Source organism: Arachis hypogaea, chromosome 14, assembly GCF_003086295.3.
Source record: "Arachis hypogaea cultivar Tifrunner chromosome 14, arahy.Tifrunner.gnm2.J5K5, whole genome shotgun sequence".
Taxonomy (NCBI): Eukaryota; Viridiplantae; Streptophyta; class Magnoliopsida; order Fabales; family Fabaceae; genus Arachis; species Arachis hypogaea.
Window position 1 is genome coordinate 101,929,194 of NC_092049.1, and position 72,089 is coordinate 102,001,282.

General features: G+C 39.1%; 2 non-coding genes across 2 annotated transcripts; one reads left to right on the top strand and one right to left on the bottom strand.

Moving 5' to 3' along the window:
* Positions 1 to 32,588: 32,588 nt before the first annotated feature.
* Positions 32,589 to 32,696, bottom strand: LOC112746069 (small nucleolar RNA R71). Its single transcript, XR_003173969.1, has one exon. It is a non-coding gene; the product is annotated as a small nucleolar RNA R71 (small nucleolar RNA).
* A 27,318-nt stretch (positions 32,697 to 60,014) lies between these two features.
* Positions 60,015 to 60,118, top strand: LOC112746099 (small nucleolar RNA R71). The gene has a single exon (XR_003173998.1). It is a non-coding gene; the product is annotated as a small nucleolar RNA R71 (small nucleolar RNA).
* The last annotated feature ends 11,971 nt before the right edge of the window (positions 60,119 to 72,089 follow it).

Consider the following 72,089-nt stretch of genomic DNA (forward strand, 5'->3'; position numbering starts at 1 on the left):
TAATAACTACAATTAAACTTCACCCCCTAATTGGAATTAATTGACCAAGGAATTGGCGGTTGATGAAAGTTAGAGGAGACTAGAAAGGTCTAAGGAATTAGGGTCTAGTCACAAGTAGTTTGCCATGAATTAAATCTTGCATGATTAAAATAAATTAATAAGAAAAGTCAATCCGGAAAATAGATAACTCTGAAGCCTTAACTGTTTTTCCATATATATTCCCAATTTATTTATTTGCCTGTCTATTGTTTAATGCTTTTGAACACCAAAACACTATTTTCTACTTGTCTAACTAAGTAAATCACTTAACCATTGTTGCTTAATCCATCAATCCTCGTGGGATCGACCCTCACTCACCTGAGGTATTACTTGGTACAACCCGGTGCACTTGCCGGTTAGTTTGTGGTTGTAAATTCCACACCACTAGGTATGACTCTTCATTTATATTACTCTGTTGTTATTTTTGTTTTACTTTGTATTTTTATGGAAAGACAAATTAGATAGAGATTGCTATGTAATATTATATGTCTATGAAATTTCTGGACAAATTGTAACTCTGGTTGATTGATTGGCTTTTGAGCTGGTTATGGGATTCAGAGAGATGGTCTCCCAACTCTTACCATCTCTCCGAATCCTATAACTAGTTGAGAAGTCAGATAATCTATTTTGAGTTTGTTTCAAATAATTAACAATTTATTGTATTTTGAATTGTCATAAAGTGTATGGAAATAATGAATCATTCACCTATTTTCTTGGTGTTTTTTGTTTGTAATGGTTTTTCAACTGTCTTGTGGATGAAGAACTCTCTAACAAAGTTAAGGTAAACAATATTCCTTTTTTATTATATTTTATATAAACTATGTTAAATAATCTTTCTTTTTGATTATGTTTTATATGGGTATGTGTATTTGCATATTTTGAAAACAATTTGAGATTAGAGATACATTTTAAATTTGCATAACAAATTAAGTCTTAATTCTCATATTTTTCAGATAAATTAGTCTTTAAGATTTGACAAATGTTATTACTTTTTTTTAATTCTTTTGTGTAATTGATTTTAGCTTTGCTTTGCTTAAGAATTTTATTTTTAAAATAAAAATATTTGATTGCTTGATTTTTTTTAAAAAAAGAAAGAATAATATTTTGAAATTCTGAACTTGATGAATATTTTTGGATGAAATTTACTTTTTTTTCTGTCATATTTGATGTGTTAAACGTGCATTTTTTGTTGGTATCATTGCTATTGTTTATTAATTTTATAGGTGTCTTTTTATTTTCTTTTAAATCTATATGAATTTATTGTTATTTTAGTTGTAATCTTTTAGTGTATGGTTATGTTTATTGATCAATTTGTTAAAAATTAATTTTTATTTAATATATATTTCAATCTAACTAATTCATATATTTTGTTAGTTAAAACTATATTTTTAGTTAATATATATTTCAATTTAAATATTTTTAAAGAATGCCTTATCTTACTTTTATTTCTTACTAATTTATAGTATGAGGTATATCTATTTTATTTTAAATTTGTGTCTTTTTGTATTCTTTTATTTATTTATAAAAAAAATAGAAAGAAATATTGATGTGATAGAACAAATCTCTCTTGGATCCTTTCTCAGAGAAACACTTTACCCCCACCTCCTTCATGTTCTTCACTCCCTATACCATTCTATCAACAGTCTCATGGCTTTGACTAATCCCGTTTTCCAAGCACAATCTAGGCCTCCATGCATTCTATTTTGTAGAGTTATTCTATTTTTCATATTCTTGCCCCATATCCTTTAAACCCTTTTTTACTCTACTTCGTATTGCAGGGTTCACATCCTTTTGAATCAGTAGTCTGGTTTTTGAGTTCTTCTTTCCAGCCTCTGGATCCCATGTTTCTGGATAATTGTACTATAAATCCCGGAAAGGTTATGAATAATAGAAAAGATGGAACCATTGAGCCCTATGCTTTTCACCTCTGGCTGCCATAGTTCTGTGGTGCAGTGCTCTCTTCAATCTGATTATGGCGGCGATGAGAGTTTATTTGGATTGATTTTTGTCATAGTTGTGTTATTTATTTTAATTTCAGTTATGATACTATATTAGGTTTTAATCTTATAATTATTGATGCATTATTTCTTCTTGGGTATTGAACTAAATAAATAATTAGTGTTGTTGTTCTGCTTTTTTTATTCACTATTTGCTTCGCACTGGAACTCTTTTAACTCTTATTTTTTCAATTCTTAGGTGTTTCATTTTTATGCATTTAATTTTAAAGAACTTTTGTCGTAAAAAGTGAAAAGTTGTATAAAATTCTATCTGGTGCAATTCTAGTGATTTTTTTGTTATTTATCTTGAGTATTTATTTTGTGAATGCATATTTTGTTGGCCTATTTTTTGAAATAAGATTAGTAAGTGCTTATGTTTTTTTGTATTATTCTACAGTGCTTGGATTGTACTTGAGTTGTTCACATATTCATTTTTCTGAATTCTTGCACAAAAAAAAATTGAGAGTCAAAATTACCTTTGTGCCTTTATTTTTTCCTTGGGTGTTGTTAGTAACTAGATTTCATTTGTATAATAAGCACTATGGTTGTGAATGTGATAACCTACATAGTCTTATTTATATATAAGTGTACACTACTTGAGTTTTATTTAGAAGTTATTTTGAATTCTTTTTTAATTGTTGCTCCCCCTTCTTCAATTGTCAAACAGCTTTTAGCTTGAAAAAATAAAAGCTTCTTGATGAAGTTAAGTCAAATAATAATAATACTATTATTACATTTTAATAATTTACATTTGACTCACAAGAACATCTCTCAGAATCATAAATTTCAAACAATTGGACTTAGTATGTTTGGAAGGCTATATCATCGTATAACAAAATGAATATTATATTTATGTATATCATGGAAGTGATATTCACTTTTCCATATCAGCAGCTTTTGTACTTCTTCCTTGTGTTACTCTACATCTCTAATCCTTATTTCAGTGTTAATGGTACTTTTCTTGTGGTAGGTTGGATATTTACTGATTCTGTTCTACATAGATTGGTACCTCTTTGGGTGGGTACTAGAGGATTAGAATTTATTTGGGATTACATTCTACAGGGCCTAGAGGCTAATATAAATTTGATACGTTATTTCTCTTAATGCTATAACTTCGGATAGGTCAAGCTGAAAAATGTAGTCAATATTCTCCATGTAGTCAATATCCCTCTTCTCTTGAATCTTAGATTGGATTTTCATATCAGATTATGGTTCCAGATTGTGTGTGTTGCTATTTTATGATAAAAAAATTATGAGTTTGTCTATAGCTTTGCTTTGCTTAAAAATTTTATCTTTATAATAAAAATATTTTATTTCTTGATTTAAAAAAAAAAGAAAGAATAATATTTTGGAATTCTAAACTTATTTGATGAATACTTTTGAAATATTTTTAGAGTTGTCACTTAGATGATGATCAAATGAAGATGTTTGCTTATGAAAAATGATGCTTTTAGTTTTATGGGCCAAAGTGACATGTGATAGTACATATATAATAGATTATGGTTATTGAGATATTTGTAAGTTTATTCTGCTTCATATTTACTCTCTGAGCTTGAGATCAAAATTTAATATATATATTTATAGTTTTTAGGCAGTTAAGCATAATAAAAAGTAGTAGAATATAGCTGCTGATTCAGTCTTTTATTAATGGTAAAACATATTGGTTTCGGATGATTGTCGTTATACATGTAAATCCCTCCAGTTTATTTATTCTATTATTTTTCTCATTATACAATGATTCAATCAAAATGACAGGATGCCAAATTCATCAATTGAATGTTTATATTTTGTTTCATTATCTTTTTACTTTTCATGAGTTCAATTTTTTTATTGTTTCATTGTGTGGAAAACTATATGTAAACCCCAGTTAAATTAGTAGATAATTAGTCAGTAAATTAGTTTTTAATAAGAAAGATTAAAAATGTGAATATTATATCAAATTAGGATAGAGCTCATCGAAACGAGAATTTTGACATTAATTTCGAAGAAAACGGTCCAAGATTGGACCGAACGGGTGAAACCGGTTAAATCGGACCCAAACCGGGCCATCGGTCCAACCGGGCCATCACATTAAATGAACCCAGCAGTGCCTTCTCCCTCATTTTCAGCAGCACGAAGCTGAAAGCTTTTCCAAGGAGGAGAGGAACGAAACACCCCCAACCCTTACGGTAACTTTCTAACTCCCGTAACTTCTCCGTTCGAGCTCCGATCGTCACACTGTTTGCGGCCACACGTTCACCGCGTCGAGCTCTATGTTTCTGCTGGAAAAATTTCATAGGTAACTCGTTCTTTTATTCTCAGCCTCTTCTTCCCCAATTTTTGGAAAATTAAGTGGAGGTATTGAATTTCTTTGTTCTTTGATATTTTAGGATCCAATTAGCTTGAGAAAAACGTTCACTCTTGCTTATGTGAAGCTTGGGTAAGGTGAGGATACGATGATTCTATTTTAATTTCATTAAATTTAAGCTTTGAGTATTAAATTGGATATATATGTGTTATAAATGTGTATTAGGTTGTGAATAAATAATTGGAGCTTGAAATTGTGAATACTGGAACTTGGAGGAAGCTGATTAGTTGAGGTTTTGAAGGCTGTGTTCTTTAGGAAAAATTATCTTGGAATAATACTTGGGAATCAGCTAAGGTATGGTTTAGGTTTCTTGCATTTAATATATAATGTTCTGTAAAAACTTAGGCTAGATAACCATAGGATAAGTTGGATTGCATGTGTATATTTGATACTTAGTATCTTGTTGATGAACATGGTTGGTTTGGTGCTTGTTGATTAATTGGTGATTTGGTGAATTATTGATTTGAGGTATAACTATTGTGGAGGTGGTTATGAACTTATGATAATGAGAAAGGTTATTTTGTGTTAAAAGCCTAAGATTTGTGAACTATGATTCTTGGTTGAATTTTGGTTGATGGATTTGAATATTGTATGAGTATAATTATTGATCTGAGGTAGATTTATTGTGGTGATTGTTATGATGATGAGGAAGGGTATGTTGAAATGAAAAGAATGCAGGTTTGGACCCGAAAAGGGTGGCAAAGTTCGAGTTTTAGAGGAGATGCTGCTGAAATTTTATAAAAATTAGAGATTTTGTTTAGATGATTATTTAAAAAGATTTGGATTCAAAGGTTATATGGTTTGATTTTGAGTTATTAAGAAAATGAGTATGTTTTAAGTTTGATTCATTTAGAAAAGAATGAATTATGTTTTGAATTGAAACTATTGATGGACGGAATGGGAGGTGTGATAATGAAAGATAAGGATTGAATATGATTGATGTATGATGATGACTGAGATGCGATTGAGAATGATGTGGATGTTGATGAATTATAATTGAATTATTTATATGGCTTATGAATTTAAATAATCTGAGATAGGAGATTGATGAGCGGATAATTTATACGCTTTTTGGCATTGTTTTAAATATATTTTTAGTAGAATCTAGTTACTTTTAGGGATGTTTTCATTAGTTTTTATGTTAAATTCACATTTCTGGACTTTACTATGAGTTTGTGTATTTTTCTGTGATTTCAGGTATTTTCTGGCTGAAATTGAGGGACTTGAGCAAAAATCAGATTCAGAGGTTGAAGAAGGACTGCTGATGCTGGTGGATTCTGACCTCCCTGCACTCAAAATGGATTTTCTGGAGATATAGAACTTGAATTGGCGCGCTTCCAATTGCGTTGGAAAGTAGACATCCAGGGCTTTCCAGCAATATATAATAGTCCATACTTTGCCCAAGTTTAGATGATTCAAACTGGCGTTCAACGCCAGCTCTCTGCCTAATTCTGGCGTCCAGCGCCAGAAACAAGTTGCAAAGTGGAGTTCAACGCCCAAACTGGCACCAAAACTGGCATTCAACTCCAGGAATGACCTCTACACGTGTAACACTCAAGCTCAGCCCAAGCACACACCAAGTGGGCCCCGGAAGTGGATTTATGCATCAATTACTTACTTCTGTAAACCCTAGTAGCTAGTTTATTATAAATAGGACTTTTTACTATTGTATTAGACATCTTTGGATTATCTTTTGATCCTTTGATCATCTTTGGACGCCTAGTTCTTAGATCAGAGGGGCTGGCCATTCGGCCATGCCTGGACCTTTCACTTATGTATTTTCAACGGTAGAGTTTCTGCACTCCATAGATTAAGGTGTGGAGCTCTGCTGTTCCTCAAAGATTAATGAAAAGTACTACTGTTTTCTATTGAATTCATCTTATTTCGCTTCTAAGATATTCATTCGCACTTCAACCTGAATGTGATGAACGTGACAATTGTAACACCCTAACTACCAAAGCTCACGCTTCCGGCTGCGTAACTCTGATAGCTCGGACATTACGACGACACTTATACTATTTAATACTAAAATATGAGCCTGTTTGAAACTTTAAACCGCAACACCGCTCTCAACAACACTTTTATCCGATAACATACATCCATAAATACCATACAACTTACAAAACTCATAAAGAGTACATCCGTATATATATACAAATATATATATAAATAATATTACAAACATAATCCAATACAATCCCTATCCCTCTTACAGATTATATCAAGATAAAGGCGAGGGTACAATAAACCATAATCAACACAATACAAAGCATCTCAACAACAACTAAATGAACTCTTCGTAACTTCTGCGCCCATATCCTGAAAGGGGAAAAATGTAGGGGGGTGAGAACATCATCCTCGAAAGGGTTCTCAGTAGAGGGTTTTTGGGAATTACTGTAATAGGATACGTGAAGATAATCGCACCAGTGATTAATAACCGTTTTATGCCTCTTTTCAAAAACAACGGTTTACAATAAAAGTAAAGTCGGAAATCTTTTCTGAAAGAGGAACCGTTCAATTTTCAAAATATCAAAAGCCTTTCAAAAAGGTTTATCTAAACTGAACCAAAATAGCCTTTCATATTTTATTCCAAACCAAAAACACAAAGCCGAAATCAACCATCAGTTCATCTCATTCCAACCACGGCCCTAAGCCCAAACAATCCAACTAACAACCAATCACCATAATCCAACAGAGTCCCAGATACAAACACAGATAGGAAGTTCAAGCACAAACAAACAGTTATTACAAGTAGAACAGTTAGCAATTAATCACATAGGCAAACCAAGTATAATATGCACACCCAATCAATGTCACACAAATGCATATGATGCATGCCTGTCCCTAGTGGCTGATGATATCATCTGTCGGTTATAGAGCCAACCCGACAAGTCCTGGTAGCTAACCATTGGACTGTCCCTCTGTCGCGCATCCCCAACTCGAGTTATACTCATCATAAACTTGATCATAATCATGATCCATATCCATCACCCTCACTGGTGAATATTTACGGGGGCGAGCTCATCCGGGACTTTCACAGTGCCCGGCCACACTTACGACATAGGGTCAACAGAGTATCAAGTCTCAACCTGGAGCACGTGGTGGCTAGCCACTGCTACTACCCAGGGAAACTCGTATCTCAGATAGTGGAAGTGCAAAATCACAATTATCAATATCTCAGCATATATGCATTCATTCTCAGCCATGGATCAACATCCATCTTAGCCATCCGGCTCACGGTTCAATCCAGAACCAGCCAATATTGATAAATCATACACAGCCATTCCGGCTCACGGTTCAATCCAGAACCAGCCAATATTCATAAATCATACACAGCCATTCCGGCTCACGATAAAACAGCACTTCCACATTCAAAATCATCAAATTCATGAAATCGGCATTTAAGCCATAAATCACTTTCTCAATTCATTTCACTTTGAAATCAAGTTTCAACTCTTTTCAGCCTTGGCTTTAAAGATCTCATTTCTCAAATCATCTCAGGCTCATAAGCCACTTTTACTCAAGGTAAATTCTCCCTTTAAAAACAATGCCACTCTCGGCATCCTCTTCCCAAAACTTCCATAATCATGGTAAGTTAAAAGCCTCTTTGAGATATTCAAAATCACCCATCCAATAATGGGATTTTATAATAAAAGTTTCTCGGCAGAGTCCCAAGTCTTTAGGGGAGAATAACATAACTCATTTCGCCAAATTCATTTAAAATCATTAAAACATTGGCTTTCCGATTTGAGTAATAAAATAGGATCTAAGCCAAACCGAGTCACGTAATCATTTACTTCTTTCAAAGCCGTTTCCTTTACCTAGGTAAAACCAGCTTCAACCCCCATGATAAATTCTAAAGCATTTCGACTGTTCAAAATTGTTTTAGTCTTGCAAAAGTTCAGAATTCAAGGAGCACTTAAAACCTTTCTCAAACATTTCAAAATGAAACTTGTCAATAGACATTCAGGTTCTTTCAAAGCCATTGAAACTTCTTTAATTGAAACCCCAAGTCAAATTCAAAGGCATAAACCCTTTTCACGTTCAAACAGCTTTAAAACACAAGTTTCACCTAAATAACTTTCTCTTGAAAGAGATACAATGCCTTTCTTAAGAAGCAAGACTAAATTACAATTTCCCCTTTTTACTAATTCATTTCAAAAGCATGAATCATCCTTTTCTTGATAATTCAAATAAAATAGTAGAAGTCTTTAACTCATCATTCTCCAAACAACATTTCAATAAAGACTCGGATTTTATAGAAATTTCGGCAGCACCTCCCCTAAAACTTGGACTTTGCCACCCGGTTCGGGTCCCAACTAAACCGTTCCATAATCCTTTTCAACAGCCCAAAAATCCAAAATCAGTTCAAGGTAAGCCAAATCCAACAACCATCTTAATTCCATATTCCAAGAAAACCGTTTCAAAAATCAAATCATTATCAGCCGAATAAACTCATTTCTAAAGTTTCAAAGAAACGGTTCAGCAATAGTCATTTATCAAACCAGACCATTAAAGCAAGCCAGGATGAATTCAAGAGTGTATTCTATTTTTTTACATTCTCAAGAAAATCCATTCAACTCAAATCGATTTCCAACGAATTAAACTCGATCTCAAAGCTTTAAAAGAATCAATTCCAAAAGCATTTCGTTTCACAGGGCCACACAACAGTCGAGTTAAACCAACACCCATAATCATACAAAACAACCAAACAATACATAGGACTGATACAATCACCAAATACACATCCTCACATCAGTACCCATATGTAATAATTCCAATATACAAAATATAGTTTTCGGAAAGCGCCCCTACCTCAGCAAGCAAAACTTAACCCAAGCGTGTCAACTGAGCTCTTTTCGCTCTGCCCAAAATCACCGGCATTCAGAACCCGGCTCGGCTTGCTCTCTCGAGAGCAGAAACAGCTACAAGCGGCATAAGCAAACCGGATTCTAACTCCTAAAACCATTAACATCGCAATTACTTTATTACACGGAACAGAGCACTAACGCAGGGATTTCGAAAGTCGAAATACTCACTGAAATAACAAAATGAAGCAGCCGCAGCTCCTTATCAACCCGGCAGTGGCTCCGTCAGTAACCCCAAGTGACAATCGCGAGCAAAAACACCGGTGACGGTAACTGTAACAACCACGCGACGTTAACAACCTTTCCGGAATTCCAACAGAACAGAAACCAAATTCAAAAATCTTACCGGCAGTGGAACACGGTGGCAGCAGGGTCTCAAGTGGCAAAAGCTGAGTTCAGAGCTTCGGCGGTGCTCCCAGAGGTCACAGAACCACTCCCGACGGTCAGAATCACAGAGACGCAGCCCCCTTCTCCGGCAGTGACACCTGCTGCGGCCGAAACCCCTTTCTGACTGCGGCGCCGGCGACGCGAGCACCGCTGGGCATGGTGGCTGAACCCCAGCTCAGCCTCTGATCTCTCCGTCTTTCCTGCTTGGTGTGACTGGACAGCCTTTCTCTCAACAGCACGGTGGCGGCAAACCCTGGCAATGGCAGCGGCGGCTCAGCAGGGACAGGTTCCTGTGGCGGCAGCAGTAGCGCGGCCTCCTCTCCCCTGCGTCATTCCCTTCTCCACGGTGGAACCCATCAGGGATGGCAGCAGCACCAACCGCGGCGGGTTGACTGCGACAGAACCCTTGGTGGCGACAATGGCGAGGTGGCTGAGCTTGTGAACGACGGCGGCGCAGAGGCGGTTCCTTCCCCTCCCGTGCGTGCCAGTTCCTCCCGCCAGCCTCTCTCTTCGTGATCGCAAGGATGGCGGCGACGCGGCATGGACGCGGTGACAGAGGCATGGCTGACCGGCGATGAAGACGGTCGGCACGATGACGGGCTCGGCGGCTAGCTCCAGGGCGGTGGATCGATGGTGACAAGGCTTCCCCTGCCTTATTTCTTCCGGACCTCTTTCCCCCTTTCTCCCCATTCGTTTCTTCCTTTCTTCCTCAGCAAACATAAAGGAAACTCTGCGTGTTTTGCCGCTGTTGAGAGCAAGGAGAGGTTGGGGGTGTGGCTGAAGGGAACCGGGTCATGGGTTAGGGTTTCAGGGTTAGGGTTTCATTTTCAAAATTAGGTTAGGGGTAATTTGGTAATTTCACATAAAGTTGGGAATAATATAGTAATTGAAACCCAAATTAAATCCAACACTAACTATATATAGAAAATACTATTTGCTCACCAAATTCACAAATTATTTTCCGTAAAATGCCCAAATAAAAATAATTAGAGATAATATAATTAAACCATTTATTTTCCAAAGTATCAGTATTAATATATTAAAATATTAATTATTTAATCCAAATCATATAGAAATTGTGAAATTGGATAATAATAATAACTTATCTCAAATTCAATAAATCAAAACTTGCCTTAATTATCCTTAATAAAATAATCTCTGAAATTAAGGTTATAAATACATATATGATTTGAGACTTGATCATAATAAGACTTTTTAAAAGTTCTGGGTCTTACATCCTACCCACCTTATAAAAATTTTCGCCCTCGAAAATTGATACAAAACGAAAGAAATCTCATAACAGTTCATCCTTAAATACATTTAAGGAAGAAGCAAAAATATCTCAAAATATAATCATATATACGATTTTCAAATACTTTGATTGTCATAAGCATAAGGGTGCCAAGGTAGAAGTGTGAGTGCAAAGCAAACGTTACAAGATAGGCTCAATGCACAAGGTCATATGATCTCAAAGCTTTACAAAAACTTGAGGTACCAAATAGGATGCAACTCAAGATGGGCATTCACAAAGCAATGATGACATGGGTCAAACATGTGATAGTAAGGCAAGGCATTGCAGGTTATAAAACATGATGGGGTTAAAACGACGTGCTTATTATCCGTACACTAATCTCATATCAACCTCAAGGCTTCCACTTTCTAACCTCATTAGGCACTTTTCAACCTCATAGCCAATCATAAGCCTAACACCCGCAAGCTCGTTTGCAAGGGACAAAACACCCACAACTCATCATAACATTACACACCTACCGCTTCACCTTTCATATACACATATCACGTCTTAAAGAACTAACGTATCGCGTTACGTATACGTCTACAAGTCGCACGTGATATCAAAACAATTCTCGAGTCTACTCAGAAGGATACAAGACTTTAGAAAGGAGAGGCAAATGTCAAAGATAATACTCGTAGATTTGAGAGAATGTATCCAATTCCAGATAAACAAGGATGCTCAAGCAAAGAAGTTTGCTAGAAATAAACCAATTGACCACTCCAAAGATAACCCTTGGATCCGAGAAATTCAATAGGACTAATAAGAAGAGAACCAGCGCCTTAGTTCGAAACAAATTCAAGTTGAGTCGAAGAAGTAGGAGGGTTACAAAAAGGAATATCTCAAACCCAAGACAAAGCTCACAGAACTCAAGAGCACGATTACAAATACTTTCGAATATATTGTTCTTGAAAGAGTCGAAAACTTGCGAAAAACCACTTTGCAGTCTAGAAGAAAAGTTGAGCAACAATCATTCTTCAAGAGAGTAGCAAAAGTATAAATGTGGCTTTACCTCAATACAATTTCATGTTGAAGTAGATCAAGTAGAGTTTTAAAAACAAAGTGCACACAAGTTTGGCTAAGAGCTAAAATACTTCCTCAAATATTCTAGAAAGATAATTAGGTGCACAACTTAACCAAAGGCAATCATAAAACTCAGAAAAGAAATCAAATTCTTGTTCAAAAATTTCCAAAGTTCATATTCAAACAAGCGTGTATAACATTCACAGCAAGAGTGAAAGAGGAAGTTAAACTCTTTTAAAAAGAAACTCTGAGACAAAAATTTGCTTACAATTTGGTAAAGTAAATAAGTGGTGCATTACAAACGAACCAGTTCCCACTAAACAAGGAAGTTCTCCAAAACCTCATTTAAAATAGCGTATGCCAACTTTAAATTAATTTCGTCAAAATTGGACAATGGTTTTCAGTCTCAATCAAGCAACAGAAAATAAATTCCGTTTAATATTTCTTCAAAGAGAATTCAAAATTCCTTTAAAAGGTTCAAAACAAGACTCCAAAAGTGTTCTTGAAATCACCATCTCAGAAGAACATTCAAGAAGTTTAAGATGCACTAAAAAGGAGTCAAGCCTTGCAAGAAAGGATCTTAATTTAAAGTAGTTCAAACAAGATCTACTAGACATGAAACATCAAACAAGTTTTAAATTGATCCAAAAGAATACAAAAGTCATAGAAAAAGACAACTCAATCATTTGTAATTTCTCAATGATAAATTTTTAACTAAAACTCTTGTAGAGATAATGAGAGAATAAATAATGCACTATTTTGAAACGAATCAAACTGACTCACATACGGATGAGATCCACAAGAGAGGACAAACCAAGATCAATGGTAATGTTCACAAGATGTAAAAGATTAGTTAAAAACAGGGTCACGTATGACATTCATAGAGGTGCAAAGCTTAAGAAGGAACGAGTCCATTCATAAGAATAAAGCTATGAGTCCAACATTTTCAAAAGAACAACAATGGCATAAACCATGTAGTATGCTAAACCACTCTCAATTCAGAATAAGTTAAGTAAAGCTTATCAAACGAAACTCAACCGGGATAGAAGTGAAAAATCTTTCCTTTCCAAAATTTTGAAAAATATCCCAATACATAATCAAATGAAGAAGTGCACTGGAGTTATAGTAGAATTACTAGAAAGCCAAATTGTAACTTAAGGTAGATGCAGTTCCATAAACCAGTAAAAGCACAGGCGATGTATTAGAAATAAATAGTCGTTAAACTGTATAAGAAATCTTCAAGTTCCATATGTGTAGATAAGTATATATCTAATCAACAGCAACTTTTATGAAAATCTCAAAATTAGCTGTAATCACTGTCAAATAAGAGGAAAACTGAATCAACAAGTTCTCTAAGAATGAATTCGGAACCCGGAATTAAAAGTCACAGCACATTAAGACAAGTTCAAAGCTATATCAAGGAATATTGGAATCAGGAAGAACTCAAACAGAGAAAGACAGATGCAACAAGGATTCCAAACAAGCATATGCAATTGAGATCAAACAAGAATGCATATGAATAGAGAAATAGAGTGGAAACATCAAATTACTTTTCGAAAGGAGTAGCAAACAAGAACTTCAAGTTAGGATATGAAAGAACAGGTCGACTCGAATAGAATTTCAAGACACACAACTGAATAGCCTCGAGAAATAGTTTCTAACGTCCCCAAAACCCGCGATTCGCTTTACTCAAAACTTGTATAACATCTATGATAACCCATCAGTGCCTTCATATACATAATTCACTAGTATTAAGCCGGCCAAACTTGATATCAAGAATTATGCAATGCAAGACTAACAACGTTAATCAATAGATCGTCATGTGCATAAAGCTCTAATTCTCGTCCTTCAACAAGACCTATTACATGACAAACACTCAGAGTATGCAACTGAAGCATAGTCAGTCCATTCCTCAGGCTCTACAGGAAGAACTGCTCTGATACCATAATGTAACACCCTAACTACCAAAGCTCACGCTTCCGACTGCGCAACTCTGATAGCTCGGACATTACGACGACACTTATACTATTTAATACTAAAATATGAGCCTGTTTGAAACTTTAAACCGCAACACCGCTCCCAACAACACTTTTATCCGAGAACATACATCCATAAATACCATACAACTTACAAAACTCATAAAGAGTACATCCGTATATATATACAAATATATATATATAAATAATATTACAAACATAATCCAATACAATCCATATCCCTCTTACAGATTATATCAAGATAAAGGCGAGGGTACAATAAACCATAATCAACACAATACAAAGCATCTCAACAACAACTAAATGAACTCTTCGTAACTTCTGCGCCCATATCTTGAAAGGGGAAAAATGTAGGGGGGTGAGAACATGGTGCACGAATTGTGAATCACACTTTTCACAACTCGTACCACTAACCAGCAAGTGCACTGGGTCGTCCAAGTAATACCTTACGTGAGTAAGGGTCGAATCCCATGGAGATTGTTGGTTTGAAGCAATCTATGGTTATCTTGTAAATCTTAGTCAGGAAGTCAATTATGTTTATCAGTTGAATTATGAATAACCAAGAGAGCATAAATTAAAGGTTACTTGTTGTGCAGTAATGGAGAATATGTTGGAGTTTTGGAGATGCTTTGTCTTCTGAATCTCTGCTTTCCTTTGTCTTCTGATTCACGCACGCACGTCCTCCTATGGCAAGCTGTGTGTTGGTGGATCACCGTTGTCAATGGCTACCTTCCATCCTTCCAATGAAAACTACGCTCACGCGCTCTGTCACAGCACGGCTAATCACCGGTTGGTTCTCGATCCGGTTGGAATAGGATTTACTATCCTTTTGCATCTGTCACTAACGCCCAGCCTTCAGGAGTTTGAAGCTCGTCACAGTCACTCAATCCTTGAATCCTACTCGGAATACCACAGACAAGGTTTAGACATTCCGGATTCTCATGAATGCCGCCATCAGTTCTAGCTTATACCACGGAGATTCTGATTAAGAGATCTCAGAGATACTCATTCAATCGGATATAGAACGGAGGTGGTTGTCAGGCACACGTTCATGGTTTGAGGAAGGTGATGAATGTCACTGATCATCACCTTCATCACAGTTAAGCGTGAATGAACATCTTAGATAGGAACAAGCGTGTTTGAATAGAAAACAGAAATACTTGCATTAATTCATCGAGACACAGCAGAGCTCCTCACCCCCAACAATGGGATTTAGAGACTCATGCCGTCAGAGAATACAAAGTTTAGATCTGAAATGTCATGAGATACAGAATAAGTCTCTAAAAGTTGTTTAAATACTAAACTAGTAGCCTAGGGTTACAAAATATGAGTGGACTATGATGGATGATGCAGAGATCCACTTCTGGGGCCCACTTGGTGTGCTGGGGCCCACTTGGTGTGTGCTGGGGCTGAGACTTTAAGCAATTCACGTGTGGAGGCCATTTGTGGAGTTGAACGCCAGTTTTTATGCCAGTTTGGGCGTTCAACTCCAGTTTTTTATCCTTTTCTGGCGCTGGACGCCAGAATTGGGCAGAGAACTGGCGTTGAACGCCAGTTTACGTCGTCTATCCTTGTGCAAAGTATGGACTATTATATATTGCTGGAAATCCCTGGATGTCTACTTTCCAACGCAATTTGAAGCATGCCATTTCGAGTTCTGTAGCTCCAGAAAATCCACTTTGAGTGCAGGGAGGTCAGAATCCAACAGCATTAGCAGTCCTTTTTCAGCCTGAATCAGATTTTTGCTCAGCTCCTTCAATTTCAGCCAGAAAAATACCTGAAATTACAGAAAAACACACAACTCATAGTAAAGTCCAGAAATATGAATTTTTCCTAAAAACTACTAGAAATAGACTAAAAACTAACTAAAACATACTCTAAACTATATGAAATTATCCCCAAAAAGCGTATAAAATATCCGCTCATCACAACACCAAACTTAAACTGTTGCTTGTCCTCAAGCAACTAGACAAATAAAATAGAAGACTAATAGGTTGAGAAGCAATAATATCTCAGAGTTTTTGATTGAAGCTCAGATTCTAATTAGATGAGCGGGACTAGTAGCTTTTTGCTTCTGAACAGTTTTGGCATCTCACTTTATCCATTGAAGCTCAGAGTGATTGGCATCTATAGGAACTCAGAATTCAGATAGTGTTATTGAGTATCCTATTTCAGTATGATGATTCTTGAACACAGCTATTTCATGAGTCTTGGCCGTGGCCCTAAGCACTTTGTTTTCCAGTATTACCACCGGATACATAAATGCCACAGACACATAATTGGGTGAACCTTTTAGATTGTGACTCAGCTTTGCTAAAGTCCCCAATTAGCGGTGTCCAGAGTTCTTAAGCACACTCTTCTTTTTGCTTTGGACCTTGACTTTAACCGCTCAGTCTCAAGTTTTCACTTGACACCTTCACGCCACAAGCACATGGTTAGGGACAGCTTGGTTTAGCCGCTTAGGCCAGGATTTTATTCCCTTAGGCCCTCCTATCCACTGATGCTCAAAGCCTTGGGATCCCCTTTTTTGTTACCCTTGCCTTTTGGTTTTAAGAGCTTTGGCTTTTTCTGCTTGCTTTCTCTTTTTCTTTCTCTATATATATATATATATATATTTTTTTTTTTCTGCAAGCTTTGTTCTTTGCTGCTTTTTCTTGCTTCAAGAATCATTTTTATGATTTTTCAGATTATCAATAACATGTCTCATGTTCACCATTCTTTCAAGAGCCAACATATTTAACAGTCTTAAACAACAAATTCAAAAGACATATGCACTGTTCAAGCATTCATTCAGAAGACAGAAAGCATTGCCACCACATGTAACTAATTAGAATTTCTCTTATTAAAAACTCGAAATTTTATTGCCTCTTATTCAAAAGATCTACTATTTTATTCATGTTAAATGATGATGAGAAAAATAGACTATAACTTAATTGGAGATAAAATCAAAATAGATACTAATTACTATTATATGACTCCTAAGGTAAAACTAAAATAAGAACAATTATCACAGAGTTAAGGCTAAGATTAGAACTCAACAACCTTGAGGTTTGGAAGTGGATGTTCCTCTAGTCTGTGAGGTGCTTGGTCCTTGCTTCTTGGAGTGGGTTGTTTTCCTTTAGGGGCCATGATCTTAGTGATCACGGATAAGCACACCAAACTTAGAGCTTTGCTTGTCCTCAAGCAAAAGAAAAGAAAGGAGATGGGTAGAAGGAGAGCTCCTCCTCACCATCCTGGCGTTTGAACGCCCAAACACTGTCTGTTTTGGGCGTTCAACGCCCAAATGCTGCTCTCCTGGGCGTTCAACGCCCAGTTGTTGCCCTTTTCTGGCGTTGAACGCCAGATAGCTATCCTTACTGGCGTTCAGCGCCCACTGGATGCCCATTTTGGGCGCTGAACGCCCAAAAATGGCCTTCACTGGCGTTTTCTTGCCAGTGAGCTCCCTATCTCTGTTTTGTGTGCAGATTCCTTCTGTAGCCCTGTAAACTTATACAAATGATTCTTTACCTTAGTGTCAGTAAACTTTATATAAACAAATAGAAAAAGAAAAATAGGGCAAAATGCTTAGAGGATTAATGCCCCATGGCTGGGTTGCCTCCCAGCAAGCGCTTCTTTATTGTCTTTAGCTGGACCTTGCTGAGCTTTTAATCTAGCTTCAGCCTTGAGCATTCTTGCTCAATGTTGCCTTCAAGATAATGCTTGATTCTTTGTCCATTGACAATGAACTTCTTATCAGAATCAATATCTTGAAGCTCCACGTAACCATATGGTGACACACTTGTAATCACGTATGGTCCCCTCCACCGGGATTTCAGTTTCCCGGGGAATAGCCTGAGTCTAGAGTTAAACAACAGGACCTTCTGTCCTGGTTCAAAGATTCTAGATGACAGCTTTCTGTCATGCCATTTTTTTTATTTTTCTTTATAAAGCTTGGCATTTTCGAAAGCTGTGAATCTGAATTCCTCTAGCTCATTTAGCTGGAGCAATTGTTTTTCTCCTGCTAATTTAGCATCTAAGTTTAGGAATCTGGTTGCCCAGTAGGCCTTATGTTCCAGTTCCACGGGCAAGTGGCATGCCTTACCATATACGAGTTGGTATGGAGAGGTCCCTATAGGGGTCTTGAATGCTATTCTGTAAGCCCACAGAGCATCATCCAAGCTCCTTGCCCAATCCTTTCTACGGGTATTTACTGTCCGTTCCAGGATTCTCTTTAATTCTCTGTTAGAGACTTCAGCTTGCCCATTGGTTTGTGGATGATATGGAGTGGCCACTTTGTGGCGAATTCCATACCGAACCATGGCAGAGTAAAGCTGTTTATTGCAGAAGTGAGTGCCCCCATCACTGATTAACACTCTAGGGACACCAAACCTGCTAAAGATATGTTTCTGAAGGAACTTCAGCACTGTTTTAGTATCATTGGTGGGTGTGGCAATAGCCTCAACCCATTTTGATACATAGTCAACTGCCACCAGAATATAAGTGTTTGAGTATGATGGTGGGAAAGGTCCCATAAAGTCAATTCCCCATACATCAAACAACTCTATTTCCAAGATTCCTTGTTGAGGCATGGCGTAACCATGAGGCAGATTACCAGCTCTTTGGCAACTGTCACAATTACGTACAAACTCTTGGGAATCTTTATAGAGTGTGGGCCAATAGAAGCCACATTGGAGGACCTTGGTGGCTGTTCGCTCACCTCCGAAATGGCCTCCATATTGAGATCCATGGCAATGCCATAGGATTCTCTGTGCTTCCTCTCTGGGGACACACCTATGGATGATTCCGTCTGCACATCTCTTAAAGAGATAGGGTTCATCCCACAAGTAGTACTTTGCATCAGTAATTAGTTTCTTTTTTTGTATTCTATTGTACTCCTTGGGTATGAACCTTGCAGCTTTATAGTTTGCAATATCGGCAAACCACGGTGCTTCCTGAATGGCAAATAGATGCTCATCAGGGAACGTCTCAGAGATCTCAAGGAAGGGGAGGGACGTCCCTTCCACTGGCTCTATCCGGGATAGATGATCAGCTACTTGGTTCTCTGTCCCTTTTCTGTCTCTTATTTCTATATCAAACTCTTGCAGAAGCAATACCCATCTGATGAGCCTGGGTTTTGAATCCTGCTTTGTGAGTAGATATTTAAGAGCAGCATGGTCAGTATACACAATCACTTTTGATCCTACTAAGTATGATCTGAACTTGTCAATGGCGTAAACCACATCAAGTAGTTCTTTTTCTGTGGTTGTGTAATTTTTCTGGGCATCATTTAGAACGCGACTGGCATAATAAATGACATGCAGAAGCTTGTCATACCTCTGTCCCAATACTGCACCAATGGCATGATCACTGGCATCACACATTAACTCAAATGGCAATGTCCAGTCTGGTGCAGAAATGACTGGTGCTGTGACCAGCTTAGCTTTCAGCGTTTCAAACGCCTGCAGGCATGCTGTGTCAAACACAAATGGCGTGTCAGCAGCTAGCAGATTGCTTAGAGGTTTTGCGATTTTTGAAAAATCCTTTATAAACCTCCTATAGAATCCTGCATGCCCCAGAAAGCTTCTGATTGCCTTAACATTGGCAGGTGGTGGTAATTTTTCAATTACCTCTATTTTTGCTTGATCCACCTCTATTCCCTTGTTTGAGATTTTATGCCCAAGAACAATTCCTTCAGTCACCATGAAGTGACACTTTTCCCAGTTTAAAACTAGGTTGGTTTCTTGGCATCTTTACAGAACAAGTTTCAGGTGATCAAGACAGGAGCTGAATGAGTCTCCATATACTGAGAAGTCATCCATGAAGACTTCTAGAAATTTTTCCACCATGTCAGAGAAAATAGAGAGCATGCATCTCTGGAAGGTTGCCGGCGCATTACATAGCCCAAATGGCATCCTTCTATAAGCAAACACTCCCGATGGACATGTGAATGCTGTTTTCTCTTGATCCTGGGGATCCACTGCAATCTGGTTATAGCCTGAATAGCCATCCAAAAAGCAGTAATAATCATGACCTGCTAGTCTCTCTAGCATCTGGTCTATGAATGGTAAAGGAAAATGATCCTTTCTGGTGGCTGTATTGAGCCTTCTGTAGTCAATACACATGCGCCACCCTGTAACTGTTCTTGTAGGAACCAATTCATTTTTTTCATTATGAATCACTGTCATGCCTCCCTTTTTTGGGACGACTTGAACAGAGCTCACCCAGGGGCTATCAGAAATGGGATAAATAATCCCAGCCTCTAGTAATTTGGTGACCTCTTTCTGCACCACTTCCTTCATGGCTGGATTTAGCCGCCTCTGTGGTTGAACCACTGGTTTGGCATTATCCTCCAATAGGATTTTGTGCATGCATCTAGCTGGGCTTATGCCCTTAAGGTCACCTATGGATCACCCAAGAGCTGTCTTGTGTGTCCTTAGCACTTGAATAAGTGCTTCCTCTTCCTGTGAATTTAAAGCAGAGCTTATGATCACTGGAAATGTGTCACCTTCTCCTAGAAATGCATATTTCAAGGATGGTGGCAGTGGCTTGAGCTCTGGTTTAGGAGGTTTTTCCTCTTTCAGAAGAAAGTTCAGAGGCTCTTTCATGTCCCCTGAATCCTCCAAATCAGGCTGAACATCTTTAAAGATGTCTTCCAACTCTGATTCGAGACTCTCAGCCATGTTGATCTCTTCTACCAAAGAGTCAATAAGGTCAACTTTCATGCAGTCTGTTGATGTGTCTGGATGCTGCATGGCTTTGACAGCGTTCAACTTGAACTCGTCATCGTTGACTCTCAGGGTTATTTCCCCCTGTTGGACGTCAATGAGGGATCGTCCAGTTGCTAGGAAGGGTCTTCCTAGAATGAGAGTAGCACTCTTGTGCTCCTCCATTTCCAGCACAACAAAGTCAGTGGGAAAGGCGAATGGCCCAACTCTGACAATCATGTCCTCAATCACGCCTGATGGGTATTTAGTGGAACCATCAGCAAGTTGGAGACATATCCGGGTTGGTTTAACTTCTTCAGTTAAGCCAAGCTTTCTGATAGTGGATGCAGGTATCAGGTTGATGCTTGCCCCAAGATCGCATAAAGCTGTCTTGGTGCAATCACCTTCTAATATGCATGGTATCAGAAAACTCCCAGGGTCTTTAAGCTTTTCAGGAAAGCTTTTCAGAATGACTGCACTGCATTCTTCAGTGAGGAGAACTCTTTCTGTTTCTCTCCACTCCTTTTTATGACTCAAGATCTCTTTCATGAACTTGGCATAAGAAGGTATTTGCTCAAGTGCCTCTGCAAATGGAATCTTTATTTCAAGAGTCCTTAGATAATCTACAAAGCGAGCAAATTGCTTATCCTGCTCCTCTTTCCGGAGTTTTTGAGGATAAGGTATCTTGGCTTTATATTCCTCAACCTTAGTGGTTAAAGAAGCCTTTTTAGAGGGGTTGTTATCAGCACTTGTGTGTGTCTGATCCCTCACTGGCAATTGAGTACCAGAGTCAGAAGCTGGAGTGACGTTAGACGCCAACTCACTGTCTGTTCCTGGCGCCTGAACGCCAGAAATGTGCCCATTTTGGGCGTTCAACGCTGGATTATGCCCCATTTGGGCGTTCAACGCCAGATTCTTGCCCATTTCTGGCGTTGAACGCCAGTCCTGCCTTGTTTCTGGCGCTGAACGCCAGTTTTGGGCATGGTCTGGGCGTTCAGCGCCAGCCTTCCACCCATTTTCTGGCGTTTTAGTGCCAGAATTATTTTTCCCTGGGCTCTTACTGTCCTCAGGTGAATCTTTGGTGGGTCGCTCATTTCTTGATTTTTTGATGCCTTGAGGTGGGGTATTTAATGTTTTTCCACTTCTTAATTGAACTGCTTGGCATTCTTCTGCTATTTGCCTTGATAGCTGCTGCTTTGTTTGCTTAAACTGTTCGTCCATATGTATATTAGCTATCCTTGTCTCCTGTAGCCTGTCCTTGAATTCAGCTAGCTGTTTTGTTAGAAAATCTAATTGCTGATTGAATTCAGCAGCTTGTTTTACAGTACTGAATTCAGCAGTTACTGTTTTAACCTCTTCATTCATGGAAGGGTTGCTACTTAGATACAGATGCTGATTCCTGGCAACTGTATCAATGAGCTCTTGAGCCTCTTCAATTGTCTTTCTCATATGGATAGATCCACCAGCTGAGTAATCTAAAGACATCTGAGCTCCTTCTGCAAGCCCATAGTAGAAGATGTCTAACTGAACCCACTCTGAAAACATTTCAGAGGGGCATTTTCGTAGCATCTCTCTGTATCTCTCCCAGGCATCATAAAGAGATTCATTATCTCCTTGTTTAAAGCCTTGGATGTCCAGCCTTAGCTGTGTCATCCTTTTTGGAGGGAAATATTGATTCAGGAATTTTTCTGTCAGCTGTTTCCATGTTCTTATGCTGGCCTTAGGTTGGTTATTTAACCACCTCTTGGCTTGATCTTTTACAGCAAATGGAAACAGTAATAGTCTGTAGACATCCTGATCTATTTCCTTATCATGTACTGTGTCAGCAATTTGTAAAAATTGTGCCAGAAACTTTGTAGGTTCTTCCTGTGGAAGACCGGAATACTGGCAACTTTGCTGCACCATGATAATGAGCTGAGGATTCAACTCAAAGCTACTAACTCCAATGGAGGGTATGCATATGCTACTCCCATATGAAGCAGTAGAGGGGTTAGAATATGACCCCAAAGTCCTCCTGGACTGTTCATTTCCACTTATGTCCATGATGGATCTATGGATATAACTTGGACTGATTTATCTTTTTATTTATTTTATTTTATAAGAAGTAAATACTTAAATAAAATAAAATAACTAAAAAGAATTTGAATTTTGAAATTAAAAAGTTTTTTTTTCGTTTATATAAAAAAAAGAAATTAATTAGTTAATAAAAAAAGAAATTTTTGAAAAAGAGGGAAGATATTTTCGAAAATTAGAGAGATGGAGAGTTAGTTAGGTAGTTTTGAAAAAGTTAAGAAACAAACAAAAAGTTAGTTAGTTAGTTGAAACAAATTTTGAAAAGATAAGAAGTTAGGAAGTTAGAAGAGATATTTTGAAAAGATATATTTTTTTTTTGAATTTAGTGAGGAGAGAGGAAAACAATAAGATAGTACAAGATTAAAAATTTTTAGATCTAATGCTCCTTGTTTTCAAAAAATTTGGAGGGAAAACACCAAGGAACACCAAACTTAAAAATTTTAAGATCAAGACACAAGGAAAACTCAAGAACACTTTGAAGACTCACAAGAACACAAGAACATGAAGAAAGAACACCAAACTTAAAATTTTTAGAAAACCAAACCAAAATTTTTGAAAACCAAAGGGAAATCAACAAGAAAACACCAAACTTTAAGTTTGGCACAAAATTTAATAGAGAAAATATTATTTATGAAAAAGAAGGTTTTGAAAAGAATATAAAAGACTCTAACCCAATTACCAAGAACACAGATTAACGCTCTAGCCAAATGAGTTTTGGGACCTTCAAAAATTTTAAGAAAGATTATTTTTGAAAACACCAAACTTAAAGTTTGGCACAGAATTTAATAGAAAAATTATTTTTGAAAAAGGTTTTAAAAATATGATAGCCAATTATCATGAACATAAACACCACGTCCTAAATAACTGAACTATAAGTTTAAAGTATTTTAACAAGGGATAAATAATAAAAGACTCTAAACCAAAAAAAAGAAAGATTTTTCCTAATCTAAGCAACAAAATAATCCGTCAGTTGTTCAAACACGAACAATCCCCGGCAACGGCGCCAAAAACTTGGTGCACGAATTGTGAATCACACTTTTCACAACTCGTACCACTAACCAGCAAGTGCACTGGGTCGTCCAAGTAATACCTTACGTGAGTAAGGGTCGAATCCCACGGAGATTGTTGGTTTGAAGCAATCTATGGTTATCTTGTAAATCTTAGTCAGGAAGTCAATTATGTTTATCAGTTGAATTATGAATAACCAAGAGAGCATAAATTAAAGGTTACTTGTTGTGCAGTAATGGAGAATATGTTGGAGTTTTGGAGATGCTTTGTCTTCTGATTCTCTGCTTTCCTCTGTCTTCTGATTCACGCACGCACGTCCTCCTATGGCAAGCTGTGTGTTGGTGGATCACCGTTGTCAATGGCTACCTTCCATCCTTCCAGTGAAAACTACGCTCACGCGCTCTGTCACTAACGCCCAGCCTTCAGAAGTTTGAAGCTCGTCACAGTCACTCAATCCTTGAATCCTAATCGGAATACCACAGACAAGGTTTAGACGTTCCGGATTCTCATGAATGCCGCCATCAGTTCTAGCTTATACCACGGAGATTCTGATTAAGAGATCTCAGAGATACTCATTCAATCGGATATAGAACGGAGGTGGTTGTCAGGCACACGTTCATGGTTTGAGGAAGGTGATGAATGTCACTGATCATCACCTTCATCACAGTTAAGCGCGAATGAACATCTTAGATAGGAACAAGCGTGTTTGAATAGAAAACAGAAATACTTGCATTAATTCATCGAGACACAGCAGAGCTCCTCACCCCCAACAATGGGGTTTAGAGACTCATGCCGTCAGAGAATACAAAGTTTAGATCTGAAATGTCATGAGATACAGAATAAGTCTCTAAAAGTTGTTTAAATACTAAACTAGTAGCCTAGGGTTACAAAATATGAGTGTACTATGATGGATGATGCAGAGATCCACTTCTGGGGCCCACTTGGTGTGCTGGGGCCCACTTGGTGTGTGCTGGGGCTGAGACTTTAAGCAATTCACGTGCGAAGGCCATTTGTGGAGTTGAACGCCAGTTTTTATGCCAGTTTGGGCGTTCAACTCCAGTTTTTGATCCTTTTCTGGCGCTGGACGCCAGAATTGGGCAGAGAACTGGCGTTGAACGCTAGTTTACGTCGTCTATCCTTGTGCAAAGTATGGACTATTATATATTGCTGGAAAGCCCTGGATGTCTACTTTCCAACGCAATTGGAAGCATGCCATTTCGAGTTCTGTAGCTCCAGAAAATCCACTTTGAGTGCAGGGAGGTCAGAATCCAACAGCATTAGCAGTCCTTTTTCAGCCTGAATCAGATTTTTGCTCAGCTCCTTCAATTTCAGCCAGAAAAATACTTGAAATTACAGAAAAACACACAACTCATAGTAAAGTCCAGAAATATGAATTTTTCCTAAAAACTACTAGAAATAGACTAAAAACTAACTAAAACATACTCTAAACTATATGAAATTATCCCCAAAAAGCGTATAAAATATCCGCTCATCAGAACATCATCCTCGAAAGGGTTCTCAGTAGAGGGTTTTTGGGAATTACTGTAATAGGATACGTGAAGATAATCGCACCAGTGATTAATAACCGTCTTATGCCTCTTTTCAAAAACAACGGTTAGTAAAGTCGGAAATCTTTTCTGAAAGAGGAACCGTTCAATTTTCAAAATATCAAAAGCCTTTCAAAAAGGTTTATCTAAACTGAACCAAAATAGCCTTTCATATTTTATTCCAAACCAAAAACACAAAGCCGAAATCAACCATCAGTTCATCTCATTCCAACCACGGCCCTAATCCCAAACAATCCAACTAACAACCAATCACCACAATCCAACAGAGTCCCAGATGCAAACACAGATAGGAAGTTCAAGCACAAACAAACAGTTATTACAAGTAGAACAGTTAGCAATTAATCACATAGGCAAACCAAGTATAATATGCACACCCAATCAATGTCACACAAATGCATATGATGCATGCCTGTCCCTAGTGGCTGATGATATCATCTGTCGGTTATAGAGCCAACCCGACAAGTCCTGGTAGCTAACCATTGGACTGTCCCTCTGTCGCGCATCCCCAACTCGAGTTATACTCATCATAAACTTGATCATAATCATGATCCATATCCATCACCCTCACTGGTGAATATTTACGGGGGCGAGCTCATCCGGGACTTTCACAGTGCCCGGCCACACTTACGACATAGGGTCAACAGAGTATCAAGTCTCAACCTGGAGCACGTGGTGGCTAGCCACTGCTACTACCCAGGGAAACTCGTATCTCAGATAGTGGAAGTGCAAAATCACAATTATCAATATCTCAGCATATATGCATTCATTCTCAGCCATGGATCAACATCCATCTTAGCCATCCGGCTCACGGTTCAATCCAGAACCAGCCAATATTGATAAATCATACACAGCCATTCCGGCTCACGGTTCAATCCAGAACCAGCCAATATTCATAAATCATACACAGCCATTCCGGCTCACGATAAAACAGCACTTCCACATTCAAAATCATCAAATTCATGAAATCGGCATTTAAGCCATAAATCACTTTCTCAATTCATTTCACTTTGAAATCAAGTTTCAACTCTTTTCAGCCTTGGCTTTAAAGATCTCATTTCTCAAATCATCTCAGGCTCATAAGCCACTTTTACTCAAGGTAAATTCCCCCTTTAAAAACAATGCCACTCTCGGCATCCTCTTCCCAAAACTTCCATAATCATGGTAAGTTAAAAGCCTCTTTGAGATATTCAAAATCACCCATCCAACAATGGGATTTTATAATAAAAGTTTCTCGGCAGAGTCCCAAGTCTTTAGGGGAGAATAACATAACTCATTTCGCCAAATTCATTTAAAATCATTAAAACATTGGCTTTCCGATTTGAGTAATAAAATAGGATCTAAGCCAAACCGAGTCACGTAATCATTTACTTCTTTCAAAGCCGTTTCCTTTACCTAGGTAAAACCAGCTTCAACCCCCATGATAAATTCTAAAGCATTTCGACTGTTCAAAATTGTTTTAGTCTTGCAATAGTTCAGAATTCAAGGAGCACTTAAAACCTTTCTCAAACATTTCAAAATGAAACTTGTCAATAGACATTCAGGTTCTTTCAAAGCCATTGAAACTTCTTTAATTGAAACCCCAAGTCAAATTCAAAGGCATAAACCCTTTTCACGTTCAAACAGCTTTAAAACACAAGTTTCACCTAAATAACTTTCTCTTGAAAGAGATACAATGCCTTTCTTAAGAAGCAAGACTAAATTACAATTTCCCCTTTTTACTAACTCATTTCAAAAGCATGAATCATCCTTTTCTTGATAATTCAAATAAAATAGTAGAAGTCTTTAAGTCATCATTCTCCAAACAACATTTCAATAAAGACTCGGATTTTATAGAAATTTCGGCAGCACCTCCCCTAAAACTTGGACTTTGCCACCCGGTTCGGGTCCCAACTAAACCGTTCCACAATCCTTTTCAACAGCCCAAAAATCCAAAATCAGTTCAAGGCAAGCCAAATCCAACAACCATCTTAATTCCATATTCCAAGAAAACCGTTTCAAAAATCAAATCATTATCAGCCGAATAAACTCATTTCTAAAGTTTCAAAGAAACGGTTCAGCAATAGTCATTTATCAAACCAGACCATTAAAGCAAGCCAGGATGAATTCAAGAGTGTATTCTATTTTTTTACATTCTCAAGAAAATCCATTCAACTCAAATCGATTTCCAACGAATTAAACTCGATCTCAAAGCTTTAAAAGAATCAATTCCAAAAGCATTTCGTTTCACAGGGCCACACAACAGTCGAGTTAAACCAACACCCATAATCATACAAAACAACCAAACAATACATAGGACTGATACAATCACCAAATACACATCCTCACATCAGTACCCATATGTAATAATTCCAATATACAAAATATAGTTTTCGGAAAGCGCCCCTACCTCAGCAAGCAAAACTTAACCCAAGCGTGTCAACTGAGCTCTTTTCGCTCTGCCCAAAATCACCGGCATTCAGAACCCGGCTCGGCTTGCTCTCTCGAGAGCAGAAACAGCTACAAGCGGCATAAGCAAACTGGATTCTAACTCCTAAAACCATTAACATCGCAATTACTTTATTACACGGAACAGAGCACTAACGCAGGGATTTCGAAAGTCGAAATACTCACTGAAATAACAAAATGAAGCAGCCGCAGCTCCTTATCAACCCGGCAGTGGCTCCGTCAGTAACCCCAAGTGACAATCGCGAGCAAAAACACCGGTGACGGTAACTGTAACAACCACGCGACGTTAACAACCTTTCCGAAATTCCAACAGAACAGAAACCAAATTCAAAAATCTTACCGGCAGTGGAACACGGTGGCAGCAGGGTCTCAAGTGGCAAAAGCTGAGTTCAGAGCTTCGGCGGTGCTCCCAGAGGTCACAGAACCACTCCCGACGGTCAGAATCACAGAGACGCAGCCCCCTTCTCCGGCAGTGACACCTGCTGCGGCCGAAACCCCTTTCTGACTGCGGCGCCGGCGACGCGAGCACCGCTGGGCATGGTGGCTGAACCCCAGCTCAGCCTCTGATCTCTCCGTCTTTCCTGCACGGTGTGACTGGACAGCCTTTCTCTCAACAGCACGGTGGCGGCAAACCCTGGCAGTGGCAGCGGCGGCTCAGCAGGGACAGGTTCCTGTGGCGGCAGCAGTAGCGCGGCCTCCTCTCCCCTGCGTCATTCCCTTCTCCACGGTGGAACCCATCAGGGACGGCAGCAGCACCAACCGCGGCGGGTTGACTGCGACAGAACCCTTGGTGGCGACAATGGCGAGGTGGCTGAGCTTGTGAACGACAGCGGCGCAGAGGCGGTTCCTTCCCCTCCCGTGCGTGCCAGTTCCTCCCGCCAGCCTCTCTCTTCGTGATCGCAAGGATGGCGGCGACGCGGCATGGACGCGGTGACAGAGGCATGGCTGGCCGGCGATGAAGACGGTCGGGACGATGACGGGCTCGGCGGCTAGCTCCAGGGCGGTGGATCGATGGTGACAAGGCTTCCCCTGCCTTATTTCTTCCGGACCTCTTTCCCCCTTTCTCCCCATTCGTTTCTTCCTTTCTTCCTCAGCAAACATAAAGGAAACTCTGCGTGTTTTGCCGCTGTTGAGAGCAAGGAGAGGTTGGGGGTGTGGCTGAAGGGAACCGGGTCATGGGTTAGGGTTTCAGAGTTAGGGTTTCATTTTCAAAATTAGGTTAGGGGTAATTTGGTAATTTCACATAAAGTTGAGAATAATATAGTAATTGAAACCCAAATTAAATCCAACACTAACTATATATAGAAAATACTATTTGCTCACCAAATTCACAAATTATTTTCCTTAAAATGCCCAAATAAAAATAATTAGAGATAATATAATTAAACCATTTATTTTCCAAAGTATCAGTATTAATATATTAAAATATTAATTATTTAATCCAAATCATATAGAAATTGTGAAATTGGATAATAATAATAACTTATCTCAAATTCAATAAATCAAAACTTGCCTTAATTATCCTTAATAAAATAATCTATGAAATTGTTATAAATACATATATGATTTGAGACTTGATCATAATAAGACTTTTTAAAAGTTCTGGGTCTTACAACAATCATCATCATTCCCTATGAACGCGTGCCTGATAACCACTTCCGTTCTGCATTAGATTGAATGAGTATCTCTTAGATCTCTTAATCAGAATCTTCGTGGTATAAGCTAGATTGATGGCGGCATTCATGAGAGTCCAGAAAGTCTAAACCTTGTTCGTGGTATTCCGAGTAGGACTCTGGGATTGAATGACTGTGACAAACTCAAAACTCGCGAGTGCTAGGCGTAGTGACAGACGCAAAAGGATAGTAAATTCTATTCCAGTATGATCGAGAACCTCCAAGATGATTAGCCATGCAGTGACAACGCATCGGACCATTTTCACAGAGAGGAATAGGATGCAACCAACGACAAGGGTGATGCCTCCAGACGATTAGCCGTGCTGTGACAGAGCATTTGGACCATTTTCCCGAGAGGATTGAAAGTAGCCATTGGCACCGGTGACATCCTTACATAAAGCCAGCCATAGAAAGGAGTAAGACTGATTGGATGAAGACAGCAAGAAAGCAGAGGTTCAGAGGAACGAATGCATCTCCATACGCTTATCTGAAATTCTCACCACTGATTTACATAAGTATTTCTATCCTTCTTTTATTATTTAATTTTGAAAACCCCATTACTATTTTATATCCGCCTGACTGAGATTTACAAGGTGACCATAGCTTGCTTCATACCAACAATCTCCATGGGATTCGACCCTTACTCACATAAGGTATTACTTGGACGACCCAGTGCACTTGCTGGTTAGTTATGCGAAGTTGTGAATATATGTTTAGACCATGGTTCTGTGCATCCGTTTTTGGTGCCATCGCCAGGGAATCAATTTCGAACAATAATTCACAACCTGAGTAACAATTTCACATACCAAGTTTTTGGCGCCGTTGCCGGGGATTGTTCGAGTTTGGACAACTGACGGTTCATCTTGTTGCTCAGATTGGGTAACTTTCTTTTCGTTTTCTTCTCAAAAATTTTTTCAAAAATATTTCAAAATTTTCTCACCTGTTTTCGAAAAAGAAATTATTTTCAAAAATATATTTTTCTTCAGAATTTTTAAATATGAATTCTAGTGTTTCATAAAGCATGTTGAAGCCTGGCTGGCTGTAAAGCCATGACTGTAGGGCATGTTAGGCGTGTCATGTCTGAATTACATACTAAAGCTTGGCTGGCTATTAAGCCATGCCTGACCCTTTGATTGGAGTTTTAGACTAAAGAGTATAAGATTCCTGGAATTCATATTAAAAATTTTGGAATCCTTATTTTTCTTTTTCAAAATGATTTTCGAAAAAATTAAAAGAAAATACAAAAAAAAAATCATAAAATCATAAAAATCAAAAATATTTTTGTGTTCTTGTTTGAGTCTTGAGTCATGTTATAAGTTTGGTGTCAATTGCATATTCATCTTGCATTTTTCGAAAATTCATGCATTCATAGTGTTCTTCATGATCTTCAAGTTGTTCTTGGTAAGTCTTCTTGTTTGATCTTGATGTTTTCTTGTTTTGTGTTGTATGGTGTTTTTCATATGCATTCTTGAATTCTTAGTGCCTAAGCATTAAAGATTTCTAAGTTTGGTGTCTTGCATGTTTTCTTTGCATTAAAAATTTTTCAAAAATATGTTCTTGATGTTCATCATGATCTTCATAGTGTTCTTGGTGTTCATCTTGACATTCATAGCATTCTTGCATGCATCATATGCTTTGATCTAAAATTCTCATGCATTGCATCATTTTCATGTTTCTCTCTCTCATCATTAAAAATTCAAAAATCAAAAAAATATCTTTCCCTTTTTCTCTCTTAAAATTTCGAAAATTAGATTTGACTTTTTCAAAAATTTTTAAAAATCTAGTTTTTATGAGTCAAATCAAATTTTCAATTTAAAAATCTCATCTTTTTCAAAATCTTTTTCAAAAATCAAATCTTTTTCATTTTTCTTAGTTATTTTCGAAAATTATAAAAATGTTTTTCAAAAATCTTTTTCTTATCTTTATCACATAATTTTCGAAAATAACATCACCAATTAATGTTTTGATTCAAAAATTTCAAGTTTGTTACTTACTTGTTAAGAAAGATTCAAACTTTAAGTTCTAGAATCATATCTTGTGATTTCTTGTGAATCAAGTCATTAATTGTGATTTTAAAAAAAAATCAAATCTTTTTCAAAACTAATTTCAATCATATATTTTCAAAAAAAATATCTTCTTATCTTACCTTTTTCAAAAATTTGATTTCAAAATATCTTTTCTAACTTCTTATCTTCTTATCTTTTCAAAATTGATTCTCAAAATTTGTTTCAACTAACTAACTAACTTTTTGTTTGTTTCTTACCTTTTTCAAAACTACCTAACTAACTCTCTCTTTCTAATTTTCGAAAATATCTCCCTCTCTTTTTCAAAACTTCTTTTTAATTAACTAATTATTTTAATTTTGGATTTTAATTTTCGAAAATTACTAACCTTTTTCAAAAACTATTTTCGAAAATCACTAACTCTTTTTTAAAAATTATTTTCGAAAATTCTCCCTCTCCCATCTTATTCTATTTATTTATTTATCTACTAACATCTCCTCATCTCAATTCACTGCTCCTATCCTTACCCTTGTTTTTGGATTCTTCATTCTTCTTCACCCCTATTCCTTTTCTTTTTCTACTAAAAATAAGGAACCTCTCTACTGTGACATAGAGAATTCCTCTTCTTTTCTTGTTCTCTTCTCTTTCTTATGAGCAGGAACAAAGAAAAAGGCATTCTTGTTGAAGCTGATCCAGAACCTGAAAGGACTCTGAAGAGGAAACTAAGAGAAGCTAAATTACAACAATCCAGAGACAACCTTATTGAAAATTTCGAACAAGTAAAGGAGATGGCAGCCGAACCCAACAACAATAATGCAAGGAGAATGCTTGGTGACTTTACTGCACCAAATTCCAATTTACATGGAAGAAGCATCTCCATCCCTACCATTGGAGCAACAATTTTGAGCTGAAACCTCAGCTAGTTTCTCTGATGCAACAGAACTGCAAGTTTCATGGACTTCCATCTGAAGATCCTTTTCAGTTCTTAACTGAATTCTTGCAGATCTGTGATACTGTTAAGACTAATGGAGTAGATCTTGAAGTCTACAGGCTCATGCTTTTCCCTTTTGCTGTAAGAGACAGAGCTAGGGTGTGGTTGGACTCTCAACCTAAAGATAGCCTGAACTCTTGGGATAAGCTGGTCATGGCTTTCTTAGCCAAGTTCTTTCCTCCTCAAAAGCTGAGCAAGCTTAGAGTGGATGTTCAAACCTTCAGACAGAAAGAAGGTGAATCCCTCTATGAAGCTTGGGAAAGATACAAGCAGCTGACCAAAAAGTGTCCTTCTGACATGCTTTCAAAATGGACCATCCTGGATATATTCTATGATGGTTTATCTGAGCTATCAAAGATGTCATTGGATACTTCTGCAGGTGGATCCATTCACCTAAAGAAAACGCCTGTAGAAGCTCAAGAACTCATTGACATGGTTGCTAATAACCAGTTCATGTACACTTCTGAGAGGAATCCTGTGAATAATGGGACGCCTATGAAGAAGGGAGTTCTTGAAATTGATACTCTGAATGCCATATTGGCTCAGAACAAAATATTGACTCAGTAAGTCAATATGATTTCTCAGAGTCTGAATGGAATGCAAGCTACATCCAACAGTACTCAAGAGGCATCTTCTGAAGAAGAAGCTTATGATCTTGAGAACCCTGCAATAGCAGAGGTGAATTACTTAGGTGAACCTTATGGAAACACCTATAACTCATCATGGAGAAATCATCCAAATTTCTCATGGAAGGATCAAAAGCCTCAACAAGGCTTTAATAATGGTGGAAGAAATAGGTTTAACAATAGTAAACCTTTTCCATCATCCACTCAGCAACAGACAGAGAATTCTGAGCAGAATCCATCTAGCTTAGCAAACTTAGTCTCTGGTCTATCTAAGGCCACTGTGAGTTTCATAAATGAAACAAGGTCCTCCATTAGAAATTTGGAGGCACAAGTGGGCCAACTGAGTAAAAAGATCATTGAAATCCCTCCCAGTACTCTCCCAAGCAATATAGAAGAAAATCCAAAGAGAGAGTGCAAGGCCATTGATATTACCAAAATGGCCGAACCCAAAGAGGGAGAGGAGGACGTGAATCCCAGTGAGGAAGACCTCCTGGGACGTCCAGTGATCAATAAGGAGTTTCTCTCTGAGGAACCAAAGGAATCTGAGGCTCATCTAGAGACCATAGAGATTCCATTGAACCTCCTTATGCCCTTCATGAGCTCTGATGAGTATTCCTCTTCTGAAGAGAATGAGGATGTCACTGAAGAGCAAGCTGCCAAGTTCCTTGGTGCAATCATGAAGCTGAATGCCAAATTATTTGGTATTGAGACTTGGGAAGATGAACCTCCCTTGTTCACCAATGAACTAAGTGATCTGGATCAACTGACATTGCCTCAGAAGAAACAGGATCCTGGAAAGTTCATAATACCTTGTACCATAGGTACCATGCTCTTTGAAAAGGCTCTGTGTGACCTTGGTTCAGGGATAAACCTCATGCCCCTCTCTGTAATAGAGAAACTGGGAATCTATGGGGTGCAAGCTGCTAAAATCTCATTAGAGATAGCAGACAATTCAAGAAAACAGGCTTATGGACAAGTAGAGGACGTGTTAGTAAAGGTTGAAGGCCTTTACATCCCTGCTGATTTCATAGTCCTAGACACTGGAAAGGAAGAGGATGAATCCATCATCCTAGGAAGGCCTTTCCTAGCCACAGCAAGAGCTGTGATTGATGTGGACAGAGGAGAATTGATCCTTCAATTAAATAAGGACAACCTTGTGTTTACAACTCAAGGATCTCTCTCTGCATCCATGGAGAGGAAGCAGAAAAAGCTTCTCTCAAAGCAGAGTCAACCAAAGCCCCCATATTCAAACTCTAAGTTTGGTGTTGGGAGGCCACAACCAAACTCTAAGTTTGGTGTCAAACCCCCATATCCAAACTCTAAGTTTGGTGTTGGGAGGTCTCAACAAAGCTCTGCACATCTGTGAGGCTCCATGAGAGCCCACTGTCAAGCTATTGACATTAAAGAAGCGCTTGTTGGGAGGCAACCCAATGTTTATTTATCTAATTTTATTTTTGTTTTTCATGTTTTCTTAGGTTCATGATCATGTGGAGTCACAAAATAAACGAAAAATTTAGAAACAGAATCAAAAACAGCAGAAGAAAAATCACACCCTAGAGGAAGCACCTGCCTGGCGTTCAACGCCAGAACAGAGCATGGTTCTGGTGCTGAATGCCCAAAATGGGCAGTATCTGGGCGCTGAACGCCCAAAATGGGCAGCATCTGGGCGCTGAACGCCAGCATTGCACCCTGGAGAAGAGCTAGCGCTGAACGCCCAGAACAAGCAGGGTTCTGGCGTTCAACGCCAGAAATGGGCAACAAATGGGCGTTGAACGCCCAAAATGGGCACCAACCTGGCGCTGAACGCCCAGAGTTGTGTGCAAGGGCATTTTACATGCCTAATTTGGTGCAAGGTTGTAAATCCTTGAACACCTCAGGATCTGTGGACCTCACAGGATCCCTACCCACCTCACCCTCTCTTTCTCCATTCATGACCATCCCTTCTGTTTTCTATTCACCACTCACATCCATACACACATCCCTCCATCTCCTCCGTATCTTCTTCTTCTTCTTCTTCTTCTATTCTTTCTTCTTTTGCTTGAGGGCGAGCAACATTCTAAGTTTGGTGTGGTAAAAGCATAAGCTTTTTGTTTTTCCATTACCATTAATGGCACCTAAGACCAGAGAAACCTCTGGAAAAGGGAAAGGGAAGACAAAGGCTTCCACCTCTGAGTCATGGGAGATGGAAAGATTCATCTCAAAGGGTCTATAGCACAGTGGTAGAACATTTGACTACAAATCAAGAGATCCCTGAGATACCTCAGGGGATACAGTTTCCTCCACAAAACTATTGGGAGCAAATCAACACCTCCCTGGGAGAATTAAGTTCCAACATGGGACAACTAAGGGTGGAACATCAAGAGCACTCCATCATCCTTCATGAAATCAGAGAAGATCAAAAAGCAATGAGGGAGGAGCAACAAAGACAAGGAAGAGACACAGAAGAGCTCAAGGACATCATTGGTTCCTCAAGAAGGAAACGCCACCATCACTAAGGTGGACTCATTCCTTGTTCTTACTTTCTCTGTTTTTCGTTTTCTATGTTAAGTGCTTATCTATGTTTGTGTCTTCAATACATGATCATTAGTAGTTAGTAACTTTGTCTTAAAGTTATGAATGTCCTATGAATCCATCACCTCTCTTAAATGAAAAATGTTTTAATTCAAAAGAACAAGAAGTACATGAGTTTCGAATTTATCCTTGAACTTAGTTTAATTATATTGATGTGGTGACAATGCTTCTTGTTTTCTGAATGAATGCTTGAACAGTGCATATATATTTTGAAGTTGTTGTTTAAGAATGTTAAATATGTTGGCTCTTGAAAGAATGATGACAAGGAGACGTGTTATTTGATAATCTGAAAAATCATAAAAAAATGATTCTTGAAGCAAGTAAAAGCAGCAAAGAACAAAGCTTGCAGAAAAAAAATAGCGAAAAAAAATATAGAAAGAAAAAGAAAAAGCAAGCAGAAAAAGCCAAGGCTCTTAAAACCAAGAGGCAAGAGCAAAAAGTCAATAACCCTTAAAACCAAAAGGCAAGGGCAAATAAAAAGGATCCCAAGGCTTTGAGCATCAGTGGATAGGAGGGCCTAAAGGAATAAAATCCTGGCCTAAGCGGCTAAACCAAGCTGTCCCTAACCATGTGCTTGTGGCGTGTAGGTGTCAAGTGAAAACTTGAGACTGAGCGGTTAAAGTCAAGGTCCAAAGCAAAAAAAAAGAGTGTGCTTAAGAACCCTGGACACCTCTAGTTGGGGACTTTAGCAAAGCTGAGTCACAATCTGAAAAGGTTCACCCAATTATGTGTCTGTGGCATTTATGTATCCGGTGGTAATACTGGAAAACAAAGTGCTTAGGGCCACGGCCAAGACTCATAAAAAAGCTGTGTTCAAGAATCATCATGCTGAACTAGGAGAATCAATAACACTATCTGAACTCTGAGTTCCTATAGAAGCCAATCATTCTGAACTTCAATGGATAAAGTGAGATGCCAAAACTATTCAAGAGGCAAAAAGCTACAAGTCCCGCTCATATGATTGAAGCCATGCTTCATTGATAGTTTGGAATTTATAGTATATTCTCTTCTTTTTATCCTATTTGATTTTCAGTTGCTTGGGGATAAGCAACAATTTAAGTTTGGTGTTGTGATGAGCGGATAATTTATACGCTTTTTGGCATTGTTTTAAATATGTTTTTAGTAGAATCTAGTTACTTTTAGGGATGTTTTCATTAGTTTTTATGTTAAATTCACATTTCTGGACTTTACTATGAGTTTGTGTGTTTTTCTGTGATTTCAAGTATTTTCTGGCTGAAATTGAAGGACTTGAGCAAAAATCAGATTCAGAGGTTGAAGAAGAACTGCTGATGCTGGTGGATTCTGACCTCCCTGCACTCAAAATGGATTTTCTGGAGCTACAGAACTCGAATTGGCGCGTTTCTAATTGCGTTGGAAAGTACACATCCAGGGCTTTCCAGCAATATATAATAGTCCATACTTTGCCCAAGTTTAGATGATGCAAACTGGCGTTCAACGCCAGCTCTCTGCCCAATTCTGGCGTCCAGCGCTAGAAACAAGTTGCAAAGTGGAGTTCAATGCCCAAACTGGCACAAAAACTGGCGTTCAACTCCAGGAATGACCTTTACACGTGTAACACTCAAGCTCAGCCCAAGCACACACCAAGTGGGCCCCGGAAGTGGATTTATGCATCAATTACTTACTTCTATAAACCCTAGTAGCTAGTTTATTATAAATAGGACTTTTTACTATTGTATTAGATATCTTTGGATTATCTTTTGATCCTTTGATCATCTTTGGACGCCTAGTTCTTAGATCAGAGGGGCTGGCCATTCGGCCATGCCTGGACCTTTCACTTATGTATTTTCAACGGTAGAGTTTCTGTACTCCATAGATTAAGGTGTGGAGCTCTGCTGTTCCTCAAAGATTAATGCAAAGTACTACTGTTTTCTATTCAATTCATCTTATTTCGCTTCTAAGATATTCATTCGCACTTCAACCTGAATGTGATGAACGTGACAATCATCATCATTCCCTATGAACGCGTGCCTGACAACCACTTCCGTTCTGCATTAGATTGAATGAGTGTCTCTTAGATCTCTTAATCAGAATCTTCGTGGTATAAGCTAGATTGATGGCGGCATTCATGAGAGTCCGGAAAGTCTAAACCTTGTCCATGGTATTCCGAGTAGGACTCTGGGATTGAATGACTGTGACGAACTCAAAACTCGCGAGTGCTAGGCGTAGTGACAGACGCAAAAGGATAGTAAATTCTATTCCAGTATGATCGAGAACCTCCAAGATGATTAGCCATGCAGTGACAGCGCATTGGACCATTTTCACAGAGAGGAATAGGATGCAACCAACGACAAGGGTGATGCCTCCAAACGATTAGCCGTGCTGTGACAGAGCATTTGGACCATTTTCCCGAGAGGATTGAAAGTAGCCATTGGCACCGGTGACATCCTTACATAAAGCCAGCCATAGAAAGGAGTAAGACTGATTGGATGAAGACAGCAGGAAAGCAGAGGTTCAGAGGAACGAATGCATCTCCATACGCTTATCTGAAATTCTCACCACTGATTTACATAAGTATTTCTATCCTTCTTTTATTATTTAATTTCGAAAACCCCATTACTATTTTATATCCGCCTGACTGAGATTTACAAGGTGACCATAGCTTGCTTCATACCAACAATCTCCGTGGGATTCGACCCTTACTCACGTAAGGTATTACTTGGACGACCCAGTGCACTTGCTGGTTAGTTATGCGAAGTTGTGAAGATATGTTTAGACCATGGTTCTGTGCATCCGTTTTTGGTGCCATCGCCAGGGAATCAGAGATTCCCTGGATAAGTGCCGTGGCTTGCCACCATGTGTACCAGGTTGAAAACTCGATACTCTGTTGACCCTATGACGTAAGTGTGACCGGGCACTATATAAATTTTCAGGAATGTTACCCCATTGAGCAATATCAATTATTTGAGAAAAAGTTATGCATAGACTCTTGGAGATGCACGTCAGGGGACAGTCTAAGTACAATTCAGACTTGTCGGGTTGGCTGGATAACCGACAGATGAGCCTCATCAGCCATAGGACAGACATGCATCATATGCATATTACTTGAATTACTTGCTTGTGCTTTAATTGGGTGTGCCTATATGTACTTGCCATGTTAAATGTGTATTTGTTACCTGCAGTATTTATAACCTTCTTGTGCTTGCCTTTATCTGTCTATTTGTCTGTGAAAATGCATGACGGAGTTGGAGGTATGGAGGAATGGCAGTATGGGACTTAGATTTAAGGTTAAGGTTAAGTTAGATTTAAATATTCTTAGAAAACTACCTTTTATGGCTCCTGTTTAATACTTTAAGCTCTATAATCTGAGTGTCGGCATTCTAGGATTGCCTCTGGCATTTCCAGGACCTTATATATTATGTGTGTGGCACCTTTACTATACTGAGAACCTCCGGTTCTTTGATGAGTGGATATTTTATACGCTTTTTGGGGTTAATTTCATGTAGTTTCTAGTATATTTTAGTTAGTTTTTAGTATATTTTTATTAGTTTCTAGGAAAAATTCATATTTCTGGACTTTACTATGAGTTCGTGTGTTTTTCTGTAATTTTAGGTATTTTCTGGCTGAAATTGAGGGAGCTGAGCAAAAATCTTATTCAGGCTAAAAAAGGACTGCTGATGCTGTTGGATTCTGACCTCCCTGCACTCGGAATGGATTTTTTGGAGCTACAGAAGTCCAATTGGCGCGCTCTCAATTGCGTTGGAAATTAGACATCCAGGGATTTCCAGAAATATATAATAGTCCATACTTTGTTTGAGGATAGACGACATAAACTGGCGTTCAACGTCAGTTCCATGTTGCATTCTGGTGTTAAACGCCAGAAACAGGTTACAAGTTGGAGTTAAACGCCAGAAACAGGTTACAACCTGGTGTTTAACTCTAAAAACAGCCTAGGAACGTGTAAAGCTTAAGTCTCAGCCCCAGAACACACCAAGTGGGCCCCAGAAGTGGATTTCTGCACTATCTATCTTAGTTTACTCATTTTCTATAAACCTAGGTTACTAGTTTAGTATTTAAACAACTTTTAGAGATTTATTTGGTACCTCATGACATTTTAGATCTGAACTTTGTACTTTTTGATGGCATGAGTCTCTAAACTCCATTGTTGGGGGTGACGAGCTTTGCTGTGTCTCGATGAATTAATGCAATTATTTCTGTTTTCTATTCAAACACGCTTGTTTCTATCTAAGATGTTCATTTGCACTTCAATATGATGGATGTGATGATCCATGACACTCATCACCATTCTCAACCTATGAACGCATGCCTGACAACCACCTCCGTTCTACCTTCTATTGAATGAGTATCTCTTGGATTCCTTAATCAGAATCTTCGTGGTATAAGCTAGAATCCATTGGCAGCATTCTTAAGAATCCGGAAAGTCTAAACCTTGTCTGTGGTATTCCGAGTAGGATTCAGGGATTGAATGACTGTGACGAGCTTCAAACTCACAAGGGTTGGGCATAGTGACAGACGCAAAGGGATCAATGGATCCTATTCTAGCATGAGTGAGAACCGACAGTTGATTAGCCATGCGGTGACAGCGCACTTGGACCATTTTCACTGAGAGAACGGATGGTAGCGATTGACAACGGTGACCCCCAACACACAGCTTGCCATAGGAGGAATCTTGCATGCGTGAAGAAGAAGACAGGGGGAAAGCAGAGATTCAGAAAACAAAGCATCTCCAAAACTCCAACATATTCTCCATTACTGCATAATAAGTATTACTTACTCTATGCTCTCTTGTTCATTTGCAAGTCAACTGATAATCATAATTGATATCCTGACTAAGAGTTACAAGATAACCATAGCTTGCTTCAAGCCAACAATCTCTGTGGGATCGACCCTTACTCACGTAAGGTATTACTTGGACGACCCAGTGCACTTGCTGGTTAGTGGTACGAATTGTGAAAAGTGTGATTCACAATTTGTTCACCAAGTTTTTGGCGCCGTTGCCGGAGATTGTTCGAGTTTGGACAACTGACGGTTTATTTTGTTGCTTAGATTAGGAAAAATTTTTCTTTTTGGTTTAGAGTCTTCTATTATTGTTTTTGGTTGAAAATTTTTTTAAATCCTTATTTTCTCTTTTTAAATTTTTCGAAAATTTTATAAACTAATAATTGAGTTTTTCTGTTTGAGTTTAGTTTCATATTTTAAGTTTGGTGTCAATTGCATGTTTTTATTTTCTTTTAAATTTTTGAATTTGTGTTCATTGTTCCTCCTTAACCTTCAAGTTGTTCTTGTTTATTTTTCTTGTTTGATCTTTAGTTTTTTTTCTTGTTTTGTGATTTTTCTTGTTTTTCTTGTGCATTTTCGAATTATTAGTATCCAAAAAAAAATAAGTATTACTTATACATTAAATACCTTTATTAAAACACTTTAAATTTATAACTCAATTGGCTAGAGCGTTGTGTTTATGTTCTTGGTAATTGGGAATTTTCCTTTTAAAACTTTTTCCAAAAAACTAATTTTTCTTTGATTAAATCTCATATCAAACTTTTAAGTTTGGTGTTCTCTTGTTATTTTTCTTATTTTCGAAAACTTATTTTTAGTTTTCTAAAAGTTTTGAGTTTGGTGTTCTTTTTATGTTCTTGTGAGTCTTCAAAGTGTTCTTGAGGCTTCTTTGTGTTTTGATCTTAAAATCTTTAAGTTTGGTGTTCCTTGGTATTTTCCCTCCAAAACTTTCGAAAAACAAGGAGCATTAGATCTAAAAATTTTAAGTCTTGTGTCATTTTATTATTTTTCTCTTTCCTCATTAAATTCAAAAATATATTTTCTCTTTAATTTAAATTGAATTTTCGAAAATTACTTTTAAAAATTCAGATTTTTATTTTAAAAATCAAATCTTTTCAAAATTCAAAATCTTTTTCAAAAATCATATCCAAAGTTTTTCAGATCTTCTCAATTAAGCAATTATTTTCACTTTCAAATTTATTTTTCTCTAAGTTTTTGAAATTTACATTTTAAATTCTAATTATTTTATTTTATTTCATCTTATTGTTTTTATTTATCTTAATAATTTGGTTTGATTTACTTCAATAAAATAAAAACAAAAATATATTTTCTTTGCAATTCATATCAATTCCATTTTATCCATCATGGATCTAAGTGGAAATGAACAGTCCAAAAGGACTCTGGGGTCATATGCTAATTCCACTACTGCTACATATGAGAGTAGTATCTGTATACCTCCCATCAAAGCAGGCAGTTTTGAGCTAAATCCTCAGCTTATTGTCATGGTGCAGCAAAACTGCCAGTATTCCGGTTTTCCGCAGGAAGAACCTACTGAGTTTCTGGCACAATTCTTACAAATTGCTGACACAGTACGTGACAAGGAGGTAGATCAGGATGTATACAGGCTGTTACTATTTCCGTTTGCTGTAAAAGATCAAGCTAAAAGGTGGTTAAATAACCAACCCACAGCAAGCATAAGGACATGGAAACAATTATCAGACAAATTCCTAAATCAATATTTCCCTCCGAAAAGGATGACACAGCTAAGGCTGGGTATCCAAGGCTTTAAACAAGAGGATGATGAATCCCTTAATAATGCTTGGGAGAGGTATAGAGGGATGCTAAGGAAATGCCCTTCTAAAATGTTTTCAGAGTGGGTGCAATTAGACATCTTCTACTGTGGGCTTACAGAAAGAGCTCATATATCTCTGGACCACTCAGCTGGTGGATCTATACACATGAGAAAAACTACTGAGGAGGCTCAAGAGCTTATTGATATAGTTGCCAGAAATCAGCATCTGTACATAAGCAGTGAGTCCTCCATAAAAGAAGAAGCCAAAGCAGTGTCTACTAAACTTGGTCCTCCAGAACAAGTTGCTGAACTCAATCAACAATTGTGTTTTCTAACAAAACAGCTAGCAGAATTCAAGGAGATGCTACAAGACACTAAAAATGCTAATAAAAATATGGAAGCACAATTGAATCAGACAAAACAGCAGTTATCAAAGCAGATAACAGAAGAGTGCCAGGCAGTTCAATTAAGAAGTGGGAAAACATTAAATACCTCACTTCAGAGCAGCAGAAAGCCAAGAAAAGAACAACTGACAGAGGATGAGCAAAATATCATCCAAAATCCCTCTGAGAACAGTAAGAGCCCAGAGAGGAACAACTCTGGCATTCAAACGCCAGAAAAGGATGCAAAGTTGGTGTTAAACGCCCAACCCACGCACAGTTCTGGCGTTCAAATGCCAGAAACAGGCAGGGAGTTGGCGTCAAACGCCCAATGGAAGCTCAGTTCTGGCGTTCAAACTCCAGAAACAAGTAAGGAGTTGGATATGTATGTATATATGTGTAAATATTCTCCGGCCAGTCTTGACTTCGCAGGCTGAGTCAGGAGCTCGTTACTTGGTATCTTTGACTCTCTGTTCCTGTTTTGGATTACTTTACAGTTAACAACTATAGTTTTCTTAGCACGCAAGTTAACTCGTACCTTGAGCATTGCGCTTTTATTTCGCGATTTTTATTTCCCCTTTTCTTCAAGGCTCCTAGCATATTACAATTTTTCTTCTATTACATGTATTCATTTTGTTTTGGAGGTCGTAATACCACACCACTTCTATTTCACGGCTTAAGCATAAAGCTCTGTGTGGTAGGGTGTTAAATTATGGTATCCGCGCCAGGCATTTAATGGTATTCATTACTGATTTGAACCCTGAGTGAAATTCCCTTTCTACCCTTGCCTTCGCGCTTCTAGGCGTCAGTTATTGTTCAGTTTTCTCTGCTTTTTGCATTTCAGTTTCCAACTTCTTCAGCATTACCACACATTCCACATTTCTTCTTCACATTCTCTGAAGTTCTTCACTCTAAATCGCCCTTGTTCCATCCATTTTTTCGAGATTTCCCAGCTTTCTTTGATCATCATCCTTTCGGTAAGTTTCCTCTTTCCTTCCTGCTTCTTAATTTCATTTGGTGTTTATGCTGTTTCTTCTTGGTTCTGCTTCGTGCCTGCACTGCGTATTTATTGGGTTGCATGTTTGAATTGTGCCAATGTTAGGTAGATACTAGGGGGTTAGCATTTTAGGTTTCTGATTTTTTGTTTTTACTTAGCTATAGATTTAGACCTGGATTGACTGTAGATAGGATCACTATAGCATTTTGATGTGTGAACATCTTTCCTAGCTTTTCCTAGTGAATTTGCATTTAATTTGTTAAGTTTTATCAAGAATTTATTATCTTTTAGCCACTATGGATGCTATTTTGAGTGCTGTGCAATTTTATTCATTTTAGGTAGCATTCAGATGGATTTGATGAAATTTCTGCAGAGAAAGAGAAGAAACCAAGGAGCTGACCAGCGAAGAGCGACGCGTGCGCGTACCTGACGCGTACGCGTGAAAAGCAAAGTTGCTCAGCGACGCGTGCGCATACCTGACGCGTACACGTGACACGCGAAAAAGAACATCGACGCGTACGCGTGACTGATGCGTACGCGTGATATGCATGACATGCAGAAAACGCAGAAAATGCTGGGGGCGATTTTAGGCCGAGTTTCGACCCAGTTTTTGGCCCAGAAACAGAGACTAGAGTCAGGGGATAGCAGAGACTCAAGGGAGATTCACACAAGAATGGTTATGCCCACTCCATGTCAGGCGTGGACCCTACGAAGCAAGTGGTCCCCATCCATTAATTGAAGACATGCTGATTGCTTTAATTAATTCTGATTTAAACTTTAATTTTTATTATAAAATAGGAAAAGATATTATTTTAGTTTTATAAGATAGATTTTAAATTAATTAGGATTAGATATAAAAGGGGATTCCAACAGGGGGATTCCGAAAACAACATTATTCCATTTAAACTACCAAAATACATTTTATCAGAATCCTTATTCTCTTTAGCATGAGCAACTAAACCTCCACTGTTAAGGTTAGGAGCTCTGTCTATTGTATGGATTGATTTTATTGTTTTTCTATTTTAATTCATGTCTTGATTTATATTTAAGAATTGTTTTCGCTCTTTATTTTATGAATTTGGGTGGAACGGAAGTATGACCCTCTTTCTAATTGAGTTCTTGTATAACTTGGAAAAGCTCTTTACTTGAACAACAGCTTGAAAACATATTCTCCTAAATTTCTAGTTTATCTGAATTTAATGGGAAATGTGACATATAATCCTCTTATATTTTGGTAATTAGGATTTCTGTGGCATATAACTAGAATTGAACTTCACCCTCTAATTGGAATTAATTGACCAAGGAATTGGCTGTTGATAAATTTTAGAGGAGACTAGGAAGGTCTAAGGAATTAGGGTCTAGTCACATATAGTTTGCCATGAATTAAATCTTACATGATTAGAATAAACTAATAAGAAAAGTTAATCCAAAAAATAGATATCTCTGAAGCCTTAACTGCCTTCTCCATACTTTACTCCCAACTTATTTACTTGCTCTTTTAATATTCTTTATATTGTTTAATGTCTTTTGAACTCTCAAACACTACTTTCTGTTTGCCTAACTAAGTAAATCAATTAACAATTGTTGCTTAGTCCTTCAATCCTTGTGGGATCGACCCTCACTCACCTGAGGTATTACTTGGTACGACCCGGTTCACTTGCCGGTTAGTTTGTGGTTATAATTTTTGCACCAAGTTTTTGGCACCGTTGCCGGGGAATTGATAGTGATTAACAACTATCAGTTGTTTGATTTCTTAGATTAGGTGTTTTAATTTTAATTTTTTTTGCTTAGTAATTTCGAAAAATTTTTAATTAAATAAATAGCACTTATATTTTTTTCCTTAATTTCTGAACTTAAGTTTGGTGTCACCTAGTTAATTTTATTTTAATTTTCTTGTTTATTTTTCCTGTTAATTTTCAAAAATTTCTGTTTAATTTCAGTTATCATTCTCAAAATTTATTTATTTATTTTATTTAGTATTTTTATTTTATTATATTACATAGGATACCTCACTGGGACTTCTCTGCACTTTGACGTAGAGAATTCCACCTTTTCTTGTTTTCTGTTTGTTTATGCGCAGGAACAGAGACAAGGAACCTCTGTTAGATTTTGATCTAGAACCAGAAAGGACTTGTAGGCGACGTTTACAACAAGCAAGATTTTGCAAGGCTGCAGAATCCACTATGGATCACAATAATGCTGTTAATGCCAATGTGGCAAATCCGAATGAGAATGAAGAACAAAGGAGAGTGCTTGGCTCTTACTCTGCTCCTACTACAGATCTTTATGGAAAAAGCATTGTGGTGCCTCCTATAACTGTGAACAACTTTGAGTTGAAGCCACAATTGGTCACCCTGGTGCAACAAATCTGCCAGTATCATGGTCTTCCCCACAAAGACCCAAATCAATTTATTTCTAATTTTCTGCAGATTTGTGATACTGTAAAGATAAATGGAGTGATTTCAGAGGTGTACAAACTCATGCTCTTCCCATTTGCGCTGAGGGATGGAGCAAAGCTATGGCTAGATTCCCAACCCAAGGAGAGTTTGAATACTTGGGACAAGGTTGTTACTGAGTTTCTTACTAAATTTTTCCCACCAAAGAAGCTGACTAAGCTCAGGGTGGAGGTTCAGACCTTCAGGCAGAGGGATGGTGAAACTCTTTATGAAGCTTGGGAGAGGCACAAGCTACTGATTAGGCAATACCCTCCAGACATGTTCTCTAAATGGACCCAACTAGACATCTTTTATGAAGGCTTGGGTGAAATGTCCAAGATGTGCTTAGATAATTCTACAGGTGGTTCATTGCACAAGAAGAAGACACCGGAGGAGACTATTGAGCTGATTGAATTGGTTGCTAGCAACCAATATTTATACTCATCTAACAGGAATCCTGTGAACTCTGAGGCTCCTCAGAAGAAAGGTGTTATGGAAGTAGAAGCTCTTAATGCTCTTCTTGCTCAAAATAAGCTTATGTCTCAGCAAATAAGTCTGCTTACTCAACAGATGGGTGGAATGCAAGTCTCAGTTGTCAACACCCAAAACCCATCTCAAGAGATCTCTTACTACATGACAGGTAATTTTGTGCAAAATGATAATTATGACTATGCTCAATGTTCTTCTGAACAGGTCAATTATATGGAGAGTGGTCCTAGAAATCCCAACAATGATCCATATTCTAAGACATACAATCAGGGGTGGAGAAATCACCCAAATTTTGGGTGGAGGGACCAACCTCAGAGACCTCAAAATTTCAACAATAATTCTCAAGGCAGCTTCCAACAGAACAATCACAATAACCACCAATTTCAGTCTCAGCAGCAATAACCACCTCAGTAGGCAAACTCTAAATCCCAAGAAGATTCTAATTGGGAGATGATGAGGAGCTTTATGCAGGAAACCAGAGCCTCCATTAGAAACTTAGAGGTGCAAATGGGCCAACTGAGCAAGCAAATACCTGAGAGGTCTGCAAGTACATTTCTAGGTGATACAGTGGTGAACCCAAGAGAAGATTGTAACTTTATTCAATTGAGAAGTGGTAAAACAGCTGGCTCTGAGGCAAGGGCAAATGAAGAGCTAGTTGAAAAGAAAGCTCCAGAGGAGAAGAAGGAAGAAGTGGAGCACGCCCCTCCAAAGCGTGCAGACAACCCGTTTCCTGACTCTCTTGACACGTATCCTACATTGCCAAAGGCTCCTGAATACAAGCGAAAAATGCCATATCCTCAGAGACTTCAAAAGGCTTCCAAAGAAAAGCATTTCTCTAAATTTTTAGATGTCTTCAAGAAGCTACAGATCAACATTCCTTTTGCAGAGGCTCTTGAGCAAATGCCCCTTTATGCTAAATTTATGAAAGAATTGTTGACTAACAAGAGGAATTGGAAGGAGCAAGAAACCGTGGTGTTAACCAAGGAATGCAGTGCTATTATTCAACATAAACTTCCTGAGAAAATACAAGATCCAGGGAATTTTGTGATTCCTTGCACCATTGGAGATGTCACTATTCAAAGAGCTTTATGTGATCTTGGATCTAGCATCAATCTCATGCCACTTTCAGTGATGAAAAAGCTTCAAATTGAGGAGGTAAAACCCACTTGTATTTCTCTTCAACTTGCTGATCTTTCTATTAAATTACCTGTGGGTGTTGTTGAGGATTTACTTGTGAAAGTTGGACCTTTTATTTTTCCTACTGATTTTGTTATATTAGACATGAAAGAGGATGTAAAATCCTCTATTATTCTTGGTAGACCCTTTTTAGCTACAGGTAGAGCTCTGATTGATGTGCAAAAGGGTGAATTAACCCTGAGGGTCAATGAAGAACAGGTGGTCCTTAATATTTTTGAAGCTCTCAAGCACCCTAATGATTATGAAGGGTGTATGAGAATTGATGTTGTTAAACTACTTGTTCAAGAAGTACTAGAAGCTGAGGTACTTGATGACATTCTGGATCCTATTTCTGAATATGAGTTAGTTGAAGTTGATGATTCACCACCCCAAAAGGCACTACTTCACATGCCTAAAACAGAGGAGGAAGCCCCCAAACTTGAGCTCAAACCTTTACATCCTTCTCTTAAATATGTGTTCTTGGGTGAAAATGATTCCTATCCAGTAATTATTAGCTCTTCCCTGAAGCCTGAAAAGGAAGAGGCGCTTATTTCAGTGCTTAGAAGTCATAAAACAGCTCTTGGGTGGACCATTAGTGACTTGAAGGGGATTAGTCCAACCAAGTGTATGCACAAGATCCTCCTTGAAGATGATGCTAAACCAGTTGTGCAACCACAAAGGAGACTCAATCCAACTATGAAAGAGGTGATCCAAAAAAGGTAATAAAACTATGGGAAGCAGGTATTATTTACCCTATTTCTGACAGACCTTGGGTAAGTTCTGTGCAGGTAGTTCCCAAGAAAGGAGGGATGACAGTGATCAAGAATGAAGAGAATGAGCTTATTCCTACAAGAACAGTCACAGGATGGAGAATGTGTATAGACTACAGGAAGCTCAACACTGCCACCAGGAAGGATCACTTCTCCCTGCCTTTCATTGATCAGATGCTTGAGAGGTTAGCTGGTCATGCTTTTTACTGTTTTCTAGATAGATATTTCTGATATAATCAAATTGCAGTGGACCTTCAAGATCAAGAGAAGACAGCATTCACGTGCCCCTTTGGAGTATTTGCCTACAGGAGAATGCCTTTTGGACTTTGCAATGCTCCAGCAACTTTTCAAAGGTGTATGCTTTCAATTTTTTCTGATATGGTTGAAAAGTTCATTGAGGTATTTATGGATGACTTTTCTGTTTTTGGTAATTCTTTTGAATCCTGCCTTAAGCATTTATCTCTTGTCTTGAAATGGTGTCAAGAATCAAACATTGTTTTAAATTGGAAAAAATGCCTCTTTATGGTTACAAAAGGTATTGTTCTTGGACACCGGATCTCAAGTAAGGGAATTAAGGTTGATAGAGCAAAGGTGGAGGTAATTGAAAAATTACCACCACCAACTAATGTTAAGGCAGTCAGGAGTTTTTTAGGTCATGCAGGATTTTATAGAAGATTTATAAATGATTTTTCTAAAATTGCTAAACCTTTAAGCAACCTGTTAGTTGCTGATGTTTCTTTTGTCTTTGATTCTGATTGTCTGCATGATTTTGAAACTCTGAAAGCAAACCTTACCTCTGCTCCTATTATAGCTCCCCATGACTGGAATTTACCATTTGAATTAATGTGTGATGCTAGTGACTTTGTTATAGGAGTTGTTTTAGGACATAGGCATGGTAAGCTTGTACATGTCATTTACTATGTCAGTCGTGTGTTAAATAATGCCCAAAAGAATTACACAACTACAGAAAAGGAATTTTTAGCTGTTGTGTATGCTGTTGATAAATTTAGGTCCTATTTACTTGGTTCTAAGGTTATTATTTATACTGATCATGCTGCTTTGAAGTTCCTTCTAACCAAACAGGATTCTAAACCAAGATTAATTAGATGGGTGTTGCTCCTTCAGGAGTTTGATATTGAGATAAAAGACAAGAAAGGGTCAGAAAATCAAGTAGCTGACCATCTTTCTAAAATTGAGCCTAAAGCAGGAGTACAGCCACCCACAGCTGTGACTGAGACATTTCTGGATGAGCAATTGTTCCTCATTCAGCAGGCTCCATGGTTTGCAGACATTGCAAATTATAAGGCCATGAATTTTATTCCAAGGGAATACAGTAGGCAACAAGTGAAGAAGCTATTGACTGATGTAAAGTACTACATTTGGGAGGAACCATACCTTTTTAAAAGATGTTCAGATGGTATCATCCGGAGATGTGTCCCAGATGAAGAAACACAGTAGATTCTGTGGCACTATCATGGTTCTAAGTATGGAGGCCACTTTGGTGGTGAAAGGACAGCTACAAAGGTCCTTCAGAGCGAATTTTACTGGCCGACTCTCTTCAAAAACTTAAGAGCATTTGTGAAGCATTGTGACAGATGTGAAAAAGCCACAAATCTCCCTGCCAACCATGAAATGCCACATCAGGGGATTCTTGAGGTAGAGTTGTTTGATGTGTAGGGTATTGATTTCATGGGACCTTTCCCATCTTCACATTCAAACAACTATATTCTAGTAGCAGTTGATTATGTGTCAAAGTGGATGGAAGCTGTGGCTCTGCCCGCCAATGATGCCAAGGTGGTGATGAGTTTTCTTCAGAGATATATCTTTAGCCGGTTTGGTGTCCCAAGGACACTCATTAGTGATGGAGGAAGTCACTTCTGTAATAGACAGCTGGACTCTCTTCTGTAGAGGTATGAAGTCCGTCATAAAGTGGCAACCCCCTATCACCCTCAGACAAGTGGACAGGTTGAAGTTTCTAACAGAGAACTCAAGCGGATTCTAGATAAGATCGTCAGTGTTTCAAGAAAGGACTGGTCTAGGAAACTTGATGATGCTCTCTGGGCATACCGGACAGCTTACAAGACTTCTATTGGCATGTCCCCTTATCAGTTGGTCTATGGCAAAGCCTGTCACTTGCCAGTTGAGTTGGAGCATAAATCTTACTGGGCAATCCGATATCTGAATCTTGATTCAGAAGTTACAGGAATCAAGCGAATGCTTCAGTTGAATGAGCTTGATGAATTCAGATATTCAGCTTATGAGAATGCCAAGCTCTATAAGGAGAGAACCAAGTTACTGCATGACAAGAAGATTGCCATCAGAGTCTTTGAACCAGGACAGAGGTTGCTTCTGTATAATTAAAGGCTCAAACTCTTTACCGGGAAGCTAAAATCCTGGTGGTCAGGACCATTTGTTGTTACCAGAGCTTCACCATATGGTTATGTGGAAATACAGGAAGAGAATTCTGACAGGAGATTTACAGTGAATGGCCAGAGGTTGAAGCACTATCTTGGAGGTGAGATCAATCGCCAGAGGTCCGCTCATCTGCTGACTTAGCAGAACTGACCGTCAAGCTAGTGACGTTAAAGAAGCGTTTGTCGGGAGGCAACCCGATAATTTCGTATCCTTAGTTATTTTTCGTAGTAGTAGTTTTATTACTTATTTTATTTTTATTGAGTTTTTACCGTTTTTCTGATCATGAACCTATCTTATAACAGGAACCGAACACTTCAGGCAACACACACAAAAAAAAGAGAGCACACGATGCTCAAGGATCGCTGACGCGTGCGCGTCATATGTGTGTGTGTGAAAAATAAAATTTGACAGAGAGTTGGGCAGGAGTGGGGCTGGAACTGTGCTGGGCACATAAGCCGCATCACGCGTACGCGTCCCTAACGCGCACGCGTGACCCTAAAAATCAGTGTCAATGAGTATTTGGGCAGAGAGTTGTGATGGCTTGGGGCTGGAAGTGTGCTAGAAGCACAAAGTTGATCACGCGTACGCGTCCCTGACGCATGCACGTCCTTTTCCCAAATGGCCATCCACGCGTGCGTGTGCATGACGTGCACGCGTCATCCGAAAATTTTGATTCCATACCGCATGAGCAGAGAGTTGTTCGTGCGCGTGGCTGTCTTCGCGCGATTCGCACCAAACCAAGTCCACGCGTACGGGTCATCTGAACTTAACGCGATCCACGCGTACGCGTGCCTTACGCGTACGCGTTGCATGCAACACCCAAATTAAACCCCTCAGCGCCTGAATTCAAATCATCCACCCCCCAGTATTAATTCTCTCTCGTTCTTTTATCCTTTTATTCTTCTTTCATCTTACTACTTATTTTTGTTTTCAGTGCTTCTTTGCTTGAGGACAAGCAAACCTTTAAGTTTGGTGTTGTCGCTTCGCTTATGGCTTTTCTGCTTATTTTAATAGCACCAAAGGAAGATGAATGTTCTTCATGGAGGAATGAGATGGCCACTAGCATAACTGAGGTGGTTGGGTTCCCTTCATTCTATTTCTCTTCCATTCTTATTTTGTTTTTTTCTGTTTTCTGTTGCTTTGATTGCCTGCATGATCTTTAGTACTTTTAGTTCTTAGAATTAATTTCATTATGTTATTTGTCTCGTGTACTTGATGCACGGAAAACTTATCTCATAACAAATTTCCTTCGGCAAGTGTACCGAATTTGTCGTCAAGTAAAAACTCACAATAGAGTGAGGTCGAATCCCACAAGGATTGATTGATCAAGCAACTTTAATTAGAGGAATGTTCTAGTTGAGCGAATCAGAAATTGAGTTGAGAATTGCAGAAAGTTAAATGCGGGAAAGTAAATGGCAGAAAGTAAATTGCAGAATCTTAAATGGGAATGGGGGAATTGCTCATAAATGTAAATGACAGAAATTAAAGAGAATGGGTAAGATCAAAAATGGGGAGTTCATTGGGCTTAGGAGATGTTGCATTCTCCGGATCAATCTCATTTACATCTCTTCCTCAATCAATGCACTCATTGATCTCCTTGGCAATCTTAAGTGATTGAATTACAATTTCTTGTAATTCAATCTCTCAAATCTTGATCAATAGCCAATTCCTTGGTCAATTGCTCATGAGAAGAGATGAAGTATGGTCACTGATTATACCACATGCATTTCCCAAATCAAGCATTGAGAGGATTATAGTCACATATCCATCCAAACCCAATTCGGTCCAGCATGAGAAAGCATTTCTAGCTTGATCTCTTCATTCCTCTTCCAAGGTTCAGAAGAGATCCAAATAGTTTCTTTTCCAAGATAACTACCCAATTGGATGAAGATCGAAAGCTTTCAAGTAAAATCAAGAGAAAAGATAGAAGAAGAATAATGAAAACTAGTATTGATCCATCAAATTACAACAGAGCTCCCTAACCCAATAAAAGGGGTTTAGTTGTTCATAGCTCTGGAAAATGAAAACAAAAATGAAGAATACATGATGAAAACTAGAAGAGCAGAGAAAGTAAAATACAGGAAGTAGTTCTATTCTAATTTCCAACTCCCCGGAACTCTTTCAAATAATTCAAAGCTACTCCTATATATACTACTCTTCTCATCTTCTAGTTGGCTCTTCAAGTCTTGAGCCTTTGGATCTTGAGTTTGAAGCAGTTCTCTTCTTCATTTGGGCTTGGCTTTACTTGCAGAGAGAAAGTGTGAAGTGGGCAGAGATTTTAGCTCAGGACGTTAGGGTTGTTAACGCTTAGTGAAAATATGAGTTCGAGAACGTTAGTGACAATCAACTTTCTCACTAACGTTCCTAAGTAAAAGCCACGTTAACCTCAACGTTAGTGGCACAAACGTTGCCACCAACGTTGCCTTTAGGTCCTTCGCACACGTTATTGGGACTTAACTTTTCCAATAACGTTGAAAAGCCCCCATTGCTCCTACGTTAGAGCCCACGTTAACTTAGTTAACGTGGCTCTTTAACGTGGGCTTGCCATCCTTCGAGAACGTTAGTGACATTCAACATTGTCACTAACATTCCAATGTGCCTCCATGTCTCACATTAGAATCCACGTTAACTAGGTTAACGTGGCTTATAACGTGGTCATGCTTAGCCATCCCCAACGTTAGTGACAATGTTGAGTGTCACTAACGTTGGCTCATCATTCACTCATCCACGTTAGCTTCCACGTTAACTAAGTTAACGTGGGAGTTAACGTGGCTCATAGTGGCTTGTGTGGCTCCTTCCAACGTTAGTGACAATGTTGAGTGTCACTAACGTTGGCCATCACTTTCTTCTCTCATGTTAGCCTCCACGTTAACTAAGTTAACGTGGAAGTTAATGTGGCTCCTTGGAGTTGTGTGGTTGCTTCCAACGTTAGTGACAATGTTGGGTGTCACTAACGTTGTCGACCACTCTTGCCTCTTCACGTTAGCTTTCACGTTAACCAAGTTAACGTGGGAGTTAACGTGGCATTGTGCACTTAGGCCAACGTTAGTGACAATGTTGAATGTCACTAACGTTTGCTTCCTTTCCCCCTTTTAACGTTAGAGGCCACGTTAACTAAGTTAACGTGGACTCTAACGTGGCCACTTGTGAGCATTGGCCAACGTTAGTGATAATGTTAAGTGTCACTAACGTTGGCTCAAATTCCCTTCTTCACATTAGAGTTCACGTTAACTTAGTTAACGTGACTCTTAACGTGGGTAATGATGGCTTCGAGAGCGTCATTGGCAGTCACTTTTCTCATTAACTTTGCAAGTTACCTCCCATTCCTTGCTTCCTTTGGTCCTGAAATCAGGCAATAGAGTGCATCAAAGTTCTAGTCCAAGTCATGGGTAATGCAGAATACAATTTGTCACTAAACTCATGCAAAATCCTCATGAAATCATGTAAAATGCACAATGTATGCTTGAATCAAGGTGTAAGTGAATATCTACCCAAAACTAGCTTATTTTCTAAGAAAATGCATGAAACTATCCTAAAAATAGTAAAGAAAAGGTCAGTGAAACTGGCCAAAATGCCCTGGCATCACAACACCAAACTTAAAGCTTGCTTGTCCCTAAGCAAGTACTGGAACAAGAGAATGATGAATGGGATACCAAGAGAAATGAGTCATTCTTGTGGAAGTCATGTCCCTGGTTTTATGGTGGTTTCATGCATAGCAACTTAGGTTCATTCCTGGCTTTCAGACCTTTATCATATCCTAGAATACTCACTATGATTGCATCCCATGAAACTTTTATTTATTGATCCTTTTGTTGTTATTTCAGGGCTTATTTGTGTTCTTAGGCTAAGTGTTCTGTAAAGGGGCAACTCTTTAAAATAAGCTTTCAGCCAACACTCCCGAACCAGTTGGTTCAAGGTGCTAGGTGTTGAAGCACCCCTAAGGACTTACTTGCTCAAGTCTCTCCCCATTACATGCACACCACAGGCATATAGTTTATTCTTTTTCTTTTCTTGAGGCCTTGGTGTCCAGCACCTCTTTGGGTTACTAAATGTTCTGTGGTGAAGGTTACTCTTGATAGTGGACTTTCAGCTGATAATCCCAAGTTAGTTAACCCAAGTTACTAAGTGATAAGGCACCCCTAAGAGCTTATTCATCCAAGTAGATCCCTCACACAGGAACACCACAGACACATGCTTCAAGATTTAAAACCATTAGTACCTAGCCTTATTTCTTAGTCTTTTTCTTTTATTCCTCAACTTTGATTGTTCTTTCCCTTTTTCTTATTAGGATCTTCTTATTTAGCTAGTCTCATGGGGTGTGTCTCAAGCATAGTATTCATGACAGATAGTTGTCCTCCCACCTTGTGGTTGAACCAACTTAGCTAACTTATGATCACACCAAAAACTCATGAATGCACTTCCATATTATGAGCTCCACTCTGGTCTTTTTAAAACACACTCATTCTCGTTTTCATTTGATTTAAAGGGACAAACATACAATTAAGTAAGGAGATGGTGTAGTAACATAAAGACTAGCACACAGAGACTTTCTTCAATACCAAAAACTTAAAAGACAGAATTGAAAAAGGTTTAAACATAACATGGAAGCAAGTTCTATTTCATACAAGATCTTCCTTATTTAAAACATAGAGAAAGATGGAATAAAGAAGGAACTCCACCACCTTTTACTCTTGTGGTCGTCCATGCTCTTTTCCTTGCTTGTCCTCCTTGTTTCCTCTTGCATTTCCTCGCATCCGTGCCAATCTTGCTTGCTTCCAATCCTCAAGTGCCTTCCTCACTGACTCATGACTCTCTTCCACCCTTTGTCTTTCCTCTCTTGCTAATTCATCCTTCATTTCTTCATACCGGGCTATTCCTGGATGCAATATTGGCAGCTGTCCTACTAAGTAGCCGAGCTTGGCTTGAGTGTTTATGTGATGTCCTGTCTCGCTCATGTAAACTCCTTCTGCGAATGCCCTTTGCTCGTCCAATAGTTCTGCCTGTTCTATTTGTCTTCGATGCATCTCATGTATGTGTGCCCCTTGATGTGCTTGGATGTTGATTAGCCTCTGGATGGATTCTTGTTGCTCATTTTGCCTTTGTTCCATCCTGTTGAATGTTTCTCCCCATTGTTGTCCTTGACTTAGTTGCTGTTCTATCATTTGCCTTTGCCACTCACCTTGCTGAGTCATCCATCTTGAGAGTGCTTCCTCTTGCTGCCCCATCATCTGTAGTTGAAGCTCTTTCTGTGCTCCTTGGCTTTCCAAATATTGTCTAGACAAGCCATCAATGGCTTCCTGCAATTGGTGTATGTCCAAGGTCTGTTGTGCTTGCCCCTCTAAGACTTGTCCTTCCACTACTTGAGGGGCTGTCCTCTTCCTTTGCTTCCGTTGAGGCAGGGGGATGCTGCAGCATTCATCCTTCGTACAGTTATTGGGATGCCTTCCTTTATCCACATGAGGTCCTCATCTTCAAAAACCACCCCAGCTTTCTTGCATATTCGGTAAATAGTGCTGGGGTAACCTAACGTTCCTCTTGAGTCGCTTTTCTCTGCCATCTTTCTAATGCCTTCAGCTATGAGTTCATAAACCTTGATTTCTCCTCCCTTCAGTATACAGTGCACCATCGTGGCTCTCTTGACATTCACCTCCGAGTTGTTTGCAGCTGGGAGAATAGACCTTCTCACTAGCTCAAACCACCCCTTGGCTTCAGGAGTGAGATCTGTTCTCTTGATGAACTTTGGTTTCTTTCCCGCACCCCTTTCCCAGTCAGCTCCGGGTACACAAATGTCTCGCAAAATGTGGTCATAATTGGGGTTGTCCAATCTTGAGTGATAACTTTCTTCTTCAAACTGTATAGACCGTAGCTTCAGTGCCCTCATGACACTCATGGGACCAAAATCCATCATCTTTCCTCTCACAAAGCTTGTATATGACTCATCTTTCTTATCATATCGGACCGCATTTGCATAAAATTCTCTTATGAGATTTGCATTCACCTTAGTGATAGGGTCAGTAAGGAGCTCCCATCTTCTCTTTTCTACCTTCTCTGTGATTTCAGGACACTCAGTTTTCTTCACTTGAAATCCCAGCTCGTAAATGATTTCCTTGTCAACCATCCACCCGTATTACAATGCATGATGCAAGCTTCTAAATCTCTTTTCGTCATACGGGTGCTGCTCCATGGGTTCCTTTCCCTTCCTTCTTTTAGAACTCGAAGACGCCATGAATGATAGTTAATATGTGAAGGTGGTAAGGTTGTGGAGACTTTTGGTTGTTTAGGGTTTTATTGCAATGAAGAGAGTGAGGGGGAAATGTTTGTAATGGAGTAAGGAGTGTCTTGTACCGAAATGAAGAGTTGTGAAGAGTGGGTGATGACCATGAAGGTGGGTACGGAACAAGGGTCATATATAGGGACGTTGTGAGAGAATGGAGGGTGTGGATTGATGGAGTGGTTACTTGATGGACGGTTGGGGTTATGCATGGACAAAAGACAAGGATCAGCACTTTATGATGGAGATTGCTCGGTCTTTTAGGGGTCCCATTTTTCCAATGTTGCATGGCAACATTTTCCAATGTATTCCCTTTTTAGAACAAGTGTGTAGCCCCTCCTTTTGTGGTGTCCGATCCTTCTTTGTTTAGTTATCCAATCCATCCCTTTTAATGCTTCTTTTCTTTTCCTATAAAGATAAAATAAGAAAAGTAAGACATAATATCAAAAAGACAATTTAGCTTTTACGGCTATGATTAATAAAGAAAAGAAGAGATTAGATTGTTTATTCATGAACTCCAACTAACTAACTAACTGTGTATCCTTATATGCATTTTGGTGGCACCATGGGGTGACACCAAACTTAATTTGAAGTACTGTGATGAAAAGTTCTATTCAAAGCTCCAAGACTAGCATGTTCTCTGTTGCATCCATGTTTTCTTGTTACGCTTTGAACACCAAACTTGTTCTTCACTATATATACTGCAATATAAGAACGTCACCAAGTTTGGGTTGGAATTTATGAATATTGACTTATTTACTAGTAAAAGCTAATAAAACATGGGTTGCCTCCCATGAAGCGCTTCTTTAGCGTCACTAGCTTGACGTTTCTCCTTCATCAGGGAGGTTGATAATGCTTCAAGTCCTCGCCTCTTGCCTTGGACTTATATCCATTGGTTGTATCAATGATCTCCACATGTTCCAAGGAGAGGACTCTGTTAATAGTGAAGACCTTAGGTAACTGAGATGGTACAGTGGGGAGATTAAGGGGGATATCTGGGAAGTAAGCTGAGATCACTTTATCTCCTGGAGAGAAGTCTTCCATAGGGATCTTCTTGTTCCTCCACCCCCTTGGTACTTTCTTCTTTGTCCCTTTTGATGTTGCCTTACTCTTTGTGGCTTCTTCTTCTAAGGAAATTTTGTTGTTGTCTTCACATGTTTCTGGTGGTTTAGGTTCCTCCAAATTTTCCTTGAGCTGTGATAGCTGCTTATTTCCTTGTTCATCAACCAAGGGCTTTCCCAGTTGGGCTGGTTGTGCTTCAATGTTTGCTTCCTCTGTCAGCATCTCGTTACGATCTGTGCTTGGTTCTTTATTTTCTTGGTCAGTTTCTTGGGAGAGTTTGAAGACATTGAAGCTGAGTTGTTCATCATGGATCCTCAATATTAGCTCCCCTTGCTCCACATCTATGAGTGCTCTGGCTGTAGCTAGGAATGGTCTTGCCAATATGATTGGGTGAGTGTGACTCTCTTCCATGTCCAAGATGACAAAGTCTATTGGGAGGTAGTATTTCCCAACCTTTAACAACACATTTTCCACCACCCCTATTGCTTGTTTTTGAGTTTTATCAGCCAGCCTGATGACCACATCTGTGGGCAATATCTCATTGATCTGCAGTCTCTTCACCAGGGCTAAGGGCATTAAGTTGATGCTTGCTCCCAAATCGCAGAGTGCTCTATCAAACATTATTTCTCCTATGGCACAGGGGATATGAAAACTCCCTGGATCTTTTCTTTTCGTAGGCAACTGTGGTTGAATGAGGGCACTGCACCCCTTGTTCATCACTATAGTCTGGCCTCCCTTGAGTGAGCTTTTCCTAGGAAGCAGCTCCTTCATATACTTGATATATGCAAGCATTTGTTGGATAGTCTTGATGAATGGTATGTTCACATGCAAAGATGCAAACAAGTCAAGAAATCTTGAGTATATTCTCTTCTCCACAGCACCATTGAGCAGTTGGGGAAAAGGTGCATAGAGTCTCAGCAGCTCCTGTTTTGATATTTCTGGTTCTTGGTATTCTTTTTCCTCCTTCTCTGTTGAGGTATCTTCAGGTTGTTCTGACAGCTTGCTTGGCTTGTCCTCAGTCTCCTTATCACTTATAGTGACCATCTTGCAATCTTCCCATCTTACTTTCTTTGTTTCACCTCTCGGATTCTTCTCTGTGTCACTTGGGAATCCATCTGTGGGTTTGGGAATTTGCTCAGAGAGATATCCTACCTGAGATTCCAACCTCTTGATTGTGTCTCCCTGGTTCTTGAAACTGGCTCGCACTTCCTCCTTGAACACCTTGTTGTCTTGGATATCCTTGCATATGCCCTCAAGTAGACTTTCAATCCTTGAGATTCTTTCATCAAATGATGATAGGTCAGGTTGAGAAGGGTTGTTCTAGCCTTGATATGAATGTGGAGAGGTGTTGTTATTGGGATATTGATATGGTCTAAATGTGAAATTGTTTGGATTTGGGCGTCTTTGATCAAGGCTTTGGTCTTGTTGATTTTTCCACCCAAAGTTTGGGTGATTCCTCCATCCAGGGTTGTAATTCTTGGAGTATGGATCATGGTTCTGCCTAGGTAAATTCCCAATGTAGTTGGCTTGCTCCTGACTACCCTATGCTTCTTCATTCACTCCTTCTTGGGTTGTTAATGAAGTGGAGATTGCTGCTACTTAGTTCCTCTCCATCTTCTTGGTGAGGTCAGCCAGCTGCTGGGTAATGAGCTTGTTTTGGGCCAACAGAGCATCTACATTGTTTAGCTCCATTACTCCTCTTGTGTTCCCTCTTTCGGAAGCATAGAAGTAGTCGTTCTCTGTTACTATTTCAATGACATCTATAGCCTCCTCAATGGTTTTCTTCTTGTTCAAAGATCCTCCGGATGAATGGTCTACAGCCTTCTTTGACTCATAAGAGAGCCCATCATAGAAAATGTGCAGCTGCACCCATTCGTTGAACATGTCAGGTGGACACCTCCTTGTCAGGTCTTTAAACCTCTCCCATGCTTCATATAGAGTCTCACCATCTTGTTGCCTGAAGGTTTGGACCTCAGCTCTCAGCCTATTGATTCTTTGAGGAGGGTAACATCTTGCTAAGAATTTGTTCACCACGTCTTCCCAAGTTGTCAAGCTTTCCCTTGGGAAAGATTCTAGCCACTTGGCTGCCTTATCCCTGAGTGAGAATGGAAATAAAAGCAGTCTATAGGCGTCCGGATGAACACCATTAGACTTCACTGTGTCACATATTCTCAGGAAGGTGGCTAAATATTAATTTGGGTCCTCTTGGACACTTCCTCCGAATGAACAGTTGTTCTGCACAAGGGTGATGAGCTGTGGCTTCAGTTCAAAATTGTTGGCATGGATGGTTGGCTTTTGAATGCTACTTCCACAGTTTCCTGGGTTTGGATTGATATAAGAGCCTAAAACTCTTCTATCCTCCACATTATGATTTGCTCGACCTCTTCCGCCATGGTTGTGAGCCTCTTCTTCATGATGGTTTTCCATGTTTTCTTCCATGTTTGGTTCAAAGTATTCCTCAAAGTGTTCCTCCTCTTCTTCAGCACCAACTACATGTTTGTCTCTTGCCTCCCTCCTTAGTCTAAGGAAGGTTCTCTCAGGTTCAGAATCAAAGGAAGTTGAAGCCCCACTTCTTCTCCCTGTCATACAACCAACAAGTACAAGCAAAGAGAATAGGTGCAGAAAGTATATCTGTCAAAATTACTGTTAGTGTGAGTGATGCAATATATCAAACAGTTAGTGGGTTAGTGAGATGAAATGTAAATAACAAAAAAAAGTAGGGGGAAAGGAAGAAATTAACTAAAATAGGAAGTAAATAACTCAAACAGAAATCTAATCAAACAAAAATAACTCACTGAACTTGAATCTAAAAAGAAAAAGAAGTGATGTATTGCATGAGAAATTGAGTTTATATTGAAGAGTAGTCTTATTCACTTACATGTGGTGGTATTTTCTGTAACTCTGAATGCATGACATGAACAGTGCATATTTAAATTTAAATCAAAGAATGTTGATGTACTAGGAATAGGGATTTAGAGAATTATTATGACTTCTCTGAAATAAGTAAAAAGTTTAATCCTTGAAGAAAAAGAAACAGCATTGAAAAAAAAAAGCCAGGTCCAAGGCTCTGAGCATCAATGACTAGGGAGGTCAGACATGATTAAAAGCTCAAAGAGTTATTTTCCTAGTTACATGCTTGTGGTGTTCTTGTGTCAAGTAATCCTTGAGACAAAACATTTAGAGTCGAGATCAAGTGCAATTAGAGTATGCCAAAGGCTTTGAGCACCACTGTTGGGGAATAACTGAAAGAAAAATCAGAACTTCAAAAGAGTTCCCCAGTTAAGTGCTTGTGGTGTTTCTATGTCAAGTAAAACTTGAGACAAAATATTTAAAGTCACGGCTAGGCTCAAGGTGGAAAGCACCAAAGAAAAGAAAAATTGTTGTGTTCAAGGGTTAAATTGAGTTATGGTGCACGAATTGTGAATCACACTTTTCACAACGCGTACCACTAACCAGCAAGTGTACTGGGTCGTCCAAGTAATACCTTACGTGAGTAAGGGTCGAATCCCACGGAGATTGTTGGTTTGAAGCAATCTATGGTTATCTTGTAAATCTCAGTCAGGAAGTCAATTATGTTTATCAGTTGAATTATGAATAACCAAGAGAGCATAAATTAAAGGTTACTTGTTGTGCAGTAATGGAGAATATGTTGGAGTTTTGGAGATGCTTTGTCTTCTGAATCTCTGCTTTCCTCTGTCCTCTGATTCACGCACGCACGTCCTCCTATGGCAAGCTGTGTGTTGGTGGATCACCGTTGTCAATGGCTACCTTCCATCCTTCCAGTGAAAACTACGCTCACGCGCTCTGTCACAGCACGGCTAATCACCGGTTGGTTCTCGATCCGGTTGGAATAGGATTTACTATCCTTTTGCATCTGTCACTAACGCCCAGCCTTCAGGAGTTTGAAGCTCGTCACAATCACTCAATCCTTGAATCCTACTCGGAATACCACAGACAAGGTTTAGACGTTCCGGATTCTCATGAATGCCGCCATCAGTTCTAGCTTATACCACGGAGATTCTGATTAAGAGATCTCAGAGACACTCATTCAATCGGATATAGAACGGAGGTGGTTGTCAGGCACACGTTCATAGTTTGAGGAAGGTGATGAATGTCACTGATCATCACCTTCATCACAGTTAAGCGCGAATGAACATCTTAGATAGGAACAAGCGTGTTTGAATAGAAAACAGAAATACTTGCATTAATTCATCGAGACACAGCAGAGCTCCTCACCCCCAACAATGGGGTTTAGAGACTCATGCCGTCAGAGAATACAAAGTTTAGATCTGAAATGTCATGAGATACAAAATAAGTCTCTAAAAGTTGTTTAAATACTAAACTAGTAGCCTAGGTTTACAAAAATTGGATAAACTATGATGGATGATGCAGAAATTCACTTCTGGGGCCCACTTCTGTGTGCTAGGGCCCACTTGGTGTGTGCCGGGGCTGAGACTTAAGCAATTCACGTGCAGAGGCCATTTGTGGAGTTGAACGCCAGTTTTTGTGCCAGTTTGGGCGTTCAACTCCAGTTTTTTATCCTTTTCTGGCGCTGGACGCCAGAATTGGGCAGAGAACTGGCGTTGAACGCCAGTTTACGTCATCTATCCTTGTGCAAAGTATGGACTATTATATATTGCTGGAAAGCCCTGGATGTCTACTTTCCAATGCAATTGGAAGCATGCCATTTCGAGTTCTGTAGCTCCAGAAAATCCACTTTGAGTGCAGGGAGGTCAGAATCCAACAGCATCAGCAGTCCTTTTTCAGCCTGAATCAGATTTTTGCTCAGCTCCTTCAATTTCAGCCAGAAAAATACCTGAAATTACAGAAAAACACACAACTCATAGTAAAGTCCAGAAATATGAATTTTTCCTAAAAACTACTAGAAATAGACTAAAAACTAACTAAAACATACTCTAAACTATATGAAATTATCCCCAAAAAGCGTATAAAATATCCGCTCATCACAACACCAAACTTAAACTGTTGCTTGTCCTCAAGCAACTAGACAAATAAAATAGAAGACTAATAGGTTGAGAAGCAATAATATCTCAGAGTTTTTGATTGAAGCTTAGATTCTAATTAGATGAGCGGGACTAGTAGCTTTTTGCTTCTGAACAGTTTTGGTATCTCACTTTATCCATTGAAGCTCAGAGTGATTGGCATCTATAGGAACTCAGAATTCAGATAGTGTTATTGATTCTCTTAGTTCAGTGTGATGATTCTTGAACACAGCTTCTTTATGAGTCTTTGCCGTGGCCCTAAGCACTTTGTTTTCCAGTATTACTACAGGATACATAAATGCCACAGACACATAACTGGGTGAACCTTTTCAGATTGTGACTCAGCTTTGCTAAAGTCCCCAATTAGAGGTGTCCAGAGTTCTTAAGCACACTCTTCTTTTTGCTTTGGACCTTGACTTTAACCGCTCAATCTCAAGTTTTCACTTGACACCTGCACGCCACAAGCACATGGTTAGGGACAGCTTGGTTTAGCCGCTTAGACCAGGATTTCAGTCCTTTAGGCCCTCCTATCCACTGATGCTCAAAGCCTTGGGCTCCTCTTTAATTGCCCTTGCCTTTTGGTTTTAAGGGTTATTGGCTTTTTCTGCTTGCTTTTTTTTTTCTGCAAGCTTTGTTTTTTGCTGCTTTTTCTTGCTTCAAGAATCATTTTTATGATTTTTCAGATTATCAATAACATGTCTCATGTTCATTATTCTTTCAAGAGCCAACATATTTAACAGTCTTAAACAACAAATTCAAAAGACATATGCACTGTTCAAGCATTCATTCAGAAGACAGAAGGCATTGCCACCACATTTAACCAATTAGAATTTGTTTTATTTAAACTCGAAATTTTATTGCTTCTTATTCAAAAGATCTACTATTTTATTCATGTTTAATGATGATGAGAAAAATAAACTATAGCTTAATTGGAGATAAAATCAAAATAGATACTAATTACTACTATATGACTTCTAAGGTACTTTTATAAGAACACTGTCACAGAGTTAAGGCAGAAATTGGAAATTAACAACCTTTATTCTGGGGGTATGGGGGTTCCTCTGATCCTTGGGAGACTTGGTATCACAGAAGATTTTTGGCGCTTCAATTCCCTTAAGTCACGTCCCTGCTCCTCTTGTTCTTTAAGCATATGGGTCAGCATTTGACTGTGTTCCTTCTGTTGTTTTATTATCTGCTCCATAGCTTCCTGCATCTTGGTGATGGATGTCTCCAGATATTCCCAGTATTCAGCTTGAGGTATCTCTGGAAGGAATTCCTGTGCTCTCTTCTTGATGAGATCCTCCTGTGCCTGTTGTCTCTCCATTGATGTTTTGGTGATTGACTTTTCAATTAGGATATATTCAGTTATTCCTATCTTGACTCCAGCGTCCTTGCAGAGCAGAGAAATCACGCTTGGATAAGCCAACCTGGCCTCTTTTGAATTTTTGTTAGCAATCTTATAGAGCTCAGTTGAAATCAGCTGATGAACCTCCACTTCCTTTCCCATCATGATGCAATGAATCATCACTGCTCTCTTAACTGTGACTTCAGAACGGTTGCTAGTGGGCAACAGAGAACGCCCAATGAAGTCCAGCCATCCTCTGGCAACTGGTTTGAGATCCTCCCTCTTGAGTTGATTTGGGACGCCCTTTGTGTTGGTGGTCCACCTGGCTCTAGGGATACAGATGTCTTCTAGAATCTTATCCAGGCCAATGTCTACTCTCATCATCCTCCTGTTGAAGGAGTCTGGATCATCCTTTAGCTGAGGTAGCTTTAATATCTCTCTGATTTTGTCAGGGGTGGTATGAACAATCTTTCCCCTGACCATGGTCCGAAATTCGTAGCAGGCTGTTCCAGATAGTCTTTGCTTGTCAGTCTGCCACATATTAGCATAGAACTCCTGGACCATGTTCCTTCCTACTTTCGTTTCAGGATTAGCTAGGACTTCCCGGTTCCTGATTCGAATTTGCTCCTGGATCTCCGGATATTCATCTTCTTTCAGATCGAATCTAACTTCCGGGATCACTGATCTCAGACCCATTACTTTAAGATAATGGTCTGAATGTTCTTTAGATAAGAACTTCCCTTGATTCCAAAGTGGTTTTGGAACGCTCTCTTTCTTGCCTCTTGGAGTGTATTGTTTCCCTTTGAGAGCCATAATCTTAGTAGTGATCTCGGATAAACACACCAAACTTAGAGGTTTGCTTGTACTCAAGCAAAAGAAAAGAAAGGAGAGGGATAGAAGGAGATTGAGTAGCACTTGTTGATGAAGGAGGGGGAGGCCGAGCCCAATTTATAGGGGTGGGGGGGTGGGTTTTCGAAAAATTGGAGGAGATAAGATAAAAAGATTGAGTTGAAAAAGATAAGATAGAAGATAGAGTTTAATTTTGAAAAGATATGATAGATTTTTGAAAAAGATAACTCTGAATTTTGAAAAAGATAATATGGATATTTGAAAAAGATATGGATTAGTTGAAAAGATTTTTGAGTGAAAAAGATAGATTTGTTTTCAGAAAAGATTTTGAAAAGAGTTGGATTGAATTTGGAAAGATGGATTTTTAGAAATTAGGGATTTTAGAAACCAGGGTTCTTGATATGTTCATGTAAAAATCATGCATTGAAGCATAAAATTTGAAATTAAAATGGAAATACGTGTGGGATTCCTGGATTTGGCTCCTCCCTGTCCTCCTGGCGTTTGAACGCCCAAACACTGCCTGTTTTGGGCGTTCAGCGCCCAAATGCTGATCTCCTGGGCGTTCAGCGCCCAGTTGCTGCCATTACTGGCGTTCAACGCCCAGTGGGTGGCCATTTCTGGCGTTGAACGCCCACATGCTGCCATTACTGGCGTTCAGCGCCCAGTGGATGCCCATTTTGGGCGCTGAACGCCCAAAATGCCCCTTTACTGGCGTTTTCTTGCCATTGAGCTCTTTTACTCTGTTTTGTGTGCCGAGGTCTTCTGTAAATGATTATTTACCTTGTTGTCAATGAACTCTATACAAAAAATAAAGATAGAAATAGGGCAAAATGCTTAGAGGATTGTTGCCCCATGGCTGGGTTGCCTCCCAGCAAGCGCTTCTTTATTGTCTTTAGCTGGACCTTGCTGAGCTTTTAATCTAGCTTCAGCCTTGAGCATTCTTGCTCAGTGTTGCCTTCAAGATAATGCTTGATTCTCTGTCCATTGACAATGAACTTCTTATCAGAATCAATATCTTGAAGCTCCACATAACCATATGGTGACACACTTGTAATCACGTATGGTCCCCTCCACCGGGATTTCAGTTTCCCGGGGAATAGCCTGAGTCTAGAGTTAAACAACAGGACCTTCTGTCCTGGTTCAAAGATTCTAGATGACAGCTTTCTGTCATGCCATTTTTTTTATTTTTCTTTATAAAGCTTGGCATTTTCGAAAGCTGTGAATCTGAATTCCTCTAGCTCATTTAGCTGGAGCAATCATTTTTCTCCTGCTAATTTGGCATCTAAGTTTAGGAATCTGGTTGCCCAGTAGGCCTTATGTTCCAGTTCCACGGGCAAGTGGCATGCCTTACCATACACGAGTTGGTATGGAGAGGTCCCTATGGGGGTCTTGAATGCTGTTCTGTAAGCCCACAGAGCATCATCCAAGCTCCTTGCCCAATCCTTTCTACGGGTATTTACTGTCCGTTCCAGGATTCTCTTTAATTCTCTGTTAGAGACTTCAGCTTGCCCGTTGGTTTGTGGATGATATGGAGTGGCCACTTTGTGGCGAATTCCATACCGAACCATGGCAGAGTAAAGCTGTTTATTGCAGAAGTGAGTGCCCCCATCACTGATTAACACTCTAGGGACACCAAACCTGCTAAAGATATGTTTCTGGAGGAACTTCAGCACTGTTTTAGTATCATTGGTGGGTGTGGCAATAGCCTCAACCCATTTTGATACATAGTCAACTGCCACCAGAATATAAGTGTTTGAGTATGATGGTGGGAAAGGTCCCATGAAGTCAATTCCCCATACATCAAACAACTCTATTTCCAAGATTCCTTGTTGAGGCATGGCGTAACCATGAGGCAGATTACCAGCTCTTTGGCAACTGTCACAATTACGTACAAACTCTCGGGAATCTTTATAGAGTGTGGGCCAATAGAAGCCACATTGGAGAACCTTGGTGGCTGTTCGCTCACCTCCGAAATGGCCTCCATATTGAGATCCATGGCAATGCCATAGGATTCTCTGTGCTTCCTCTCTGGGGACACACCTACGGATAATTCCGTCTGCACATCTCTTAAAGAGATAGGGCTCATCCCACAAGTAGTACTTTGCATCAGTAATTAGTTTCTTTTTTTGTATTCTATTGTACTCCTTGGGTATGAACCTTGCAGCTTTATAGTTTGCAATATCGGCAAACCATGGTGCTTCCTGAATGGCAAATAGATGCTCATCAGGGAACGTCTCAGAGATCTCAAGGAAGGGGAGGGACGTCCCTTCCACTGGCCCTATCCGGGACAGATGATCAGCTACTTGGTTCTCTGTCCCTTTTCTGTCTCTTATTTCTATATCAAACTCTTGCAGAAGTAATACCCATCTGATGAGCCTGGGTTTTGAATCCTGCTTTGTGAGTAGATATTTAAGAGCAGCATGGTCAGTGTACACAATCACCTTTGATCCTACTAAGTATGATCTGAACTTGTCAATGGCGTAAACCACTGCAAGTAGTTCTTTTTCTGTGGTTGTGTAATTTTTCTGGGCATCATTTAGAACGCGACTAGCATAATAAATGACATGCAGAAGCTTGTCATGCCTCTGTCCCAATACTGCACCAATGGCATGATCACTGGCATCACACATTAACTCAAATGGCAATGTCCAGTCTGGTGCAGAAATGACTGGTGCTGTGACCAGCTTAGCTTTCAGCGTTTCAAACGCCTGCAGGCATGCTGTGTCAAACAAAAATGGCGTGTCAGCAGCTAGCAGATTGCTTAGAGGTTTTGCGATTTTTGAAAAATCCTTTATAAACCTCCTATAGAATCCTGCATGCCCCAGAAAGCTTCTGATTGCCTTAACATTGGCAGGTGGTGGTAATTTTTCAATTACCTCTATTTTTGCTTGATCCACCTCTATTCCCTTGTTTGAGATTTTATACCTAAGAACAATTCCTTCAGTCACCATGAAGTGACACTTTTCCCAGTTTAAAACTAGGTTGGTTTCTTGGCATCTTTTCAGAACAAGTTTCAGGTGATCAAGACAGGAGCTGAATGAGTCTCCATATACTGAGAAGTCATCCATGAAGACTTCTAGAAATTTTTCCACCATATCAGAGAAAATAGAGAGCATGCATCTCTGGAAGGTTGCAGGTGCATTGCATAGCCCAAAGGGCATCCTTCTATAAGCAAACACTCCGGATGGACATGTGAAAGCTGTTTTCTCTTGATCCTGGGGATCTACTGCAATCTGGTTATAGCCTGAGTAGCCATCCAAAAAGCAGTAGTAATCATGACCTGCTAGTCTCTCTAACATCTGGTCTATGAATGGTAAAGGAAAATGATCCTTTCTGGTGGCTGTATTGAGCCTTCTGTAGTCAATACACATGCGCCACCCTGTAACTGTTCTTGTAGGAACCAGTTCATTTTTTTCATTGTGAATCACTGTCATGCCTCCCTTTTTTGGGACGACTTGAACAGGGCTCACCCAGGGGCTATCAGAAATGGGATAAATAATCCCAGCCTCTAGTAATTTGGTGACCTCTTTCTGCACCACTTCCTTCATGGCTGGATTTAGCCGCCTCTGTGGTTGAACCACTGGTTTGGCATTATCCTCCAATAGGATTTTGTGCATGCATCTAGCTGGGCTTATGCCCTTAAGGTCACCTATGGACCACCCAAGAGCTGTCTTGTGTGTCCTTAGCATTTGAATAAGTGCTTCCTCTTCCTGTGAATTTAAAGCAGAGCTTATGATCACTGGAAAGGTGTCACCTTCTCCTAGAAATGCATATTTCAAGGATGGTGGCAGTGGCTTGAGCTCCGGTTTAGGAGGTTTTTCCTCTTTCAGAAGAAAGTTCAGAGGCTCTTTCATGTCCCCTGAATCCTCCAAATCAGGCTGAACATCCTTAAAGATGTCTTCCAACTCTGATTCGAGACTCTCAGCCATGTTGATCTCTTCTACCAAAGAGTCAATAAGGTCAACTTTCATGCAGTCTGTTGATGTGTCTGGATGCTGCATGGCTTTGACAGCGTTCAACTTGAACTCGTCATCGTTGACTCTCAGGGTTATTTCCCCCTGTTGGACGTCAATGAGGGATCGTCCAGTTGCTAGGAAGGGTCTTCCTAGAATGAGAGTGGCACTCTTGTGCTCCTCCATTTCCAGCACAACAAAGTCAGTGGGAAAGGCGAATGGCCCAACTCTGACAATCATGTCCTCAATCACGCCTGATGGGTATTTAGTGGAACCATCAGCAAGTTGGAGACATATCCGGGTTGGTTTAACTTCTTCAGTTAAGCCAAGCTTCCTGATAGTGGATGCAGGTATTAGGTTGATGCTTGCCCCAAGATCGCATAAGGCTGTCTTGGTGCAATCACCTTCCAATATGCATGGTATCAGAAAACTCCCAGGGTCTTTAAGCTTTTCAGGAAAGCTTTTCAGAATGACTGCACTACATTCTTCAGTAAGGAGAACTCTTTCTGTTTCTCTCCACTCCTTTTTATGACTCAAGATCTCTTTCATGAACTTGGCATAAGAAGGTATTTACTCAAGTGCCTCTACAAAAGGAATCTTTATTTCAAGAGTCCTTAGATAATCTGCAAAGCGAGCAAATTGCTTATCCTGCTCCTCTTTCCGGAGTTTTTGAGGATAAGGTATCTTGGCTTTATATTCCTCAACCTTAGTGGTTAAAGAAGCCTTTTTAGAGGGGTTGTTATCAGCACTTGTGTGTGTCTGATCCCTCACTGGCAATTGAGTACCAGAGTCAGAAGCTGGAGTGACGTTAGACGCCAACTCACTGTCTGTTCCTGGCGCCTGAACGCCAGAAATGTGCCCATTTTAGGCGTTCAACGCCAGATTCTTGCCCATTTCTGGCGTTGAACGCCAATCCTGCCTTGTTTCTGGCGCTGAACGCCAGTTTTGGGCATGGTCTGGGCGTTCAGCGCCAGCCTTCCACCCATTTTCTGGCGTTTTAGTGCCAGAATTATTTTTCCCTGGGCTCTTACTGTCCTCAGGGGAATCTTTGGTGGGTCGCTCATTTCTTGAATTTTTGATGCCTTGAGGTGGGGTATTTAATGTTTTCCCACTTCTTAGTTGAACTGCTTGGCATTCTTCTGCTATTTGCTTTGATAGCTGCTGCTTTGTTTGCTTAAACTATTCGTCCATGTGTATATTAGCTATCCTTGTTTCCTGTAACCTGTCTTTGAATTCAGCTAGCTGCTTTGTTAGAAAATTTAATTGCTGATTGAATTCAGCAGCTTGTTTTACAGTACTGAATTCAGCAGTTACTGTTTTAACCTCTTCATTCATGGAAGGGTTGCTGCTTAGATACAGATGCTGATTCCTGGCAACTGTATCAATGAGCTCTTGAGCTTCTTCAATTGTCTTTCTCATATGGATAGATCCACCAGCTGAGTAATCTAAAGACATCTGAGCTCCTTCTGCAAGCCCATAGTAGAAGATGTCTAACTGAACCCACTCTGAAAACATTTCAGAGGGGCATTTTCGTAGCATCTCTCTGTATCTCTCCCAGGCATCATAAAGAGATTCATTATCTCCTTGTTTAAAGCCTTGGATGTCCAGCCTTAGCTGTGTCATCCTTTTTGGAGGGAAATATTGATTCAGGAATTTTTCTGTCAGCTGTTTTCATGTTCTTATGCTGGCCTTAGGTTGGTTATTTAACCACCTCTTAGCTTGATCTTTTACAGCAAATGGAAACAGTAATAGTCTGTAGACATCCTGATCTATTTCCTTATCATGTACTGTGTCAGCAATTTGTAAAAATTGTGCCAGAAACTCTGTAGGTTCTTCCTGTGGAAGACCGAAATACTGACAACTTTGCTGCACCATGATAATGAGCTGAGGATTCAACTCAAAGCTACTAACTCCAATGGAGGGTATGCAGATGCTACTCCCATATGAAGCAGTAGAGGGGTTAGAATATGACCCCAAAGTCCTCCTGGACTGTCCATCTCCACTTATGTCCATGATGGATATATGGATATGACTTGGACTGATTTACCTTTTTATTTATTTTATTTTATAAGAAGTGAATACTTAAATAAAATAAAATAACTAAAAAGGATTTGGATTTTAAAAATTTTTTTTTTCGTAAAAAATAAAATAAAAATTAATTAGTTAAAAAAAAATTTTTGAAAAAGAGGGAAGATATTTTCGAAAATTAGAGAGAGGGAGAGTTAGTTAGGTAGTTTTGAAAAAGTTAAGAAACAACAAAAAGTTAGTTAGTTAGTTGAAACAAATTTTGAAAAGATAAGAAGTTAGGAAGTTAGAAGAGATATTTTGAAAAGATATTTTTTTTTTTTGAATTTAGTGATGAGAGAGAAAAACAATAAGATAGTACAAGATTTAAAATTTTTAGATCTAATGCTCCTTGTTTTCGAAAAATTTGGAGGGAAAACCACCAAGGAACACCAAACTTAAAAATTTTAAGATCAAGACACAAGGAAACTCAAGAACACTTTGAAGACTCACAAGAACTCAAGAACATGAAGGAAGAACACCAAACTTACAATTTTTTTAGAAAACCAAACCAAAATTTTCGAAAATCAAAGGGAAATCAACAAGAAAACACCAAACTTAAAGTTTGGCACAAGATTTAATAGAAGAAATATTTTTGAAAAAGAAGGTTTTGAAAAGAGTATAAAAGATTCTAACCCAATTACCAAGAACACAGATTAATGCTCTAGCCAAATGAGTTATGGGACCTTCAAAAATTTTAAGAAAGATTATTTTTGAAAACACCAAACTTAAAGTTTGGCACA